The sequence below is a fragment of the Bidens hawaiensis genome, unplaced genomic scaffold (genome assembly GCF_021521415.1).
Source record: "Bidens hawaiensis isolate Kalapana, Puna unplaced genomic scaffold, B.hawaiensis_p1.1 tig00006359_1, whole genome shotgun sequence".
In the NCBI taxonomy this organism is placed as follows: domain Eukaryota; kingdom Viridiplantae; phylum Streptophyta; class Magnoliopsida; order Asterales; family Asteraceae; genus Bidens; species Bidens hawaiensis.
The window spans coordinates 1,261,806-1,333,894 of NW_027491424.1; the positions used below are offsets into that span (position 1 = coordinate 1,261,806).

General features: G+C 35.1%; 6 protein-coding genes, 1 long non-coding RNA gene and 1 pseudogene across 8 annotated transcripts; 4 read left to right on the top strand and 4 right to left on the bottom strand.

The window, feature by feature from the left end:
• The first annotated feature begins 23,151 nt into the window (after window positions 1–23,151).
• On the top strand, window positions 23,152–24,294 carry LOC143632023 (uncharacterized). Its single transcript, XM_077100619.1, has 3 exons — window positions 23,152–23,340; window positions 23,377–23,982; window positions 24,077–24,294. The coding sequence occupies exons 2-3, from the start codon at window positions 23,676–23,678 to the stop codon at window positions 24,100–24,102; spliced, it is 333 nt and encodes a 110-aa protein (XP_076956734.1). The 5' UTR covers window positions 23,152–23,340; window positions 23,377–23,675; the 3' UTR covers window positions 24,103–24,294.
• Window positions 24,295–24,567: 273 nt separating this feature from the next.
• On the bottom strand, window positions 24,568–27,479 carry LOC143632024 (transcription factor bHLH130-like). The gene is made up of 6 exons (XM_077100620.1): window positions 26,900–27,479; window positions 26,361–26,554; window positions 26,088–26,264; window positions 25,927–25,992; window positions 25,407–25,475; window positions 24,568–24,894 (listed from the first exon to the last, which is right to left on the bottom strand). Exons 1-6 carry the CDS (start codon window positions 27,405–27,407, stop codon window positions 24,859–24,861), a joined length of 1,050 nt encoding a protein of 349 aa, XP_076956735.1. The 5' UTR covers window positions 27,408–27,479; the 3' UTR covers window positions 24,568–24,858.
• A 17,868-nt stretch (window positions 27,480–45,347) lies between these two features.
• Window positions 45,348–46,941, top strand: LOC143632053 (FACT complex subunit SSRP1-like). Its single transcript, XM_077100646.1, has 3 exons — window positions 45,348–45,454; window positions 45,582–45,767; window positions 46,817–46,941. The coding sequence occupies exons 1-3, from the start codon at window positions 45,401–45,403 to the stop codon at window positions 46,925–46,927; spliced, it is 351 nt and encodes a 116-aa protein (XP_076956761.1). The 5' UTR covers window positions 45,348–45,400; the 3' UTR covers window positions 46,928–46,941.
• On the top strand, window positions 46,820–51,749 carry LOC143632052 (FACT complex subunit SSRP1-like; annotated as a pseudogene). The gene is made up of 14 exons (XR_013153477.1): window positions 46,820–46,922; window positions 47,059–47,195; window positions 47,292–47,375; window positions 47,442–47,536; window positions 48,316–48,424; window positions 48,506–48,592; window positions 48,675–48,767; window positions 49,702–49,899; window positions 49,977–50,122; window positions 50,205–50,352; window positions 50,854–50,952; window positions 51,042–51,224; window positions 51,329–51,407; window positions 51,519–51,749. The product of XR_013153477.1 is annotated as an FACT complex subunit SSRP1-like (transcript).
• Window positions 51,750–51,809: 60 nt separating this feature from the next.
• LOC143632074 (S-protein homolog 29-like) lies at window positions 51,810–52,214 on the bottom strand. The gene has a single exon (XM_077100663.1). It carries the CDS (start codon window positions 52,212–52,214, stop codon window positions 51,810–51,812), a length of 405 nt encoding a protein of 134 aa, XP_076956778.1.
• Window positions 52,215–53,953: 1,739 nt separating this feature from the next.
• LOC143632025 (protein gamma response 1-like) lies at window positions 53,954–56,780 on the bottom strand. The gene is made up of 2 exons (XM_077100621.1): window positions 55,601–56,780; window positions 53,954–54,737 (listed from the first exon to the last, which is right to left on the bottom strand). Exons 1-2 carry the CDS (start codon window positions 56,778–56,780, stop codon window positions 54,064–54,066), a joined length of 1,854 nt encoding a protein of 617 aa, XP_076956736.1. The 3' UTR covers window positions 53,954–54,063.
• Window positions 56,781–60,809: 4,029 nt separating this feature from the next.
• Window positions 60,810–63,100, top strand: LOC143632026 (sm-like protein LSM7). Its single transcript, XM_077100622.1, has 6 exons — window positions 60,810–60,878; window positions 61,474–61,525; window positions 62,391–62,472; window positions 62,608–62,679; window positions 62,789–62,841; window positions 62,940–63,100. Exons 2-6 carry the CDS (start codon window positions 61,523–61,525, stop codon window positions 63,027–63,029), a joined length of 300 nt encoding a protein of 99 aa, XP_076956737.1. The 5' UTR covers window positions 60,810–60,878; window positions 61,474–61,522; the 3' UTR covers window positions 63,030–63,100.
• Window positions 63,101–64,652: 1,552 nt separating this feature from the next.
• LOC143632027 (uncharacterized) lies at window positions 64,653–65,411 on the bottom strand. Its single transcript, XR_013153474.1, has 3 exons — window positions 65,344–65,411; window positions 65,131–65,263; window positions 64,653–65,047 (listed from the first exon to the last, which is right to left on the bottom strand). It is a non-coding gene; the product is annotated as an uncharacterized LOC143632027 (long non-coding RNA).
• Between the last annotated feature and the right edge of the window lie 6,678 nt (window positions 65,412–72,089).

The window sequence follows — 72,089 nt, forward strand, 5'->3', positions numbered from 1 at the left end:
ATGGGGTTCACCAGCGATTGGCAACACCATATCACCCTCAAACTAGTGGGCAAGTAGAGGTCTCAAATCGAGGAATTAAAAGGATTCTAGAAAGAACTGTAGGAATGAATCGCAAGAATTGGGCAGAAAAATTAGATGACGCTTTGTGGGCCCTCGGGACGGCATACAAAACTCCCATTATAAAAACACCCTTCAAACTCGTTTATGGGAAAGCATGTCATCTCCCAGTAGAATTAAAACACAAAGCCTACTGGGCTCTCAGAGTAGTAAACTTTGATCTAACGTCCGCCGGCATAAACCGGGAAGAACAAATTCGTGAGCTCGAGGAACTGAGGACATTGGCCTATGAAAATTCCTGGTCGTACAAGGAAAAGACTATACGCCTGCACGACGCCCATTTAAAAGGAAAAAAAGAAATTCCAAGCTGGCACCCATGTACTGTTATACAATGCTCGTTTACGTCTTTTCCCAGGAAAATTGAAATCTCGATGGACAGGTCCATACACAGTTGAATCAGTTTTTGACTATGGGACAGTTGAGATCTCAAATTCAAATAGCCAAAAGTTCAAAGTAAATGGACATCGATTAAAACCATATATCAATGGACCATTTAAGGAAGTTCTGGAGGTATTAACCCTCCAACTCCCTGAATAGGAAATCAAGAAAACAAGGTCTGGCCAAGACCTTCATAAAACTAGGACTTGTAAATAATTATACAAAAAAAAAACTAAAAAGCTAAAACAACGGGGGTGTGCTTCCAAAAGCACGACCCCGTGCCAAAAATCGCGGACCGGAATCTTCGCTGCAAAAATCTCAGTCAGACTGGTTTGTAACAGAATTGTCAGAACAAAGACATGGGTCGTGCTTCTAAAAGCATGGGACCGTGCTTAGGACACTAGTTGGCTATTAAAGGCACCTTGTGTCATTAAATTCCTTGCACCAACCAAAACCAAACCAATAGTCTCTGAAAATTCAACATGCCGACTGAAAAAAGTGAAGCAATCCTCGTTTCTCGACACCCGAGAAACGATGCATGTCATGTTTCCAAAACCGAGCTTCTCTTGAAACTTCAAGAACTCGTCAAAGAGCTCACCGAAATGAATCTCCTTGCCGAGATGCGCCTCGTTCAACTCACCGAATCAGTAGAAAATATGAAAATAGAACTCCGAGACATCAACGAACAACTCCAGTTCCAAGTTCTCGGTTTCACGTACTTTCCAACACCAGGACCATTCGGAGGAGGAGAACCTTTCGGCAACATATAGGAAACTTAACTTTCTACTTTTATGTTTAAACAAGTGCATTACGTACAATGTGTTAGTATTTCGGGCTTAACCCAAATATTTTCTTATTTCTAGGAAAACCGGGCTTATCCCGTATTTGTTCTAGGACCTTTTTATTTTTAGGATGACTAAACTTCTAAATTATCATACTAAACATCATTCTATGAATTCCAACCCTCGCGTTTTGCTGAAAATTACAAGAAAATCATCTGTTACAAAAAGCGCGGGCCGTGCTTCCCAAAGCACGAGGCCGTGGTCACCCTAGAATCTTCAGCATGATACGCGCTGACTCCGTACAATTCTTTGGCCTCCAAGCTCAACTGTCTCAACCGAGAAATCGTTAAGCTCGACAAAAAGCTCTCCGAGCTCTTGGAAGCCAAACGAGCACCTCCCCACATCCAAGACTTGTTCGGGAATGGTGGTCGTTGAAATTCCGACTTTGTTTCACGTTGAAGTTGCTCCCGCTAGTGTTATGTGTTAGGATCAAGGATTGTTGTTGTACTTTTCATTTCCACTAGGTTTAATTATGTTTTTATGTTTGATGTTTTAATGAAATTTAGGACTTTTAATTACTATCTTAAATTAACCAGCAAGGAAAATCAGTTAAAAAACGAACCAACTCGAAAAATAAACAAAAATCAAAAGAAATACTGTCTGCATAATGCAGCACGGTACCGTGCTTGTAAAAGCAAGGCGCTGTGCTTTTGACTCCAATACAATTACGAGTTTTTAAATTAATAAAATAACTTTCCAGACTAGTAACCCTAACACCCACTTCGTTTCTAGACGATAAACCGCCGACCATTCCATATTACACTAATTTCTTCATCGAATCCTCAAAAAGGTATGCTAATCTAACAATTATATTGTTCAAGTTCATCATTTTAGGTTTAGTTTAACCCTAAAATCTCTCGAATTGACCAAATCGGGTCTAAATCTGAAAATAATATGGGTTATTCTATTAGTATAGGATGGATGGATTGTTGAAAGTTTAAGTGTTAATGTTTATTGAGAGGAAAAAATCGGGTTTTGGATCTTGAGATGAATATCCAACAAACTAATAAACCCAATTGTTATAAACGGTTAGAAACGAGGGTTCGAATCTGAATAGGGTAGAAATTAGTATTAAAAACACGAGCCGTGCCTGAAACAACACGAATCGTGGTCAACCATTAGTCAACCAAAAGTCAAAATCAACAGGAAATGAATAGCAGCAACAGCACGGTACCGTGCCTCTAAAAGCACGCCGCCGTGCTTTGCTCTCTATTCCAGCAAATTAAATTTTTTTCCAAAATTTTGACTAATTTGGGTATGATTTGCAGATGGCCGAATACGAAGACGATGTTCATGCATTCTTAGTCTTTACTGGACGAAGGACAAGGGACAGACAGGCTAATGCAAGACTAACCTACCTAAACAGACGATTCCCAGAACCAAATTTCTACGCTTGCCAAGACATATGGCGACAAGTTAACCAATGGGACTGATACAACACATTTGTGAAAGGGTTGTGGAAAAGGGTCTTTGAACTAACGGGAGAGGCAGTGACAGAACTGACAAAGGAGTTTTTGGCCACTTTCAACATTTAGAAGAAGAAATTTGACATGTGGGATGAAGATGCAATCGAGTTTAGATGTGGGGGTGAATGGCATACAACTTCTGTTACCCAACTGGGAATTGATCTGGGAATCTACACGACCGAGGAAACCGACTCAGACATTTGGTTTACTGCTAAAACAAACTTTGCAGACGAAGATGCTGATGATGAAGCTGAAGCAAGAAACACGAGATTAGAGGCTTGGGAACAACTAAGTTATGGTACTGAAGAATACAATGCAAGCGTCTCAAAGAGCACAGCACTACGTGACCTGATCATGAGATACATTCACCGTCTGCTCAGTCACACTGCCACGCCTCGAGGCCAAAGTGAGGGGGTGGTTAACCTGAGGGATCTTTGGTCACTGTACTGCATGAAGAATGACATACATTGCAACATCACTGTTAGTGCACAGAAATTTGCCACTGTGGATACGTTATCCTGACATATGTCTGGATCAGTTATCCTTAGCATGTATTCCAGATCGTATCAGGATCAAGGATCCTCAGTACTTATTACTAATTAATGGTTGTTCTCATATGTAGTCTTATATTTAGCAGGTATAACGGTTAGAAGACTCAGTTTATCCACTAACTTGCAATCAAGAAGATATTAACGTGTCTGTTTCAATTATCCTTCTGAAGAGTTCCAGATCTATGTCAGGATCATGGATCCTCGGTATTTGGTGCTATTAACGGTTGTTCCTATATGAAGGTTGATATTCATCAAGTGCAACGGCTCCAAGACTTATTCCACCGGATATCTCGCTATTGGACTTGTCAAACACGTGGTCAAAGTGACTGTTACGTTTATATTGAAGGCAATGGTAGATTTTTAGGGATTATTAGTTAATTGTATTTATTATTAAAAAATCCATTGAGTTATGATCAGTTAAGGCACACACACTATATATAACACACCAACTACATTCGTAGAGGAGGACAGCAATACACACACACACTTAGAATTATTGTAAACACTGATCATAATCTCCAAACCTTGTATCCTCATTTTTCATATTAATAAAGTGGTGATAGACGATTTGTCATCACCCGGGGTTTTTGTGCCGGCGATCCGAACCAGATCAAGGGCTTTTCCCCGTGACAAATCTTTGTGTTTGTGTTTGCAATCGATACATACTTGTTTTCATCATCATAGCACTAATCCTCACTAAAGGAATTTGGATACATTATCCTTAGCAGATTTTTATCCAAAACAATCACGATGTTATTCTGCAAACTTTTCATGACAAATGCAGCTGCCAAGGGAAATACCCCCATTTTTGGTGGCCCGTGGATCTATAACCTTTATAGGGCTTAAAATGCAGACACAGAAGGAACCCGAAGCCCAGATCCGATAGCCCTCAGCCTTGTCTATTGTTAAAGCATGCAGATGATTCAGCAAATTGGGCAGAACCAGATGTGTGGAGATTTTGTGACAGATATAACTAGGTTTGGGACCCCGAAGACCCTGCAGAAATGATGCTTCAGGATGTGCAAGAGAGGAGAGGATCACTGCCCAGACAGTACCGCCGCCACACCTACCGTCAGCGAGGAGGCCCATCTTCATCAGGGGCGGGCCCCAGCTCGTTACACGACAGCCTATTCTCTTTCGAGGATATATATGGACTCGTTGATCAATTCTAAACTAACACTACCGCCTCATTTAACAGGATTACATAGCAGATGGCTGCCTCATATGCACAGCGAGCAGCCGAATATGCAGAGACGAGGCGAGAGATTGATCGTTTGGGCTATCGCATGGACAGACAGTGGGGAACATTTGACCCGGACACGGGTAACTGGTGACTGGCAGCACTGGTAGGTCGGGCATGGGCATGGGCATGGTTCGGTAGTACTTTATGATATTATTATGTGTGATTTTTAAACAATTTACTTTCTATCGTACTTGTTGTTTGGTTATTTGTTGGTTTGAATACTTTTATGGCCATAGGTGCCAAGACATTATGGTAAGTACTAATTTAGCCCGATAGGGCAAGGGATGGATGATTCTATTCCCAATTCTCAGCAGTTTATGCTTGTCTGTTTGTGGTTGTTTGTAGTTTTATATTATACAGGTACAAAAACAGGAAAACGGACGATATACAAGGGACGCTCTGTCGAAAATTAGTTAACCCGTAGGGAAGTAACTCTCCATTTTAACCCACTATACTCAATCAGAATTTTTATCTTTTTCATGAATCTTTCCACATTGAGGATAATATGAGATTCAAGTGTGGGGAGGGAAATTACTTGACCAATTGTTTGTTCAAATAATTATAAAAATTCACTAATCAACAAATATTTTTGCAGCAAACAAAGATTATTTTTAGAAAACCAGAAGAGAAATCCAAGAAATTTTATTTTCAAATAACCAATTACTAAAGGGAAGTGAAAAAAGTAAAAAGAAATTCTGTAATATTGAGAATAAATTTATGCAAAATATGGCATTAATACCCAATTCCTCTGTTACTGTGAGATAAACCTCATGCCATATAAATATTTTTCGGAAGCTTTGAGTGAGTCATATGTTGCGTGTGATTTAGAACTTGTTGCAATTATTCATTTCAAGACCGCACGAAGCGTTGTATAAGGAAGAATGTAATGTTGTCACAACTCCATCAAACCATTCGCCAAATTACAAAACCCAAAAACCTTAACCTAAACCATACCACTTCATCCATCTCACCGGTAAAATACAACACTGGTCTTTTACCGGCAGACCCTAAAGAACTGAAAATGCATTCTTTCGATTTCAATTTCCTTTGCTGCTTACATTTCAAAAAACCTAGGTTGCCTCCAGAACTTAGGGAGAGAATCTTTCTCCTTAGCAATGAGGTGAGGAAAAAGTGGCGCCAAGAGGAGCAAAGGCCACCATTTTGTGGAATTTCCAAAAACGCAATGAAGAGAAGAGCAAAAAGATACGAACGATGCTTAGGTTGCGGAAACTGGTCCCATGAAGGAAGATGTAGAAGGAGTCAAACTCAGTCTCAGCATGAATATACCTAACTAATCAGGGTGGGAGTTATTAGGTTCAAAGCCGAACGGTCCACTAGAGTTGGAAGTTATGTTCAGAACAGGATTGAGGAAAACTGATCCACATCCTCGACAAAACTGGTCTTGACGATCTGACCTTAAAAGAGTCACTAGGTCTCTAAAAAAAATTATCATTGGGATGAAAAGCTAACTATCGAAGACATCGTAGAATCCCCGATTACCAGAAAAGTTGTATTTACCATCCCCCACCAAGATCCCTTATCCACCACAAAATACCAAAATTCCAACTCACACAAAACCAACCCAGGTTACCTTCTGATTTATGCAACCCTTCACAAAGGAGGAGGTTTGAACTTGTTACAAGCTTATTTATCACAGGTTGCATTCTAACTAATAGTGTTCACATACATACATCGCAGGTATGATCAGATATAAAACCGAGTGTGAGTGAACATTGTGAGAACGTGACGTTTTGCATAAACGGAAACTCATAAAAACAAAATTTTCTTTTTATTTATCACTAATTAAGATTGGTTATTTTGTTTTCATTTTATCGGAGCTCACTTAAGGGATGGCTATAATCCAAGTTTGCTGTTTTTAGAGAATATTTATATAAAGATTGCTTGAGGACAAGCAATGTTCAAGTGTGGGGATGTTTGATGTACATAAAATTATACATCTTTTCGGCATCAAATAATCTCTAAAAACTGTAATTTCTATCAAATAACATAGCATAAAAGGCTACTTATCATAATAAAATGTAATTTCAGGTGAAACCAAGCCCCAAACGAAGAAACAAGCGAAAATACGAAGAAAAACAGAAGAAAACACAAGAGAAACAAAGAAACACGCCCTCATGCCTCAAGAAACACGCCCCCATGCTTCTGAACACCAGAAAAGACAAAAATCTACAACAAAAGACAAAAAACTGGGAACAAAAGCAGGGGACCGTGCCTCTCAACCACGGGGTCGTGGTCACCTTTTAGAAACGACAAAATAAAATTAGCACATATCATAAAAATGCACGGGGCCGTGCCTCAGGAAGCACGGGGTTATGGTGAGTCATCATGTACGAATGGACAACATGCAACTGGGACACGTAGACACGAGGTCGTGCTTGATAAAGCACGGGGCCGTGCTTCTATCTCCAGACAGCCTATAAATAGAGGCTCTTGTGTCATTTGAGAAGTGTGCCTTGAAAAGAATTCTATCCGGTTTTCTCTTATAAAAACACACACTAACACTCACATAGAAGATTTAGTGAAGAGTTTGAAGGCTTGGAGGTCATCACCATCAACAATCATCATCATCCATCATCATCATCATTAAGAAGAAAGATACATCTACATTTGGTTAGATTGTTCCAAGTTTAATCATGTATTTGTTATCATCATTCATCTTAATGTTTATCATCATGCTCATTATGAACTAAACTCCTTTTACCATCTAAAATCTATGAAGAAGCTTTGTTTTACTTGATGATTATTTAAAACATGTGGTGTAGTCTAGTAAAGTACATGGTTATCTTACAATTATCTTTTGATGAGAAATGTTTCACCATCTTAAATCACTAATTCAAAGTTGGTGGTTGTCAATTCTATTGGCAATCGTTCATGATCGATTCATGTTCTTGAAAGATAGAAATACTTTGATACATTATCGAAACATGGATCCTTATATTGTACTTAGAAATGATGAGATATAAGTTATGATGTATTTCTCTAAGTCTTGGTAATCCGAAAATGGCTTTGCTTAGGATATCATGCTAGTTATAAAAATCATATGTTAATGGAATGTGTAAGTATAACCTACTTAAATCAACCAAGGGGAGGTTGTGTGACTAAACTACAACCACCCGAAGTTTTTAGAATTGGTATTTGAGAAATCGAAGTCAATCCTAATCTTTCTACTTTACGAAACTACTTGCCAACTTAAATTGACATTTTGGAGGTGGCATGACATTAGGAAAGGGTCGACTTTAAAATGCGGATGTTACCTCCCTAGTGCCAAAGATGCTCACTTAAGGCTTAAGGAGCTATCTATCATATATTGCTACGGCAAGTTTATCACATGTTTGAATATTAATTATCAATGCTAAAATGGAGTGGATTCTTGATCTTAGATGGTAACCTTCACGTAATTGAAATACTCGTTTAGCTCTTGTCTTGGTCACCTATATTATATATATATATATATATATATATATATATATATATATATATAAGTATTTATATTTTATAAATAGTTCAAAAATTAACCCCAAAATGATTAAAACCTCCGATTAAAGGAAAATAACGAATTATCATTAGAAACATTTGTGTCCACGGATCGATACTTGGTTCTTACCAATACTATTCTACATATATGATAGGTACACTTGCATATTTTGTGTGTGTCTAGTCTTTATAGAAATCACTTTTATAAATTTAAAACACGATCTTGTTGTCACACCCCAACTTAGGGCCTAGGCGTGTGACCACAAGTTGGTACCTGTTTTGTAAATATATCAGAGTTGCGGGTTTTATTTCAGCGGAAGTCTTTAATAAAATATTATTACTTTGAAAACTTATTAAAAAGTCGGGTTTAAATACCCGTCCATCATTTACAATACATTTATTTAGAAAACATAACTCTTTGTAATATTTTGAAATAAAATATCTGAGCCATCAGATAGCATCTAATGACTATAACTTCAATCTTCTATTCCTTCTTGCTTGTATGTTCTAACATTTCTTGTTTCCCTGTAACATGGGTGGGAAAATACGTCAGCACAAAGCTGGTGAATAACGCTGACTCTAAAATCTCTTTTCAATACCTTTGTGAAATCAATAATAATACCTTTGTAACTACTCATTAGGCACCCAACTACATTGGGATCAAATTACCCTAAGTACCATGTACAATTAATTATATACACAATATCATTTCTCTGAACAGTCCCGTAGACCTTCAGAGGCATGTTGATGATATGCATGACCTCGGGGAAATACCGAGTCACCATGTATGTTTGGATCCAGACACATGTATACTCTTAATCAGAGTGTCTGTTTCTTATTATTGTACACAAAGTTTTAAGGATTCGTAAATCCCATGCAAACATTCTGACTCAATATAAAAGGATTGGGGCGTATTCACCTTTTCAGTTTATAATCAGTTTCTGATACTGATTCCTGTTTTCTAGTTCTCTTCTTCTTGTTTTGTTACCTCGGACCTATAGTACGAGAATAACATTTGTATAAATAACTAAATCATCGATCTAGCTTTAGACCTTTAGTCTATTTTGGCATAACTTCAACCTTGATAAAATCATTTGCTTATGTAAAACATTTGAACCTTTAGTCCTCTTCTTTATTTTACCAATTATATTCTACGTTTCTTCTTCAGGAAGAAACGTCTATACTGAGTTTCATCTTCAAGAAGAAACATTAATTTTCATAACTATAATCTCTTGTATTATATTTCTTAGTCATAAAGAAATACTATTTTGACTATAACCTTTGATTAAGAAAGATTATATTATACTTATTCGTAATCAAGGTTCAGCTATAACTTCGACTATGGTCTAAGCCATTTATAATAATAAAATAATAACTTAGGTAGAACCCCTTACCTCGCACGGGTATTCGGAGTTATATATTCCTAAGTTTATACAGGCAGCACTTCTACTCTATATGCACGTATATCGAGGCATTCTTGAACAACCTTCATTGGCACGCAAATCGAGGCGATGTTCACGTGTCGCCGGGTCGTGCACGTACTTCGAGACATGATGTCGGGTTACTTCTTAGGTGGCCCGCACTTCGAGGAATACACAGGGTATTTGGCACGAATTATAAGGTGATATTTGTCGGATCGGTGGTACGCAAAACGATGCTCGTCACGTAAAACGAGGTAGAGAGAGAGTGGAAATGTGTGTGTGAGAAATGCCGTGAGCCTCCCTATTTATAGCCAAATTTGGATCCTATCGCGGTACGCTATGGGCTCCTTTTATGTCTTCGTCGCGTATCGCGACCGCCACATTTCTTAGGTCTCTCCACGTGGCCTGACACGTCTGCCACGTGTCCTGTCATGCTGCCACGTGTCACTCGGACGTGACACGTGTCCGTGAGTCATCACGGGTCATCGCGGTACGTGATGCTCGTCTTCTTGGACACATCACGTAGCGCGATGGGTCCCTGGATATTATTTTTCAGTTTTAGTCCCTCATCTTTTATGTGCACCATCAAAGCGCCACATTGCGCCCAACGCCCTGGCCGTCGCCGTCTGTCGCCATCGTCGTCGCCTGTGCGCGTGTGCGTTGGGTGCTATGCACCCTCCGCTAGGACTACTTGGTGCATGGTATTCATAAAAGAATATAACTATGGAAATTCTCTTCCTTATAAAGAGCTTCCATTTCTTTACCACTTTCCACTTTCCATGTGGGATAGATTTCATCTTCCTTATTTATTATTTTCCTTCATATAAGAATACTTAACTTAGGAAATATTTTTATTTCCTTATTTTTCTTATAATTCCTTATTTAATATTTTCTCATGACTTGTTTATATATTATTTTTGATCCTTTAACTTTCCTAAGTTGTCAAATTTGAATCGAAATTTTGGGAATGTTACACTTATGCAAAAGCAAATCATTCCATCTATTAATATTTAACTGCACGCACGCACGCACGCACATCAAAAGATCTGAAGTATAACATGATATTGATACATTTTAAATTAAGTAAAAAATTCATGTTTAAAATCAAAATAAAATGGGATAAAGAAATAATAATGTTACACGCCTTTTCTTAAATCTTAAATAACAAAATAATTTAAATAACAAATGGATAAATATGATTAATCTTGTTTTAAAGATTTCGGATGCATGATCAAATAATGTTATGTTAACGGTTTCTTAATTTTGTTGTCATGAATAAAATATTTGTTTAAATATATTAAAATGTCCAAAAATAACATTAATAATTTCCCTATAAACCATTTAGGAAGTTTTACCAATCTACCCCTATATTTAATTAAAAGAGAAAAACAAAAGAAAAAAATCTGATTGGCTGCATTGATTTCTCGCACTTCTCGCAATAACTTGACTTCTCTCTCTCTCTATATATATACATATATATATTGAGACCTTAACTAAGTGTGAGGCTAAAGTCTTCGCTTGGTTTCGCTGGTCTACGTGCTGACCCTGCTTATACTTTATACATAATACTTGAGTAATAAAGGGCGGAACCAAATGTTGGGTACCACGGATAAGAGAGTTTAGGAACTTTTTAGTGTTATCTAATCAGGGCCGGCTCTTGAGGCGTGCGAGCCGCACTCTCGGCCAAGGCATTTTTTTTGGGTCAAAAACTTTTTATATATTTGTTTTATATATATATTTAAAAAATAAACCTTATATAGTATAATTAGAATTTGATAATCTTTAAATTATCAGGCCCAAAAACTTTTCTTATTCATAATCCATTTCGTAAAGTTTTAAGTTATTGGATCAAACCGAAATCCATCTGGTAAAGAATGCTATTAAATTTTCACGAACCATCAGTTAGTCATTAGCTATTAATATATTTGATTTTATTACTATAATTTTGGTATATTAATTTTTATAACGTTAATGTCCTTTAAAATAATTAGCTTATATATTTCGTAACTCATAAGGTTCTAATGGCATCTTTATTTCAGCTCGACCGAGGTATATACATTCTTGAAGTCTGTCCTATATCTAATATTCGATACCTGTTTTGAGTGTTTCCTATTGTAATATACAAATTGATTTGATTTGCTACACGAATTCAAAAGTGACACCGAACAAAATTATGGATTGGCCATTGACTGAGATGTATAAGATGATTATATGATGACACACCAACTTTTTCTCTCTTATACCATATCTCATCAGCCACCGTGTATTTCCTTTTCATAGGTTCTCAAAGAATGAGTTGATATTTGGGGAAAATCAATTTTTTTTTATGAATTTATATGGGTTACCGTAAGTTAGACAACATGCCAATTTGGGTATACTCAAATTAGACAAATTGATTAGCGTCACCGGTAACCATTGTTTGTCTCCACCACTACTGTTTACTAGTTCTCATAAGCTCACCATCCATGTTGCCTCCATTCACCACCATCGGCACTCCACCACCACCGATGTTGACACGCGCCACCGACACCTTCGTCTTAGTACCATTGATGCCACCACTAACGCGCCTGTCAAGATCATACAGTTGTCACCACCACTAACAACCTCCATCAATGTCACCCCCGACTCCACATTCACCAATGGGTGAGCCTATTTTGGTCCCCATTTTTTCTATTTATAAAATGACGCATGACAATCCATTTTTTTCTCATTTTTAACTTGTTTTATCTCGAACCAAATTGATACTTTTTAAAATGACTTTGCATTGACCGGACTCATTTTGCTTGGAACGCGTATTTACCCAAATATGAACTTGTTAAAGTTTTGTATATTATAGAAAGAGATATTTTTTTATTATTATCGTTTCCTTTTATCGTTTTGTATTTATACCCTTTGGGTATTTTTCTTTGGTGTGAGATTAAGAAATAAACCTACCAATTTCTTTATGACATCAGAGCGGGTATCCCACCGCTCAAACCAACCCAAACCCTAAACAGCCGCAGTCGCCGGCAAATTCAACTAGAAATTTGCGTTGCATAAAAGTTCCGATTGTGATTCATAGCTGTATTTCTGATAGCGTTGAAAAGAAGAATAACGAAAGAAAGAAAGAAACCTCTCACGTTGTGGGTCCGTCGAAGTGGCAGCATAACAAATTGTTTGTGTAATTAAATCAACCGTCAAATTCTACTACATATTGATCCAATCTTCATTGTTGAATAATAATATAATAAAATAGACTTTGTGGATTGTGACAGAAAGAATATTCAAAGGTTGTGAATTGGAACACCATTTGTAGGTTCAAGGTTCGGCCGTCTGTAACCACAATCCGAACAACGGGCAGCATGTGTCAGAACGAAGCCGAGGAGAACCCTATTCCCGGTTTAAACAGCCGGCAATATCAGCAGTTTCTTGGAATATTTTTTGCTAAAGGAGCTTCGGTTGAAGACAAGATCCCACCAATCGCTAACATGGAAGGGACGTTCGACACTAGTAGCAAGTGGGTTGTGGACTCGGGTGCTACCGATCATATAACTCATAGCTCGATTGGTTTAATAATGATTTGAAAAGCACATGTGAGTTGCCCGATACTATACCCAACGGTACATCTATTCCGGTAGAAGGAAGAGGATCAAGCATTCTACCCAACGGAATACGAATTGAGAATGCATTACATGTCCCAACGTTTACTAGTAATCTTCTATCTGTTAGTCGTTTAGCGAATGATCTTCAGTGTGCTGTAACGTTTTTCCTTGAATTTTCTGTTATGCATTCTTTGTACTCGAAGAGATTGATTGGGGTGAGTAAATGCAAGCGAGGACTCTATCAAATTAGCACGGTTGGCAACACGAGAAAAGCAATGGCCACCGGTAGTGATTTATGGCATAAGCGTCTTGGACATGCTTCGCATGGAAAACTTTGTCTTTTGGATTTTGTTAAGAATGACTCTTTTGGAACAAACGGTACGTTTTGTGATTCTTGCACTAGGGCTAAGTTTACCAGATTTCCTTTTCCAATAAGTTCAAGAAAAACCCAAAGTTGTTTTGAGCTTTTACATTGTGATACTTGGGGAAGGTATAGGACTTCTTCACTTACAGGTGCCAACTATTTTTTAACCATAGTTGATGATTTTAGCCGATCTGTGTGGGTGTTTCTTTTAAAACACAAGTCAGAGGGGGTGATTGTTTAATTGGTTTCCACAAGATGATTAATACACAATTTAATAAAATTGTCAAGAGAGTTAGAAGTGACAATTGAGGTGAATTTACCTCAATCAGAATGCTCAAGTTTTACACCGAGCATGGTATTCTTCTTGAGACCACTTGCCCACATACACCGCAACAAAACGGAGTGGTGGAACGAAAACACCGTCATATCCTCGAAACGGCAAGGGCTTTGAAATTTGAAACTAAGTTGCCTACACATTTTTGGGGAGAATGCATCATGACGGCAGCCTACATTATAAACCGGCTTCCTTCATAAGTCATTGAAAACAAGACCCCTTATGAGATCATTTATGGACAAAAACCTGATTATGAAAGTTTAAAGGTTTTTGGTTGTCTGGTGTATCATCGTAGCACTGAAAACATGGGTGACAAGTTTGAGGAACGGGGTAGACCGGGATAATTTTTGGGTTATCCACAGGGTACCAAGGGTTATAAGATCTATGATGTAAAGAATGGCAATATGATAGTATCTAGAGATGTGAGGTTTGTTGAGAACACATTTCCTCATGACTCGCACATTAACTAAGAGAAAGATGAAGAACCGGAAATTTTTGAGTTTCCGATGATCAAAATCCATACGAAAACACGAACAATATATATGAAAAGAATGGGTCAGGACCCGATAGCCCAAACAATGAAGTGGATAAGAATATGCATGTTGGTGATGTTGTCACAAATGATACAACCAGTGGCAATTTGCCACAAAACGAGGGGTCAGCCCAAGTGGCAGAACCCACGGCCCAAACTGAAAGCATTGGGCAAGCTAATGTGACCGAACCCATAACTCAAACAGAAACAGAGCATGAAGAGGCCGCCAGGGAAAAACGTACTAGAACTCGTCCTTCTCGTTTCAATGATTATGTTGTGAATCTCCCATCGTCCGTTGATTAAGTTTCGCCCGAGTCCAGTCAACAATCCTTTACAGTATATCCTATTTCCAATTTTATTTCTTATGATAAATTCTCTAATTCACATCAAGCCTTTTTCACGGCCATCAATGTAAATGATGAGCCAAAGACTTTTAAGAAAGTTGTTCATAATGAAAATTGGAGAGAGACAATGAAAAAAGAAATAAAGGCACCTGAGACTAATGTGACATGGATCCAGATCTACCGGAGGGGAAACGGGCCATAGATTCAAAGTGGGTATACAATTTAAAATACTAGCCAAATTGGGAGATAGAAAGATACAAAGCAAGGTTGGTGGCAAAGGTTTTACTCAAATGGAAGGAATTGACTTCCATGACACCTTTGCCCCGGTGGCGAAACTTGTCATCGTTCGTACACTCTTAGCAGTTTCCGTAAAGAAGAATTGAATAATTCATCAGTTGGATGTGTATAATGCATTTTTGCATGGTGACTTGGATGAAGAAATTTACATGAAAATCCCACAAGGCTTTGAAAAAGGTAAGGAATCAAAGGTTTGCAAGCTAAAGAAATCCCTTTATGGGTTGAAACAAGCATCCAGGAATTGGTATCAAAAGTTTACATCTGCTCTGCACGAGTTTGGTTTTGAACAGTCAAAGCCTGATCACTCACTTTTTATATTTAAGACAACAAGTACCTTCGTAGCGGCTCTTATTTATGTTGATGATGTTATCATAGTGGGTAACAACTCAAAGAAAAATGAAGAAACAAAGATTTTCCTTGATAGAAAATTCGGCATCAAAGCCCTAGGTGTTCTGAAATATTTTCTGGGAATCGAAGTAGCACGGACAAAAGATGGTCTTGTTCTCAGTCAAAGAAAGTATGTTATGGACATTTTAGAAGATAGTGGTATGCTAGGTTGTAAACCATGTGCGTTTCCTATGGAACAAAACAATAAACTTGGTAAAGATAATGAAGAGGTGCGTGTTGATGCTAGAAAGTATAGACGATTAGTGGGTCGGCTTCTATTTACAAGCCACTAGACCTAACATTACTTATTCTGTAAACATTCTCAGTCAGTTCGTTGCTGATCCTCAACATAATCATATGGAAGCAGCTATAAGAGTTCTCAGATACTTGAAGTCCACTCCTGGTCAAGGTATTTTACTTTCAAATAGTGGTGGGGTGAATCTCATTGGATATACCGATTCGGATTGGCTTGGGTGTCAAGATACAAGACGATCACGAACCGGTTATGTTTTACTTCTAGGAGGGGCTCCCATTTCTTGGAAATCAAAAAGACAATCTGTTGTATCCAGGTCTTCCTCTGAGGCTCGGGCCATGGCATCGACAGTTAGTGAAGTTTTATGGGTTCGATGTCTCTTGAAACATCTGGATGTCTCCCAAACCGGTCCGACACAATTATTTTGTGATAATCTAGCGGTCAAACATATAGCAAATAATCCAGTTTTTCATGAATGCACTAAGCATGTTGAAATGGATTGCTACTTCGTTAGAGAATGTGTGAAGTCGAAGGATATTGAGCCATTACACATTGATACTAAGGAACACATTGCTGACTTGTTCACAAAAGCTCTTGGTGCTAGGTCGTTGCGGTTTCTACTCGAAAAGTTGGGCATTTGTGACATTCATGCTCCAACTTGCGGAGAAGTATAGAAAGAGATATTTTTTTATTATCATTTCCTTTTATCATTTTGTATTTATACCCTTTGGGTATTTTCCTTTGGTGTGAGATTAAGAAATAAACCTACCAATTTCTTTACGTTTGAAAATAATTTTGAATATCAAGCAAGAAGGTATACGACCTTATAAAATCGTTTTCATATATAAAATCCCACCAATGATCTAAACGAAAAAACTCGAAACTATTAGAACCAACCTAGGGAGTCTAAGATGCAACAACCTTTGATGAGAAGTGGTTATCCTTTGATGATGAATTCTCCACAATGATGTATCCACATTAAAGCAAGTGGCGCCGATAAAGTGCTAGCCTCTCAAGAATATCAAGATCATAGATGGAAGAACAAACTTCTTCTAATGTTAAGTATGTTGTCTATTAGTGATTTATAGTCAAGAACACCTTAGAGTGTTGCACTTGCTAGCCCAAAACTGATTCTAGCATGTGTGTATGTATGGTTACCGTTTTTGGAAGAGGATAGGATAGATGACTTCCCAACTTGGATGCCATGTCAAGAATGAAATCCTTTATTTTCTAGGATTTGAACTCAAAACCTTTGAATGTTTAAAAGACTTTGTCTCTACCACCGAGTCAGCAACCGTAGAACAAAAAGGAGCCAATTAGAAGAGAAATGTATGGGACGATTGGAGAGAAAGAGAAAGGGCATGGTACAACTGCCATAACTACTAAAAGGTAATGTTGCAAAAGTCGCTAGGCAGTCCCTAGGCGGCCGACCCCCTTGGAGGGAGTACTCGGAGCACTCGGGGAGTACTCAGAGAGTACTCGGACATGATAAATATAAAGAAAATTAGATTTTGGGTAATATATATATTTCAAATATCATAAGTTTACTAATATTTATAACAAAATAAATGAATATCAATATAAATAAGATAAATACATTTTTAAACACTAAATTATTCTAAAAAATGTTAATCGCTAATTAAAAATAATGATATTTGTTCTTTAATATTATAGAAATACAAATTATGTTGTATTTTTTAAGTCAAAATAGACCCAAGTTAACCGACTAGATGTGATTCAGGCTAATGTTGACCACCTTTGACCAAATTTTAGTAACTGGGCGGGGTTAAAGAAACTCCCCTCGGCACCATACCTTGTAGCGAGTACTCGGCCTTGTAGACCTACTTTTACAACATTGCTAAAAGGTTACAATCTTGTACATCATGCTTTGCAATGTGTATATTGTTGTATCTTAAGTCGTAACCAAATTAGTTCAACATCAACTAGATTCTGAATATCTAGTGCAGTCTTGGTTATAAACTAACAATAATATGATTAGTTAGCAGTTGCTACTTAGATTAATGTATATTTGATTAACCCTTAGGACATCATATATTATGGCTATAATGATATTTGTTGAGTGTTGGGCGTATATATGATTTCAACATGAACCCACCGGCCCGACAATTGTCAGGCTTATTCGATCTCCTCAAATAATTTGATGTCAAATCAATGCTAATCCGATTCGTGTTTAGTTATGTTATGAATGTTCGGGTTTTTACTTCATTTATTTACAATGTCGTAGGCCCGTAAATGACTTTTACATAACATCTTGATACGTAAAAACTTATGTCTAGAACAACTAAATTGAAAATTTCATACAACAAAGTATGAAGTTTCTTAATTACTTACGTAGTTCCATTTATATCGAATATACAATAGTTAGGTATAATATATATACATTGAATCTCCACACATAAGACTAAAATATCATAGAATTCAAAGTAACAAAGATTGTGGATCTTGTCAAGTTAATCTAAGGAAAGAGTCATTAAACTTGCTTTTTTACCCAGTAGGCATATGGCCACCCGATGGAATTGGTTCATCTCGATAAAAGTTAACATATTGAGTTGGCGGATATCTTCTCATTCTCATTGGCTTCATACTCGCCTTTATCTGGTGGATTAGGAATTTATATGCCGTCGGATTTCTGTAAAGTTGAGGAGTCTATGGATAATTTATTTTGTTCTTGTGAGATTGCTTCGAGTGTATGGATCGCTATTACCAAATGGATTGATTTACTACCGATTCAAACATTCTTGATCTCGGGGATATTGAATTGGCTTGATTCGGCACCTGTATCAGGTAAGAAAAGAAAGCGGATTCTTGGTATTAGTATTAGAGCTTGGTGGATGATCTGGAGGTCCCGAAATAATGTTTTCATGCGAGACAAAGAGAAAATACCCTTTTGATAATGTTAGAATTTAGAAATTACTCGTCTCGGCGGTTTAATAGTAGAGATGCTATATTTGCGATTAGTTTGTCTGAGTAGATTAAAAGGCCTCTTTTTTATGTAATTAATTCTTGTCTTTCCTTCTAGCTTTTTGCTAGTTTTTATTTAATGTGATTGTTTGGAAAAAAAAAAACAAGTGACTAAGTGAGTCTTTGGTTATGATTACGGATTCCTCAAGTTTTCTACAGTAAAATTAATGAAAACTAAACTGAATATAAAACGATCACAACCGAATCGAAAAACAAATTTTAGTTCATTTTGATATTTTTTTTAATTTAGTCGATTTGTAACAAAATGTTGAACACTCCAAATCAAAGTAGCTGAGAACATCTCTAATTGGACAAGCCGATGTTTAAAAACTTGACTGCCAGTTTGAATCATAAAGCCAACCAGGTTCAATGAACCAACAAAATTGTTTTACTGTCTCACGTATATAAGTAACCAGTTAATCGAACACATTACACACATATCTCGTTTGGTAATCGTCGTAGCGCACAAGTTTGGACACTAAAAAGTAATTTAAAAAACAACAAAAAGAACACATTTTCATATCCTTTAGGTTATATTATGAATATTTGTTTTCCTGATAATATAAATGGTGCTTCCCCTTGCAGAGTGCATGGTACTGTTAGGGGTGTTCAAAGTCGGATATTTGAACATTTAGGATAGTGGATTCACTATCCGAATCCGTATCCGAAATTTCTGATATCCGGAGTTCGTATATCTGAAATTTCGGATAGTGAATCAGATATTCAAAGATCTGGAAGAAAAAAAAACCTTGCTTTAAAAAATATTAATTATACAAAAAATTTTGAAGAATTATTATTAAAAATATTTTGATATCCGAAGAATTAATCAAATTACCCGAAATATCCAAAAAATTAACCAAAGTACCCGAAATATCCGAAAAGTTAACCAAACTACCTGAAATAGCCGAAAATTCAACCGAACTACCCGAAAACTATTCGAAAAATATCCGAAAGATCCTAAAAGTATCCAGAATTTATAAGTAATATTTATTTTATTAATAACTAAAAAGTTAATTCAGATATCCGAAATATCCGAAAATTTTCAAAATCACTACCCGAAGCCGAATCTGAAATTCAGACATCCAAAACTTAAGTGATCTAACTGAGACAAACTTTTTGTTTATTGACCTAATTTAGACAAAACAAAATATGAGTGACTTAATCGAAACAAACTTAAAACTTAGTTACTGTTTTATAGTGTTTTCCTAGTTTGAAACTATAAATACTTTATGAGCATTTTCTAGTTGTTTTAAGGTTCTTTTTTCTTTCTTTCTTTGTTTTTTTTTTTCTTTTCTGTTCTTTTCTATTTTTAGTTTAAACTATTTTGTAACCACTCAATTGTGTATCCAATTTGAACCAAAAAAAAACATAACATATATGAAATAACAAAACTTTCTGTCAACGTTGACCGTTTATCTTTTACAAAAGAGAACAAAATGGCAACTAATTATATTCATGTATCTGGAAAAGTTAAAAATTATATTTGTTGTCTCAACCTTTTAATAGATCTATCTATTCTAATAAAAGTCTACCACTTTTACCACTTGTCAATATCATAGTTTTCTTCACCTTTTTTCAACCAATTTTCATATATGATCCTTATCTTTTAAGTTATTTCAATATATGACATTAAAATTATAGGTTTATTCCAACTAAATCTATTACTACATATAATAAATATTCTCCATATGGATTGACAAGAGATGATTAGTGAATTTTGAAGTGTTAATTAAAGTGTTTATTATGATTTATATTCAAAATAATAAACAATAAACATTCGATTCATAATATGTGGAATGAGAACAATCGACTTGGACTAAATTCTGATAACGTTAGCGGCTAAGGCTTAGCCTTAATACCTAAAAATACATATGGTTTTAAAACTAAAAGTTTTCGGGTTGACCCGAAACCTAGAATTCGGACCCAAGAACCAACCCGAATTACTTCGGTTCAGGTTTGTATTAGTATTTTCTTGGGTTCTAGTTTCTCGGGTCAGGTTAGTTTGGGTTCAGGTACGGGTTTTCTTGGGTTGGGTTTCATGTTACGGGTATAAGTGGCAGCTAAATATAAATAAAAATCACTACATTCATTTTATGCAACTTTAAATCTTCTAATATTCTTTTAACTCAGAATAATCACTATTATTTGAACATGGTTTTAATGTTAGTTTGTATTTTTCATTTTCCTGGCAATTACAATCATTGAAATAAAAAAAATCATTTTGTTATATTTAAATTTTAGGTTTTTATGTTGCTTGATTATACAATTTTTAATTGTAAAATATAAAGTTAATTAAAAACTTGTCATACACATAATATTAATAACAACAAATTTATCATGATAAATCAATTTAAAATTGTAAATATTCTAAGGATAATTATATCATCAAAGTTCATGTATATGGTTTTTGGGATACTCATGTTTTTTTATAAACATGAGAAGATGTTCTCAAATGACATCATATTAATTGATTAAAAGCTATGATATTTTATGTGTATGAATATATTTTTTTATTAGTATCATGGATATATATTATCATTTATCTAGAGTTGGTATGTACTTGGAGAACCTTTTTTGTCACACGCACAACTATATATAGCTATATTAAGAGTTATAAGCAGGCCTATATGTTACTTTATTAAGAGTTCAAGCAGACATGAACTAAAAATTTTGATTTTTGATAAACAATGTATACATGCTAATACAATCACAAATGTAGTGTAATTTTAATTTAATTGTATTAACAATATATGATCAATTTGTTGACTGTATTACATTTAATAGTCAAAGTTTAAAATTTTCAACAATTACCCGTGTAATACACGGGCCTCAAACTAGTTTAGCTTATGAAACTAGATATATGAAATTGGATGGCTGTTACAGGAGTTGTTACAGGGTTGAGTTATAATAAGAAGATTAGTTTTCCTAAAAATAATAAGAAATAATCTTGTTTATTTATTTTAAAATTGAATGGTTGAGATTAGATTAGAGATATCATAAAATGTAAAAGGTAAGGGCATAATAGGGATAACACATTTGTTGACTTTCTCTCTCCACATGCAAGACACATATCAAATACCCCCATCAATTTAAAACACTCATAACTTTTTTATACGACATTTTTTTTTCAAAACAATTTCACCATAATAACGAGTGTTTTTTTATCTTTTATATGAGTACCATATTGCTATATAAAAATAAAAAAAAATTCGTGGGTTTTTTACAACGTGTGTTTTATCAAAATTGTATTTTACAAAATTGTGTTATACAAGTGTGTTTTATTTTTTTCATGGTGTTTTTTGCATTGTGTTTTTTACATTATGTAATTTAATTGTGTTTTTCATTGTGTTTTTGTCATTGTGTTTTTATTTTCATAATGTTTATTCCATTGTGGTTTTTACATTGTGTCTTTTTCATTGTGTTCTTCATAGTGTTTTATTTTCCGGCGAAATTTCCGAAGACTTTTCCGACAAGGTGGTGGCGGTGGGCGGTGGTGGTTGTAGGAGATAAATGAAAATTTAAGTGGGTTTTAATTAAGTGGTTTTTGAAATTAAATTAAGTGGGTTTTTAATATTAAGGTATTAGACAAAAATACCCTCCTTCCTAGCCTTCTTAGGATAATCAAACTTTTTATTTGATCTTTTCTCTTATTATATATATTAAAAAGCAGATTCTTTACTTACAAATCTACTATTCCATTTGCTGTTGCTATGTTTATTATTTTTTTTAAGTATACATGTGCTTTAAGTTCACCATTCAATTCCACCACCTTTAGTTCCCAACTTTACTAATTTCTTCTTCCTTCATTTTAATTTTTGTTGGAGCACAGAAATCATCATCTTCATAGAAGTTTTTTAATTCAACCTGATAAGTGGGTTACTTGGTTCATGTTTTATCACAACTAGGTAGAATTAAAACTAAAACATAAACCAAGTAACCCACTTACCAAGTAGAATTAAAAGACAACTTCTATGAAGATGATTTCTGGTGCTCCAACAAAAGTTAAAATGAAGGAAGAAGAAATTAGTAAAGCTAGGAGCTAAAGGCGGTGGAATTGAGTGATGAACATAAAGCACACGTATACTTAAAGAAAATAATAAACTAAGCAACAGTAAATGGAATAGTAAATTTGTGAGTAGAGAAAGATCTGCTTTTAAATATATATATATATATATATATATATATATATATATATATATAGTTGTGATGTTAATCCTCTACGATCTATGTGCTTAATCAGACCTAATTTCGGTCGGGTATCTTTGGTCGTGTAGCTTAGTTTGCTATTTTTTGGTTTATTAACAATGTTTAATTGATGCTCATCTTAGTCATCATCACCATCAAATGATGTTGATATATTATGAAAATACATTTTTATAGCTTAATTTCAAGAATACCCAATGTGTTAATCAGACCCAACAATTTATGATTGATAATACTTGACATCTTAGGCCTTCCAAAGGTTTCTTGCTTAGAGTTTATTACTCATAAGAACTAATTAGAGTAGACTAAAGTTGGACATATATATATATATATTAAAATGAAACCTTACACCACTCCACCTCAGTCATTAACAATTGAACCATAAATAGGATAACCTATTTGATATTTTGTCCGGTTTTAAAATCATTAATTTCCAGGGATGGGCAAGTGTGGGTTCACCCACAAAAATAAAAACATATATAATTGGTTTATCAAATCATATGAACACATGTAAGGAAAAATGCTCAGTAAAAAAATTTGTTCAAGGAAAGTAGAAAGTGGTTAATAAAAACTTGTTCATAGAAAGTAGAAGTAAAAAATTTCAACGCTTTTGTCATAATGTGTAACTAAACCAGTGGGAAACTAATTAGTCATGGACTCATGGCATATGAATTCAAAAACTGTTGCCTTAAACATGCCAATGGTGCTGAGTTGAAGGCTTCAATGGCATGAACCAACTGTAATTCATCTACACAATGGCTTGCATCACTACCTACACTGATCTATAGCTATATATACCCAACAAAATACCATCAGCTAGTTACTTTCAACACAACATACATCAATTATAATATATTACAAGTGTTGATAAATCTCTTTATAGCAATGGAAAATAAACCAAAGACAACGGCGCAAATTGTGGTGGCGGCAGTGGTGATGGGACTATTGGTTCAAGTAACCGTGGCACACCCATGTGGTAGCACGTTTTTCTCGGCCTTGGTGCAACTGATACCTTGTCGTGCATCAGTTGCACCATTTAGCCCCATTCCACCTAATGAATCTTGTTGTAATGCGATCAAGGTTCTTGGTCAACCTTGTTTGTGTGTTCTGGTCAACGGTCCTCCAATCTCTGGTGTCGATCGTAGTATGGCTATGCAACTTCCTGAGAAATGCAGTGTCAATTTTGAACCATGTACCAAATCTATACATGCATACACACACTTATATATGTATTTGTAACTGTATCACTTTCAAAATCTTGTTTGATGCTGTGTATGTGGTTGCAGGTGAACTTGTGAAGAAGAAAGAGTGAGGGCCAAGTGAGCTCTGGTCGAAAATCCAAGAGAATAAACAAGTGTATCTATCGCGTGTTGAAATTTAAGGCGTTTAGTATTACATAGATCCTAGGTTTTCATGTTTTGTCATTTGATATTAGTTATATCTTTAATGTTCTTGCAATAGAACATTTCAAGGGTTAAATGTTATATCATCATAGAATCTAACGAAGCTTTCAAGTCTCTCGTGTTACAAACCGCCATTCTTCATCTCGTCTCGTTCACAGAATGGAAGAGATAAATGAAAATGACATGTTGACATAGCTCCAAATTGGGCTCACGTGTAGTCCTGGGCCCATTGGGCCCAGTCCAATTTGAGTCCTATGCTAATATACTTTTAAGCAGCTCATTCTTACATACATATATTTCTTACGTACATATATTTACGTAAGGCATAGCGTTACTGACTCAACCATCAGAGCGTGTGTGATTCTGGGGGCCAGCCTCAGATCACCTTCTAATGGGTTCTCTGCATATTACGGGCCCGACAACCAAGCAAGAACCCACTTGAAAATATATCACAAAAACTTCCTTACAAAGTTCTTGATCCACATTGGGTCAAGCAAACATTGGATATAATCCTTAAATTCAAAGGACAAAGTCTTATCTAATAAACATAAACTAAATAATTTACATTTTACAATAACATAACTGGCATACAACAATCAATTACTTGACGGTTTTCTATTGGTACCTGTCGATCATATGGTGGGGCCTGATTGTAATTGTTTGATTTAACACTTGCACCTTGCTCGTGCTTCGTTCAATTCCTAAAGTCCAAAAACAGGAAAATTCATAAGGTAAAAAACACAAAAAATAAATATAAAAACTATTGTAGGGGTATGGTACTAAACCCGGCTTACGACCTTAATTTATTATGTCCGGCTTATTTTATTATATGGACTAATACAATATTATTGGGCTGAGGGGGTTTTGTGGAGGTAACCCTAACTGGGCTAGGCCCATTAGGGTACCATGATGGTGGCCATGAGGCTCCCTATATAAGGAGGTCTCCACCTCCTTATTAAGGGTTGTTGTTGCTCTCAATAAGAGCCACTACCATAACCATTTTTGTGTCTGTAAACAAGAGATCCTCGAGATTTCTTAGCAGTCACCTCCACACCCCCAAAAACCATTGCAGATCTTAAACTACCGGAGAAGAAGATCGAGTCGTGGTTCGTTTTCTTCTCGAACACCGAGGAACATCGTCTTGGATCAGGTCAGATTCATTTCATGCTTTTACAACTATGTTAAAGATTCATGTGATTTTAGATTTATATACCTGCAGTTCCTTTTGAAGGTTTTTGATGTACTCAACTGCCATATCTAACATATCTGCTGTATTCGTTTGCTGCAAATTTTGTTATACAAAATTGTCAGTTTCACTTCTCGGCTGATGATAATCCAAATTTCTCTCTTTCAAAATTAATTTATGGTAATAGTTACAAATTGAGTATTAATGAATATGGTTGGAGGTGGTAAAGTATGAAGTTTAACATGGATCAAACAAACTCCAAACTCGGGTCGGTTTATCAACAATAACTAAGTCAACTCATTTTACGCAACCAGGTTAAATATCTCCTCACAAATCAAGAGACAATGAATGTCATTTGTTTCATTTTAATTATAAAATTTAGTATGTCAGCTAAAATGGATTGTTTAATTATCTATAAAAAATCCAAGTAAAACAACCTTTTACAAATATAGAAACAAATTTAACAAAATCGATTGTTTGATTATCTTGCTTTTAGTAATTCAAAACAAGAATTATATTACTAAATTTGAGGGCTGGGAAATGTTACCTTGTCAATATCAGGGAAAAGCTCTTGCAGCCTTTTGATTCTTTCACTGATTCGGGTTCTTCTTTCCTAAAATTAATGCCCAAATGATAACAAATTAGTGTCAAATTTAACTGAAACCGAACATATAATTATACGAAGATTAAATTTTAAGATATCCATACCCTCTCTGCAATGCTTCGTGGGTGTGTGGCGAATCCTCTTTTTGCACGCGTTTTCCACGGAACTGTGGATTCTTGTTGAAAATGCAAATAATTATCAACATTAGCCATCTCGGAAGACGTTTTTGGCAAGCTCATATGATGAACCAAAGTAGGAGTATTGGTTCCAGTCTCTCCACTCTACAAACAGGTTCACATGAATCAAAAAAACAATATAATAACATAATAGAAACGTAATGCGGGTTACAAAGAAGCATTATTGAATCAAGATTGTACCTGAGACATCTTTAAAACACCATCCCTGCTTCTTTTCATGCTACTGAAAGTAGATTCTTGCAATTCGTTATCGTTTTCAGCTATTTGCGGCAAGAACCTTGACGAAGAAGATGACGGCCCTAATGAGAAGCTGATATGGTTATTCGATGTCCCTAATGTACTCGATGAACTGCCTGTTTTGATGCTGGTAAAACCTGTGTTTCAAGAACAAAATCAAAACAAATGAATCAAATCATAATTTTGTTGGATGCTAAACTTTCTACAAGTGTCTAGTACTGCTTGACTTATAATGTCTAGTTCTTATTGACTTTTAGTAAGTAACCACTTGATACTGAAAAGAATTGCCATTTGCTGTTAAATTAAGATCAGTGAAGGTTACTTCTGGTATCCAAAAGGCAATAAAGCATAAAGTCAACTGCTAATAGTACATGTCAGTTGATAATATCATAATACTGTTAATAACTTTGAACATAATAATAATAAATCAAAGCACAAGTTGAATTAAATTAAAGTCAAAAAAACTACTCCGTATTATTCACCATTTTCAACGGTCAACGCCGATAGAAATCCAGCTGGAGTACTATTCTGCCTACCGAGATTCGAAACCCTAGCTCCAAACGACGACGTACCGTCCAGATTACTGTGATTCGTATAACCGTAACCACCTGTATCGTTTAACGGCGGCAAATTCGGCACTCGCCGTCCACCGCCCATCGGCGGCGGCGCTAGATCCTTCCGTTCCTGCAGAAACTCTCGCACATCAGATTCGGACGACGGCGTAAACTCATCGGCGCCGCCGTTGTCGGTGAGTAGATTGGAGAAGAAGGAGCTAGGAGTTGACCGGTAGCGTAACAACGAGCTACGATTATTATTATTATTATTATCATCAGTAACATCATCATCTGGTTGAGTCTGATACGGATCTAATGAAATCAGCTGTTTGATCTTGGCAAACTCTCCGTCAGACGGATGCTTGAACGTGGATGAATAGAGTAGCGAGTTCATATCTCGAGAAATCGCATCGGATGAGCCGTTAACGCCATACATACTATTGTATTGAAGCTTGTGATGGTAGATGATGATAATAATATGTGAGAGTGAGATGGATATTATTATTATTATTATTATTATTATTATGTTTGAAGGAGGAATCAGCGAAGGGATGAGGGAATCAAATGAGATGATGAATCTTAAAGTCTAAACGGTGGAAGACGTAAATAGAAAGTTGCGGCCTTATTGGCGGTATAACGTAAATAGTAGAAGGAAAGCTTGAATGTTCAAAAAAAGAAAGTTGCGGCCTTTGCTTTATTTAGTGAAACAATTGGCTGGTTTTCTTGTAAAATATATTTACGTTCATGCCTCTTTTAGAAACCTACTGTTTTCTAGGGGTAAAGCAAATGCTATTTGGAGACATACTGTGTGATAATAAAGTCGTTACTTTTTCTCACTTCTATTCGTACAAATCTATATTGGGTTTTTAATTTTAAAAATATATATAACTAGCTTTTAAACCCGTATATTACACGAGATTTGTCAAATAATAAAAATAAAATGATCCATTATCTAAAAGAAATGAACGGAATTATAGGTAAAAAAAAGATAAAATATGTAGCATAAACAATAAGAAGTCTAAAATCTCAAATTTACAAATTTGATTTTTATATATACAACATTTGTAAAAATTGTTTTGACCAATTACCCGTGGATAACTATGATAAATAAGATGATAGATTTAAGAATTAAAAGATAAATTATAACCAATTTCTCAAAACTGTTTTATCCCATGACCCATGGATATGTAGGATAAATAAGATAAAAAATTAGAGAATTGGAAATGAAATTATAACCCATTTGCCAAAATTATTTTGGCCCATGACCAGTGGATAGTTAAGATGAATGAGACATAAAGTAGAGAATTTATAACGCATTTCTCAATATGGTTTTGCTCCATAACCCACGGATATGTAGGATGAATAAGAAGAGAGATTAGGCCTAGAATAAATGTGGGATTGCCACATCATCCTCATTATTTTCTTTTATTAGTATAGTTAGATTATTGTAGGTATGATGAGCTCAGTGCTGAATCGGTATTGAAAGTTTCGGTACCGAAATTCTGAAAATCTAGTTATTGGTACCGAAAATGTTTGGTTCAATACCGGTACGTAAAGACAAAATTTGGGAAATATCGATAGTGAATCGTACCATGGGGCGGACGTAGTTCATTGCTAGGGTTAGTCATCGCTACCTCTCAAATTTTCGTCGGTAGTGCAAAAAAATATGATTCTTTTCGTTTTTCGGATGTAGCTACCCATGAGAAAATATAACGTTATCCGTAGTTGTTTATAACTCAACCATTATAAAAGTTCAACCCAATTAAAGCTCAACCAACGTTTAAAGCCCAAAACAATTAAAATTCATTAACCCTTTTTCCAAAGTCAACTCATTGTTTGGAAATAAGAAACCAGCCGGACATCAAACAACGTTGCACCAAAGACCACCACTCGACATCATTTTGAGGTTAAAGTTTTTTATACGGTTTTGTATATCCATATTCAAGAACATGGAAATAGATTCATTTAGATCTCAACTAGTTTGTTAGAAAATATGTCTAGTTTAAATCCTTGCTATTCGTTTTCTAAGTTTGACATATCTAAGATAGTGGTATCTTATGAGATGTATTTGGATGATTTTAATAATGAAGAAAGATAGTGTATTTCGGATCTTACGACCTTTTATCACATTTTAAAGGAATATGATAACTTTTCAAAATTGGGTGGAATGTGCGCCCCTTGCTCGTGTAATGGTGGAAACCAAAAAGCACACCATTTTTCCTATGGTTTATCAAGTATTGAAGCTAGCGTTGGTCTTACCGGTTGCAACCATGTTTTTTTTTCTAAAATGAAGCTCATCGACGGATTTTTTTCAATCAAATGGGTGATGAGTATTTGAACAATGTTTTATTTGATCGGTCAAAAGATAAACACTTGATAAAGCAAAAGAAAATGATGTAACTACTCGATTTCAAGCTTTCAAAAACTGAATTGAAGAAATCTGCATCACATGTATTTAAATTTATTTATTATCGTGTTTCTATGTTTGTTCCGTTTACATTGTATTAAAACGGTAAAAATATGTTTTTTTAAACGTTACCTCTGATATTGATGCCTAGATCCGCCACTGACTATACCGGTACCGAAACTCAAAAGATTAGTAGACTTTGGTACCATTACTTGTTTGCTCATCCCTAGTTGTATGCATCTAGCTAGTTACTCTCTTGTAGTGGACATAAATCCAATTACTTAAAAAACTTGTTGTATGTGAATCATTATTTGCATGTGTTTTTCGCTTGCGTTATGCAAGTGAGTGTATGTTCAACGATAAAGTTCAAGTGTGCGCGAGTTTGGACATGCACGGTGCACGTGTACCTTTTTCTTTGTGTAAAGTTTACATTTAAGGTATGAAGTTTAAACAAAAGATATTACTGATTTATGAGCTATTTTAAGCATATAGAGATAGAACAAATTTGTATCTTTTGTTGTTTATGGATGATGTTGACCCAAACATATAGAGCCGTTGATTGAGTGTTAAAATATGCTCAACTTAGAAAAAAGGTAAGAGCATAATAGTGAAACACTAGAAAAAAGGGTTTGGTATAGGGCCAACAATCATCATATTGATCGTTGGTCGAACATTGTCCGTGTGTACCACGCATTGTTAGCATGGAGACAACGCACCATGTCACACCCCGACTAGGTAGTTGCGGAAGCATAAAACGGGAATGTAACAGATCATACTGGTATCAACAACATTGTTTATAAAGAAATTCACAAACTAATTTACATCATATTACATGAGTTGGTACTATGTTTACAAACTAGATGAGAATCACATAACCGGTTTACGAGCTTTTTATTTAATATTATATATCTGCGTTTATTCACAGCTACTCAACTCTCCTTCTAACACCAAGCACATAAGCAAATCATTCCACTTTCGCTTTACCTGAAAAGCATGTTAAAACGGATCAACTTCGTCTAGTTGGTGAGTTTCAAGTTTCACGAGTATCAACGAAATCAGTATACGAGTTCGTAAAGTTTACAGTGTGTATGTATATATGTATGTGTATGATGTATTATACTAAGCCACAATTGAAACCGAAACGAGCTAAAACACATGGCCACCCCTGCCCATGCACTCCCGTTGGCATTTAACAGCCACTTTGCCCCAAGTATGTACTATGTCTAACACCACATAGCAGTATGTAATAAGTTTAAATGACAATGTGCAACTGGGTTAACATGTTCTGGCATACCCCACCGGCTCTGTCAGTTGGGTTTGTCAAACCGATAGTACTATCTACACGTCACCGGCACGAAGTTAATCACTTGTGTTTGTGGAGACTTGTCAAGTGTTAGTACTTAGATAATCCACATCATCACACGTTTTCAAGTATATAAGTATATGTAAACATGCTTTTCACCCCCAAAAGTTCGTAAAACAGTTTAGAAAGTGGGGGTCGTGAAACTCACCTTAATGTTGTTCGAGCTGGTGGTACGTATCGGTAACTAGAATGTCTCGATTATAGCTTGAATCCTATAACCGGTATCGTACTGTTAATACTAGTACAGTGTTTAAACCAAATCGGGCTGTATAGATAATCTGGGTATAGCTGTTAGGCCCAGAACATGACCATAGTCTTAGATTGTGACGTTGTATACTATGAAATGTTTAAAACTGGATTTGGCTTAGTTTTACCGTTTCCCGAGCCTAGCCAAGTTGATCGTTTATGCGTTTCGGGATTAGGTAAGATCACATAAACTTAAGTAAATATATTGATTGATAAAATGATTTGATTTATGAAAGAATTTTAAGGTTTCGGTATCTGGTTTGATCGCAGGGTTCGTTTCCGTTTTCACACGGGTTTGATTATACAAAACGCGAACAATCCACCCGAATTGTCCGGAATTCTCGTAAAAAGTTCGTTTTTATCAATTTCATTCAAAAATATGATATTTGACCACTTTTGACATTTTGACATACCAGTCAGTCCGTTAAACACAAAACTGCCGGTTTCGTTAAAACAATTATAATTTAAATCTTTGATTAATCATAACTAAATATGTACTTATATATAAATTATGTAAATTTTTTTAAAAATACATTAAAATATGGAGAATTTTATAAAAATATTTTCAGAAATTTTATGATTAATTACTTATTTATAAAAATTCATTTAGTAGGTTATAATCGTGTAATAAATCGTCTGTTTATATCAAACGACCTCCAAAAAATCCGATAATTTTACAAATGGCCTCAATGTTATTACATAGCCCCTGCAAAATCTCCAGAACCTAACTCTTTTGACAAAATGTCTTTTTGTGCATTTTTCGGCTGTTAAGATTCGGTTAAATCATAATTGCACAAACCATACTTAGGCATTTTCAATGATCCCCAAACTTTACCAGTGATCTTACCATCGCATATTAATCTCCAAAACCAAATTTCAGAATATTTCAATATGTTTAGTTATTTTTCCCAAATAAACGCTCATAAACGGAAATAAATTCACCAAATATTCTCCGTTTATCTACAAATTACCAAATTTGAACGGGGACTCATTTATATGATCCCTAATATTCCTGCAAATTTTCACAAGCTAACAACAAGAACGTCACAACCTAATACTAAACAGCCCCTAAACAAGTGTTACGGGTTTATCTTGTCGGTTTTCGATGAGTTTTGCTAGCTTAAACGACTCTCCGGGTCTCGGGTTGCAAACTCAGTGTATCTACATATCATATAACATCAAACCAAGCATAAATCATCCATGTGACAGCCTTGATAATTAGGGTTTCGGTTTTGGGTTCAACCGAACTTTCAAACCGTAAAAACGTTGTATTCATGTTCTAATCCGCGTTTTTGACCAAAAAAGTATATGTTCCTGGTTTGTAAACATGTTTAACATCAAAACATGATTTTACTTGATTTTTATGATTTTTGGATGGTTAAACATGTTTAAAACTAATCAAGGATTAATTTTTCATGGTTAATCTATGTTAATCATGGTTAAAAATCAAGGAAAATCACTATTTACCTTAGGGTTTTGATGAAGCTTGATGAAGAAGAACAGCAAAGGTGTATTCTCTGGAAAGTTTGGTACAAAATATCTCCAAATATATTTTTTATATAAAAGATACTAGAATGGGGTGGGCTGTCCCCTTTTGCGGCCGCAAGGATATAAGGGCCCATTGGGCCTCTTTTTGGCCCAATGGTGCCTCGGTTTTCGTGCCACGCGTAAAATTCGGTTCAAAATTTAGTTCGGGTTCGGTTTTTCGCAAGAAAACTAGTGCGAAAACCAGCGCGAAAACGAGTGTTTTTCAGCCTAGTTTTGTAAAATAAGAAAAACGTACTGACTCATTGTAAAATTCCAAAATATTTTCACGGATTGCTTAGAACATGTCATATAAGTGTTTTATAGATCTTTTTCGGCTTAACGGGTGCTACAATGCTCGTTTTGATATTAACGATTGCGTTTAAGCTTATAGCGTATCGATAAAAGAAACCTTTTTCGTTTAAAGAGTTTTAAACGTACTGGGCCTAAATATCAATATGTTAGCCTCTATAACATATATATAACTCGTATATGACCCCTCAGTATGTATACGGGTCATAATTAGTATCGGTCGGTTACTCGTTTAAGCACCACGAATTAACCGATTTATCGTTTACTTGTTACGTAATGAATATAGTATACCTCGTTTTGTCACGAATGTCACACACCAGTCCAGTGTTATCAACAAGCCAGAGCATGACTATTGTTGCGATGTAGCTATAGATTGCTATAATACATGGCAGCAGGGCCGGCCTAAAGGCATGGTGGGGTAGTCGACGGCACCCGACACCCCGCTAGGCCCGGAAAAAAAAGTTATATGTATTTTTACCACAAAAAAATATGTATAATTAATGTTTCAACACAATTACATAATCACTAGTTTGGTCTAGTAGTAAAAGGGTATGACATTTAACCAAAAGGTTGTAGGCTCTAGTCTTATTTGAGACAATTTTAAGTTTATTTTTATATAAAAGTTTTTTACACAACTCAAATCATAATCAAATAAGCCTATTTAAAATTAAATTGTTTAAACCCAACAAAATGTTTCTTTTACTTAAGACCCAAAATTTTTTTTACCTTTGACCAAAAAAAAATTTCGTCTTTTCAAAGCCGGTCGTGCGTGATAGATAAAAGGTAGGGTCAAATCTTGTTTGGGCCCCTTATTTTAATGAACTTAAATTAGGGCAATTTCGTATTGCACTTTCTACAAACAGGTGAACTTTTTTCTTTTTAGTATCTACTTAGAAGGGTGGTTTAACATTACAAAAGGTAGTTTATGGAAATAAAAAGATGTTGCATAACATGATTCTTGTATAATCTATCTATGTATTATAGTATAATATAAAGTTAACTAAAATATATGAAGAATCATTAAAAATCCTTGTAATAACCCAAAAGTGAAATGAAAATATATTTTTTAATTGTTTTAAACGCCAAATTTCTTTTACTCCATGTCGTTAACATTTTTCTAATGTGGTGAATTGGTGATTAGTAAGTTATGTAATGATTTATTGTTAATTTAAATATATAAATAAAAATAATGGAATATATGTTGTATGCACTTTTCGGTTTTGAACCCTAACTTGATCAAAACTAAAGTTTCAATTATGAGATTTTAGGTAGGCAACCAGTTTACTTTCGATTATTTCAGTTCTGGTTAATTAGTCATAGACATTGATCTTGTCGCTTAAGATTTCATAAAAAATTATACATATACGACGCTATCATAATGTTTGTTAGACAAATTAATCTACCGATCAAATCTCATTATCTAGAAATGAAGCCCATATACATGTGTCTATAAATTTTACAAATACATATCAACTTTTAAAGATGTCTTTTATAAATTTTTATTATTTAATAAAAACATGATCTTAAAATGGTTTCGTTTTGTAAAACTAAATAATCTTTATGAAACAATACAAATCCACTAATCATACATTCATACTCATTTCAAACTTCATGAATATCATTACAAAAGCCATCACATAAATATTGATTTGTTACCAAACATGATGTCACCTATGTATACTTTACCTAACAATCATGTCATCATTTTTTCTTAAAAAATAATATATTATCATCCATTCCTTATTAAGAAATCATGAGCAAAGATATTATAGATTTTTGGTCAAATCAATTCACCTAATTCCCTCCTATATATAGAATAAAATCAATATTTTAAAAATTGTAACCATTGCTATAAGCAAATAAGCAATTTATTAATTTGACCGGAGTCAACAAAAGTCTTTTGAGTTTGAACAACAACAATAACAACAGATCTTTCAAAAACAAACAAACTCATGCATCATAAATCTAATAATATGCATAGCAAATGCTACCATTAACAAGAAGATGTTCATGGGTCAACTGCTGTAGGTTTGAAGTCAACGACCAGAACTTTATCCAGATGACCCAGAAAAAGAGTGGCAAACTCAACATGGACCGGATGAGATACATATGTTGCAATGCCTTCAACAGTTTCAAAGGTTGACTCAAACACATGAGTGAATCCTTCATTCATATTCTCAACGCTCACATCTTTTCCCCTGTCACCAAAATTTTCATAACTAGACGGCTGGTTATCGGACCAGAAACTACCTACACAACCGCCTGGTTGAGTACTCTTGAACCACCTTCATTCAGGCCAACTACTTATAGCACCAACTGGTACCGGGTTTTCAAAACCTTTTTTTTTCTAATCTATTCATTTACTATATAAGTTTCATATTTTGTTAGGGGGTGTTTGGGTCAGTTTCTAAAACTTGCTTATTTGCTTGTTGAAAAGCAAAATGTGTTTGGCAAAGCTCCTCCAAAAGCTTCAAATTGGAGCTTTTCAAAAGTTGCTTTTGCTTTTCAAAAAGCAAATAAGCATTTTTAAAAGCTCCCCCAAACACCCCTTAATACGGTAAAATCACACCAACAGATAAAATAGTTTTATAGTTTAAATTTTAAATTATCTAAGACGGCATCCAGTTTTTGTCTAACCAGTTGATGGATAAGGTGAATCATAAGGGTGTCAACGAGCTGAGCTAAGATGGTCTAAGCTCGAGCTAGAGCTTGACTTGTGAGTATTTTTTTGCAGCTCGCGCTCGACTCGCTTATTATTTATTTATCAATTTATTTACAAGAATAATTTTTAATATAAAGATATACATTGTTTAGTTATTTTTATCGTAAATTTATATATATGATCGGTTCGCAAGCCTACTCAAGTTCTATAAGTGAAGCTTGGGCTCGGACTGATTTAGTAAATGAGCTTACTTTTAGGCTTGAGTTTAGACTCGTTTAAGCTTGGCTAGAATCAAGCTTTTAGCGAGCTGATCTCGAGTAGCTCATGAGAAGCTTGACTCGGTTGGTTGTGTGATATAAAAACATTGGTATCAGAAATCTTTAAAACAGTAAACTCTAATTCCTACTATTATTTGTGTTCTTTTAGAAAAAAGTAAGGAATATGCCTCTTCTTGAAACTATAAACAAGCATAATTTTAACTGCGAATAGTATAAATGATACTAGCATGAAAACATGTTATGTGATCATTAAAAATGTATATAAATTCTTGTTCTATTGTCAATTTCAAACATACTGATTTGAGCTAGGGGTGGCAACCTTGACCCAAACTATTTCAAATGGGTCAATTTGGGTTGTTTTAAAATTTATATGGATTGGTTTGGGTCGTATGTTTTAATTAAATAGGTCAAAATGGGTCACTTGAAATTTCACATTCTTATTTTCGGGTCAAAATGGGTCGACAAATTTGAATATATGGGTCGATGCGGGTTACCGTCTTAAGGAAAAGTAGCATGTTCGGGTTGAAACGGGTTTTGGATTGGTACGAGATCGGTTTAGGTTTTGGCTCGGATCAGGTTTCGTGCCGACACGAGTTTTAGCACTGGATGGGTTGGGTTTCGGTTTCTTTCGAGTTTTCGCACTAAACGGGTCGATTTCGGTTTTTTTCTTCATTTTCTTCTACTTTTCAATTTCGGTTAATTTGTTGGGTTTTTTTTTTTTTGATGAAAGAGGAAAACGGCGAAAACATTTAGTTTTTTTACTTTTTTATTTATATTTTGAGTTATAATTTTTCTATTATTATTTTTTTTTTGAATTTTTTTAGGGGTTTTTAATCTTAAAAAAAACCCTTAAAAAATTCAAAAAAAATCATAACTCAAAATATAAAACAAAAACTAAAAAACTAAAACATTTCGTCCGTTGTCCTCGTTTAAAAAAAAAAACGATCCAAAACCCGTTTTGACTAGTTCCGACCTGGACCCGTTATGGCCCGAACCTGTTGACCCTAACCCATTCCGACCCGAACCAAAACAACCCATTTTTTAGTTGACCCATTCCGACCCATGACCGGTTTCGACCCAACCCAACCCATTTGCCACCCCTAGAATATCAAATTTTGATGTTAAGAGTCAAAGTGGAGATGTGATATACAGCAAACAAAACCTAAAACCCTATGATGATATTCTAGTACCAAATTTAAAGTCAAGTCGATTTAAGGATCAAGACAATGAACATATATATAACCGGAAAACAATTCATACGAAAGTGCTGAAAATATTAGATCTTTTAAATTGATATATAGCTAGGTTGATTTGATTTATGTAAAACAATTTATACCATTTGAGAGACTTCATAGGTTCAATCTGATGGACGACATCCTTAAATTTCGCTAGAAGTATGTGCTTCACCTCTCCCATGATTCTTCTTCTTTATGACTGACTAGCGACAAATGAACGAGATATTCTATCTTATATATATAGATAGATAGATGATGTACACGTGTTGGGAATTGGAAACCCTTCACCAGTTCAACACTTTCAACCTACCCTCTTTTCTCTTTAAAAAACCTTAAACTATTATTTAAGTAGCCTTATTTGATTAAAAAAAATTTTCTAACATCTTATATCAGATTTTAAATAAACCTATAAAAATCTTATTTTTTAATCAAGTGGCTATTACTCGTCCTTGTTTTAAATCGCTAACTTATCACATATTTTTCCCTTTTATTCAATTAATGCTGATTTGAATATGTGTGTTATGAAATAAGACAAATGCAAGTTGGAATTAGATAGCCAACTCTCAATGGTTCTTCCAAGTGTTTCCCACAAAGTCACAAACTATTATTGTCAAGCACTACCGCTCTAGTAAAGTCAAGAGTAGTATCAACAAAGAATCATTGGAGATGATGCTCACTACAAAGAACTCCCAATGATCCCTACCCATGCTAAACAACAAATTACAATCATAAACAATCTTAAGGACACCCTCAGGATCGAACGAGAGATTACAAATATCATGATCTTCCTTCATTGAACCACCCGTGCTTTCTGATATGTGTTTAAAGGATGTTTCTTTCTACGTAACTCACAACTAAGCTTTAAATTTATAAAACAGATTTTCTTAATAAAAATACACACAACCGGCAAGTGTACCGATCGTAAGCACTATAGAACTAAGGAAGTCCGAGCATCGAACACGAGGATACGTGAAAACGTCTATGATCACTAACCCTAGAAAAGACCTTCCTAAGAATAATATTTTTTAAATTGATTTTTAATTATTAAACTACTTAACCTAACTTACTTTAACCAAATTAAAAGACTAAACTTAAAAAGACTTAGCGAAACTTTGAGACTTAACTGCAATTGGAGAAAACGTCTACCTAGGTAAAAATCCTATTGAAGGTCTAATAAGTTAATGGAATGAATAATCTCACGACACCGGTATCTAAGGATGACACAACTAAGGTTCGTTCAAGAAAGCTAGATCACCTCTCGGTCTCACTAACAAACCCTAACTTACACTTAGTTGATTTTACGAACAAACCGGGAAACGATGTAAGGCCCCGTTACCGGTAGCCCTACTTTCGTGTTGGATTTACTCATAAACGCAGTTCTAATATCAGAGTTAATTAAAACATTCGCGGAATATAAAAACTTTCATAAAACATTTCATAACAAAACACATCTTGTCTTAAAACAACATCTTGTCTTTCAAAATAAACAAAACGTTAAACTTAAACGTCTTGAGTCTTCCGATGCCAGCCTCTTATTCAGTGCCACGTGTCTCCTCAAGCGAGCTGCCTCATCCTACTCACATGCGTGCATACTAAAAGTCAGCTACGCTGAGTGAGTTCTAGTTAATCATACATTATACAATACACACAAACTTATATTCTTTCATTCATACTTTCATACTTTCTTTTGTATTAACTTGCTTTCATATCTTACGTTATAAAGAGCATTACGCCCTACATTCCTCGAGTATTATTAGGGCTCGGTACCCTCCTTCCTCGAGTATTATTAGGGCTCGGTACCCTCCTTCCTCGAGTATTATTAGGGCTCGGTACCCTCTTTCCTCGAGTATTATTAGGGTTCGGTTCCCTAGTTCTCGAATATTAGTAGGGTTCGATTCCCTCCTCGTTACCATACAACCATACATCATACCTCGAGTATTATTAGGGCCCGGTACCCTCTTCGTAACCATACAACCATCATTTCCTTCTTTTATTAACTTTATCACATTCATACACATAAGCATACATATCATACTTACCTTATACATAGCGTTACAACCTGACAGTACGTGCAATATCCGAAGATCGTTCACGTACCATCAAGCAATCATTCATACATTTCACATTATTCACATAAGGCATACACTTATCTCTTAGGATAAGCGTATTAACAAACATATTGAGTATGCACACAGCCCCGAAAACATAACACATAAATGGGGCTAGAAACTCACATGAATCCTGTTACGCTCTCCGTTAATCGTTATTCCCTTCTTGAGCTGTGCACGGCTAACTGTATAATATTTACATGTATCAATTAACTACTACTACTCGTATAGTATTTCTATCTTTATATAACCCACAACGAACGGGGGTCCGGGGGCAGCGCCCCTGGCAGCGGGGTCTAGGGGCGGCAGCCCCTAGCAGGGTCCAAGGGGCAGAGCCCTTGACTGGGATTGAGCTGCCAGGTCAGCTTGGAAAAATTTTATTTCCATTAACTGTCTTAACACATTTTTCATTAGGTTTTTAATTTATTTTCTCATTTGCTAACTCCAACGAACTTATCATTAAGCGAACTTAACAATAAGCGAACTTAAGCATAGGCGAAGTTAGTGATCGGCGAAGTTAACCCTAGGCGAACATATGCCAGGCGAACTTATCATGGGCGAACTTATCACCATGCGAAGTTATCAGTTAGGCGAACTTGGCCTTAGGAGAAGTTATCAGTTAGGCGAACTTGGCCTTAGGCGAAGTTATCAGCTAGGCGAACTTGCTTGCAAGCGAACTTGCTTGCAGGCGAAGTTCGCTTGTAGGCGAAGTTGTCAGCAGCCGCCGCTGTTCACTTTAATCCCCAAAATCCTTATCGTTTTACCGAGAAATCCATGGGTATGGTATTTGACTAACCCGCGATCATTCCTATGGTCGTTTTTGGATAAGGTTTGACCCGAAAACACGTAAAGTTTGGACCTTTAGGCTTAAAACGTTCAATAAGGTTTTCTTTAACGGGCCGCTCATAATCGCAGATTCGTTAGGTTCATTTTAACATCAAGTTTGCCACTTTAATACTAGTTTAGGCCCGATCTATTATGGGTTTAAGTCTCAAGACTAACCATTCATGAAAACGTAAACTTTAACATGGAGAACATACCTTTAACGCGTTTGAAGGTTACGGTATAGCTTGGTTACGAAAGTTAGGCCTCGAATCTATCTTGTATCACGAGAATATATCCAGAATCGATGCTTGTGTGGCTCGGATCTCACCTTCACTCTCGGCCGAAGGTTTATGGTGTAGGGGTGTGTGTGTGTTTTTGAATGTGTAGGGATTTGGATGGAAGAATGAAGATTTAGGGTTTAAGGGTGGTTTAAGGGAGTATTTATACTCCTTAAAGCCCATGGACCTAAGGCCCATTACCCTTAATCTATCTCAATTAAATCCAAGGCCATGATCATTTCTTGTTTAATATTAGCTAATATTATTAAATGCCCGACCATTCAACGAAATCTTTCTTTATTTAATATTATAAAATTTAAGATGTTACAAACAAATTGCTAAAGTGTTCTAATGTCGAATCACCTATCGGTCTCATCGACACACGACCCTAATGGAAACGAATACTACGCAACTAAGGATAGAGGAACAATTTGGTTTAACTTAAACTAGATCAACTAATCGCTCACAAACCCAAACCCGACAAGAACCGAACCCGCTCTCGCGCGATCCTAATCCTAACAAGTAAAAGCTATGAGACGAGTTTACTTCCTATCACCTCTCGGTCTCTAAGAAGGTGCCTACCCGCTGAATTTAACTAATTAACATACCCAACTAAACCCTACGGTTGATCATACCGCAAACAATCTCTAGACACAAAGTAAAGAGTCAAACAAGCAACAATCAATCAAAACTAATTCAATCAATCAAAGCAAGGGGTTTATGAGTATAATTAAATAAATCACAGCCAATAAACACAACCTAATTCAATATTAAACCAAACTTTCATTAACAAATCAACTCATGATGATCAACAATCCATAAAACTCACTAAAACCTAACAATATTCATTTAGCCTAGGTAGAACTAAAAAGTTTAGCCTAACATGATTTTTGGACAACAACAAATACTTATTATAAACACCATATTAATCATCGTAAACATCATATTAATCATTCAACAATCTATCAAGATCAATAACAACTCAATCTTCAATTCAATTGCAAAAGAAATCAAGTTTAAATATCAATTCAACAAGTTATGTATCTTTAACAAGAACACAAAGTTTATAAGAGTTATACTTAAGATTATGGCTGAAATAAACGATGAAGATAGATGCTAGCTGCTGTCCACAACTTCCCTTGATGTTATCCTTCTTCTCCTAGCCGCCACAAACCTCCCACAACACTTTTTTCTTTCTTCCTTGGCTGCAACAGTTCCGATCGGCACTTCTAGGGCTGGTTAGGGTTTTATTTTTTTTAATTAACTTAATATATTATGCATGAAAGGCTTGGATCTTGTGGGTTTGGGTCGGGCCTTAAGTTGTAGTCTTCAAAATTGATCAAAAAGGCCTCCATAGTCTTCAAACTTGAAGTTTTTCTCCTTAAACTCATAACCTACAATCAATTATCAATCTTTGTAAGATCATGCAAAAACAAGCCATAACTTTTATTTATTATACTATTAAGCACTTAAAACATGGTAAAAAGGTACGGAAAGTAAGTGTGTTTTACAACACATCACTTTTTCCAAAATATTGTAAATGAGAATCGAACTTGGATCTCCATTGAATTTCCTATTAGTTGGCTCAAATTTAATATTGTTTATTAGTTTCATGAATATTAGTGTTTTAAATTTAATGACGTGGGTAGAATATTTATGAAACTAGTTTATAACTTAGTGTTCTTATATCAATGATATTTAGCTTGATAGTAATTTAATGTGTTAAGTGATACTCTTTTATAGATGTCGAAGGTTTAAATCTCGTTGTGAATTGTGAAGTAAAATTAAGAGTTAATTAAATGGGTGTTTCAGTTATTGTTATATAAAGAAACCTTAGTGGTTATGTTTTTTAAGTTTAACAACACACACAAAAAATGTATTTTTATTTCTGCTTTTTAGTTAGTATATTGGGATACTTATTAGTAGGGTCAAGTTAATCTACAAAGGGGAGACAAAAAAAAGAATGATGAAAATGATTTATAGCAAAAAAAACCTCTCAAAAAAGTAATGAATAATTAATAAAAAAAAAATCATAACTCAAAATTTAATAAAAAAAAATGTAAAAACGCAAGAATGTTTCCACCGTCTTTCTCGTTCTAAAAAAAACTCAAAAAAGACACAATTTTGAGGAAAAAACATCATTGTGTCTTTTTTATTTATTATTGTGTTTTATGTTTTTTTTCGACATTGATTGTGTCTTTTTTTCTTGATATTGTATTATATTACTAAACATTTTGTTATATTTTGTTCGGCAATGTATTAAATTTTACGACATATTGTGTCTTTTTTGATTTATCATTTTGTTGTTTGTTCATTTTCGACATTGTGTCTTTTCGTCGGTGTTTTTTTGGAACGGGAATGACGGAGAAAACATTTTGGTTTTAAAATTTTTTCGTTTTTTATTTATGTTTGAGTTATGATTTTTTATTTTTATTTTTTTAATTTTTTGTTAAGAGGTTTTTTTTCTAACCACAAATCATTCTCTCACTTTTCCTTTTTGTCAGAGTTATAGTTTTTTACAAAAATATGGTGTAGTCATAACTCTCCACCCCCAGACGTTACGCGTCACGTGACGCCCAATCAATATTAACTTTTTTTGTTTTTTTTTAAATAATAGTTCATTATATAATTAAATATAAAATTAAAAAAACTACATTAAAATTAAAAAAATACATTAAACTCACAAATAAAAAACTAAATTAAAATAAAAATACACTAAATTAAAAAAATACAACAATAAATAATAATAAGACTACATGTATTTTTCAAAAATTTTCGCTTGTCGAATTGCTTTTAGAGATTGGACTCTCGGGTCGTCTTCGACTAACTCCTTTATTAAAACCTCAATATCGTGGTCCAATTTATTCCTTTTGAGTACTTCGATGACGTCCAAATTTACTTGAAGACATTGAGCTCAAAGTTCTTGTATACCTTTGAGTCGAATGTTCATCTTTGAAATAACTTTTCATTTCGGCATTCTAACCCACCCTTTTCCCCTTTCCCTTGCTTCTTCTACCCCCGGTCGAGGGATCTCGGTAACATCCGCATAGGGATTCCCGACTTCATTATCGCTTAAGTTGAAGTTTCGAGCGTCGGAACGGAGCGTTTCTGAATCAACAGAAGACGATATTTTAGATCCTTTTTTTAAGCTTACCACTTTCGGTGTTGGCCTCCAAAACTGGGGCCCATCTAGGGTGAAACCTCAGCTGTTCTTTCCAAATGCCAAAGTAATTGAAGATCTCCGAGGTCTTATGTTGATACTCTTTCAACGCCCTTTCCATGATTTCCGCGTTAGAGACACCGCTACTCCATGTTCGAGTCATCCGAGAGTGAACCGCATGGTAAGCCGTGCATTTGGTGTTTATATCGTTCCATTTCGACAGTAAGAAATCTTTTCTCGACACGAGTCCCCGTCAAGTTCCTGGAACAACTCTTAAATTTTGTTCCAAAATATGTCCGATGCTTGAAAGTTCGCTAAAAAAAATAAAAACATTACAAGTTCAATGTTTGTTTTTAAGAAATTTTAAAAATATATATATTTTTTAAAAACTTACTGCACTCGAGATCTTCCAATATCATGCACCAAGCACAAGCACATAGTTCACACTCGTCGATAGTCCACGGTATAGTGTGCTTTTTAGCCCGAGGTTCGCCGACGAGTTTCTTTACGTGTTTTCTCGGACGTCCACGTTGGCTCGAACCGCCGCGAGTCTCCGGGACGGGTTGTGGCTCCGGGTTGATTTGTGTCTCTGGCACCCTCTCGTCGTCGGGTTGGGAACCCGAACCGGCCATCATGTTTGTGGGTGGGTTTTGGAAACCGGACACCGTATTTGGGATAGAGGCTCCGGAACTTAGATATTGCATGTACGCAACCATTTGCGCTTCGAATGAATACGCGGTTTGAGGGACGAGGACTGTTGGCATCGGGACGGTAGATGGGTTCGGTTGTGGATTATTCGGGTCGGGATTGTTTGCGTTGCCTTGTCGGGCATATTGACAGAAACCGAGAACATTTTGGTTGTTAAACGGAAACATTTTGGTGGTAGAATTGTGTAAAAAATATGTGATAGAAGAGTAGTAGAATTGTGTAAAAAAAATTAAGGTTTGAGTTTGTTTTCATAGTATATTCGTGTTAATATTTAAAAAAGATTTTTTTTAATTCCAACGAATATATTTTTTGTAAATGGTACCAATACCACGTTATCCTTAAAACACTACAAAAAAAAAGCCAAAACACCCGACCGAAACGCCGACTATGCTGGACGAATCTATTTTTTTATATTATTATTATTATTTATATAATCAATATTACGTAATAAGTATAACTGTATAAGTAACAAAATTTAACTTTATGCATATGAGTTTTAAGGTGTAAATGAGTCGATTCAAGTCGAGTCCGAGCTTTACTAGGCTTGAGCTCGGGTTGTTTTGACTTATGATAGCTTGAGCTCCACTAGACTTTTCGATCTCAAACAGCTCGTAAATGAATCAGATCGTTTATATTAAGTGAATATTTATTTTAATCTGTAACCTAACAAATTGAGGTCGTAACTCGTAATGTGATCCCCGCCTCCCACCTTACGCTCACAAAAAATCAAATCAAACCGGATCATTCATATTCATTTAGCATGCTCATTTCAATCAGTTAGCAGTTAATCAAGTGATCCAAATCTCAGTAAGTAACGTATTCTCAATCCAAATCCGTTAGTCAACTCAATTATCACTTTCCTTCATTAATTCAATCACTATCCGTTGTTCACTCAACAAAATATCCTGTTTCATAGTTTGATCTATCATAGGGATTAGATTCGATCAAATTGATTTAATATCTCGTAATCTGTTCGTTTTATTTCAATCGGATGATTGCTTAATGCGTAGATGATGTTATTAGCTTGCATTACATTTGTTAATGTTATGTTTTCGTTTACTGATCGTTTTTGTTTTCGGTTTGAATCGAATCGCGACTGTTAGGTTTTGAATTTGAACGTAATTAGCATTAATTGATTGATTTAGTGGTTAATTGTAAGTATGCATTCATATCACTTGAAGCAGTAATTAATGATGAATTAGAATTTAAATACTAGTGTTTATATAGCATCTATATTCTATATCACTTGAGGCAGTAAATCAGTAATTAAATTGTTATGTAATTTGCAGGTGTGACGGTTGTTTTGTAGCTTGGATTTAAACGATGGCGGACGGTCACTCGTTTAATAATATATCTGTTGGAGGTCGTGGCGGTACCGTAAGTTTTTGCATCGTTTAAAGTTACTAATAATTCATGTTATTTTTAAAGGATTTCAGATTCAATTTAATGTTATATATATATTGAAGTGAAATATGTTTCTTTTTGATGCTTTTGTGTAATGTAGAATCCAGGTCAGCTTAAAGTGCATTCGGGCGGTGTGTTGTGGAAGAAACAAGGTGGCGGTAAGGCTGTGGAAGTGGATAAATCTGATATTTTGGGACTTACATGGATGAAAGTTCCTAGAACGAATCAGCTTGCTGTCAGAACCAAGGATGGGCTTAAGTACAAGTTCACTGGCTTTCGTGATCAGGTAGCTTGTAATGGTTGGTTATGTCTCTATTTTAATTGTATACGATACGTTGGTTGCTATTTATATTGTTTATCCATTGCGAAAGTTGATGTTTATGGCCATGAGAGATGACGTGAAACAAAACAATAGCAGTTTGCGAGTTTGGATCAATATGAGAGCACCGGATAAAAGTAGAAAACAAAATAGGCTTCAACTTTGGTATTTATTGATTAATGTGTAATTTAATGCATGAATGATAGAGCAACATCTCTCTCTTACTGGCTTGGTTTTAGAATCACATACGTATCTAAGCAGTTAATGCGGAAAAATATCGGTTATCGGTCGAGGACCAATATTCGAGATATCGGTTATCAAGGTGGGATATCGGTAATTTTAATATCATGCAGAATTTATATATATAGCAGTTTAACACTAACAATTCATTATACTCTCCTACTATTAACAAATTATCCTTTTTGCAACTTGCAAAACACTAACAATTGTAGCAAGTAGGAATTGATTAAGACTCAAAACACTAGCATTAAACACTAAAAGTTGAAAAGTAAGACTTAAAACACTGATATCGGTCAATATCACCGATGCTATCGGTACCGATATTCTGACCGATATTTCACATGAAGGCCGATAACCGATATCCCACCGATATTGACTGCATAGATGCATATACGTATAGAAACATATCTTAACTCCATGTTAGAAGTTTTTGATTGTCGACATACAACAGAGTAGTTCGTGTTAAACCTATCAAAACTTTTACATGCATTAGCATTTTACAATGGAACTTGGTAATATAAATATAATTTGTTTCATTTTTTTTTGAGTTTGTCATGAGTGTGGGATTTCTGTTAATCACGAACTTTATAATTTAAATCTCTATACTTACTTATGATTCAGCTGTTTATAACCAAATATGAACTTGACCTTTTATGAAAGAGGTACATCAATACATGTTTATCTAAAATATTTGGAAAATATTTTTGTGATTTGTTTGCTTTTAGATCACTTATATTTATTACACTTGTTAATTAAGATCATTAACTTTACTGCAGGATGTCATTAGCCTGACCAACTTTTTCCAGAACACTTGTGGGTTAACAACAGAAGAAAAACAACTTTCTGTTAGTGGGAAAAACTGGGGAGAAGTTGATTTAAATGGTTGATCCCCGTAACCTGCTTGTTTTCTGTTAGCTACTTACCTTAAAACTCCAAAAAAATGCCTTTTAATAGTAATAATTTATAACATAAACGTTTTATCTAAAAGTTGAGTATTTTACTTTCTGGAAAATTTCAGGCAATATGCTGTTGTTTAATGTTGGTCAGAAACAAGCATTTGAAGTCTCCTTAGCTGATGTGTCCCAGACACAGCTTCAAGGAAAGACTGATGTCATACTGGAATTCCATGTGGATGACACAACCGGTGCAAACGAGGTTGTTATATGTTAATTAATGCTATTCCAGATCATTCATGTCACATAGAAGTCTATTTTGATTTTAGTATTTTTTTATTTTGATAATTTAATGCAGAAAGATTCATTGATGGAGATAAGTTTCCACATACCCACCAACAACACACAGTTTGTTGGTGATGAAAACCGTCCACCTGCACAGGTTAGATTGTTTAGATTTAGTAGTCATTGGTTTGTTCGACAGGTGGCACCTCATACTTGTTTTTAGGTATTTCGTGAGAAAATAATGTCAATGGCGGATGTCGGTGCTGGCGGTGAGGAGGCGGTTGTCACGTTTGAGGGCATTGCTATTCTCACTCCAAGGTGGGTTATTTGCATGACTGTTATTATTAGAGTAACGAGCTAAAATGTATATTGTATACAGGTTAGGTTAAAACGTTTTTTTGGTTCAAATCATGTGCATCTACATGAACAACCAGTTGGAGTTTCCCTGTGTGAATCGTAATGTGATGGGAATTTTGTGCATGTATAACTACAATCTGACCTGTTAAAGCATGTGCGAAAGTCATTTACAATACCGAAAAATAACTTTATTTGAATACAATTCCGTTTTCAATATAACTTATATCGAAATGTTGAGAAAAAAAAATTAAACATAGCTATGTATTTAGAATTTTTAAAAAAATTAATATAGAAAAAGTTTAATAAAAGAAAACAAAGTTCAATGATGAATTTAATGTTATTAAAAAAATTAAATGGGTTAAAAATGTATATTTCTCATAGTATAAGGGGTGAAATTGAAACTAAAAATACGGTGGCAAACTGTGATTGGCCAAGTTACTAGTCATGGTTTGTAAATTGTTATATATATAATTAGTGTCAAATACGAATACAAAAATTAATTTTGTTTCGTTAATAGTCTAAATATTCAAATAATTACATTGGGAGGCTTTAAACATTGAAGCAAACTTTGGGCAGCTTGTGACCCGTTCAACCCGTTTCCTGTTACAGTGTTTTTTGTTTTGATCCGTTTGACCCAACCGAGCATTTAAAAGTAAATTGATCGAATTTATCTCTTCTAAATGTTGTAATTTTCTGGTGCTTTAAAAATTGAAATTTATGTAACACCTTATTTATTCCAGGGGTCGTTACAATGTTGAACTTCATCTATCCTTTTTGAGGCTGCAAGGACAAGCAAACGACTTCAAAATTCAGTTCAGCAGTGTAGTTCGTGTGTTTGTACTACCTAAGGTTTGTATTTTGCTCTCTTTTGTTTATAACAGATAAATGTTTTTGAGTGTTCTAGTTCATATTTTATGTGATGTAATGCAGTCAAATCAACCACACACGTTTGTTGTTGTTACACTCGATCCACCTATCCGTAAAGGTCAAACTATGTATCCACATATAGTGTTGCAGGTATGTTGCTAATTGCTTCTCATTATTAATTAGTTATATTGTGAACAAATTGTGTTTATTATGTGTTTTTTGCGTGTCATAGTTTGAAACGGATTATGTGGTTGAAAGCACCTTGACAATGAATGAAGATCTATTTGCTACCAAATACAAGGACAAGTTGGAACCAACTTATAAGGTACTTTTCATTTAAATAAGTCATGTATTTATTTGCTGTGATTAAAATTAGAAGTGTCAGCCCATTTACTTGTAAACTGGTCGATTTGGGATATGTTTTATTACTAGCGGGTCAAAAGAAAAATGGATTCAAGTTGCTTAATTAAAGAATGGCTCAAATGTGTAATAAGTAGACCTGTAAACGAACTGAAAGAACGTGAACAGTTAAACGGATGGGGTTCTCTTGTTTGTGTTTGTTCGTTAAGAAAATGAACGTGTTCATGTTCGTTCGTCAATAGTATAATTTATAAATGAACGGTTCACGAACAAATATAACTGAACGTAGATGAATGAATATAAACAAACATAACTGAGTAAACGCCAGTTAAAAGTAAACATGATTATCAATCCGTTGGGCCTAGAAAGTTAAAATACTAGACTAAATTGTCATGGGTGATATTTAATTTAATAAAACTAGACTAAATTATAATAAGCCTAACAATTTAAATGAATACATAAATGAACAACTTAAACATATATGAACGTTCATGAATATATATGAACAAACAAGACTTGTATTGTGTTTGTTCATTGTTAAATAAATGAACATAAACGAACTTTCAACTGAACGCTTAACTGAATGTTTGGTTCGTTTACAGGCGTAGTCAAAAGAATTGAAACTCATTCGCAGTGTATAAAAATCTTCTAAAGTTAAGGCCTTTTTATAATCATGTTTTAGCACATTACTTATAAAACTGAAACGATGAATACCGTTATATTTACATGCTGGTCCAGACTGACCCGTCTCAACCAACGATTCAAACCTGCTTTGACTTTACAAAACTTCTTTTGACTTTTTACCAAACTCGTTTGTCTCTCTGATCGTGCCACCTTATACGAGCTTTTACACCATCTTTTGTTTACTCTTAGATGCTTTTAACATTTTAAATTAACAGGGACTGATTCATGAAGTGTTCACAATGGTATTGAGAGGCTTATCTGGCACAAAACTCACAATACCCGGAAAGTTCCGTAGTTGTCAGGACGGTTATGCTGTAAAATCATCCTTAAAAGCCGAAGACGGTGTTCTTTATCCACTTGAAAAGAGCTTTTTCTTTTTACCAAAACCACCTACTCTTATTCTGTATGATGAGGTATTAATTTTCAGTTTCTTTATAGTGAAATGATTCATAAGTTGTACCAAGTTGACTTATGTTGACTTTTAATTCAGATTGATTATGTGGAATTTGAAAGACACGCTGCGGGAGGATCAAACATGCATTACTTTGATCTTCTAATCAGACTGAAGACCGAACAAGAACATTTGTTCCGGAACATTCAGAGAAATGAATATCATAATCTATTTGAGTTTGTCAAGTCAGTATAATATAATATTTGCTTGTTTTGAAAGTGAAGATTTGAAAAAACTGTCACTGAGTTTGTGATTTTAATGATGCAGTTCAAAGGGTCTTAAAATTATGAACCTCGGTGGTGCTAAAACGAATGATGGTGTTGCAGCTGTGCTACAAGATGAAGAAGATGATAATGTTGACCCACATCTTTAGCGAATAAAGAATGAAGCTGGTGGTGATGATAGTGACGAAGAGGTTAAATTATTAATCTTAATTTTTTCGCCTGTTTTTCATTATTATTGAGGTGGTAAGATGGAAGCTAAATCACTTTGGTCCAAAATAATTTAACAAATAGGGGTATTTAGGTCATCTCATGAAAACTAACAGAGTTAGTGTTAGGGACGAAAAGTGTTAAAAAAATGAAACCATAGCGACTCGAAGGGCTTAAGGTTTCAGTTTGGACCAAACTAGTTAAAGTGGTCAAAAGACAAGGACCAAAACGAGGCTTAAACTCTATTTTTTTAAACACTAATGTTTAATTTATGATTCAAAAACAGTATCATTATAATAGGTATCAAAATCTTTGAAGAAAGACGATTTGAGAGATTGTATGCATTCAGCTTGTTTGATCAACTATTGTTTTAGCTAAAAGAAGTTTATTTGACCCGTTTGAGACGAACAAGACCATTCCATTTACAAGCAAATGGGTAAAGCTGGCCATTTTTATATTCTCTTAAACTTGTATAAAACATGTAGGATGAGGATTTTGTCGCTGACAAGGATGATGGAGGGTCACCAACTGATGATTCAGGGGGAGATGATTCTGATGGTAGTTTGAGCGAAGGCGACAAGGAGGTAAGTAGACGGGTTTTGTCTTCACTTCATATTACTACTACTATTATTATTGTTATTATTATTTAAAATTTTAATGTTTTATATTTTAGAAACCTGTGAAGAAGGAACCAAAGAAAGAACCTAGTACTTCTAAGGCTGTTTCAAGTAAAAAGAGAGCCAAAAGCGGTGATAATGAGGCATCAAAGAAGAGAAAGCCCAAGAAGAAAAAGGACCCGAATGCACCTAAGAGAGCTATGAGTGGTTTTATGTTCTTCTCACAGCTTGAAAGAGAGGTTGGTATTATTTATATATGTATATGCATACATATGCGTGTGTGTGCGTGCGCGTGTGTATATACATGTATCATGAATCTCACTTATTATGTGTTCATCTTCAGAATGTGAAGAAGGATAACCCTGGTATTGCATTTCAAGAAATCGGGAGGGTTCTCGGTGAACGATGGAACAAGTTAACAGGTTTTGTAACTCTTCACACTTAATTTTTAAACATCAATTATTTATCAGAAAATAGGAAATGAATGTGACAAAAAATTTTAAAACTTTAACATGTTATGTTATGTTTTGTAGCTGAAGAGAAAGAACCATATGAAGCCAGGGCTCAAGCCGACAAGAAGCGTTATCAAAATGAAATTAGCAGCTACAAACCAAAACCCGCAAATTCAGGCAACGCATCCGACTCTCCCTAAACTCATAACCGTTTCTTAAACTGTTTCAGTTTCGGTTTTTCCCAGTTTTGTAATAATAACATCTTATTTAAAGAAAACCACAACCAAATAGTCAAAAATTCAACAATTCAATTATGAGTTGACTCGTGAGTCTAAAATCATGCAACTGTTAAAACTAGCAAACCAAAATATATTAAGAGTACCATGAAAACCGAAAATCCCACGAGTCATTTTTCGAGTCATACGTGTAGACACCATCAATAGTAAACAGCCACTGACAATCTGAGCCACAACCATAATGATCTTTCATGTACTCGTACGCATTAAAATCAATTTTCAGCATCGCATCAGCACACCACTTCGCATTACAATAAAACAAAGTTGTTTTTGCAAAGTTTGGCTTGAACTTCCACTCCATCGATTGACCGTAAGATAAAACGTGTTGCCCCAAATTGTCGTCTGACGATCGACAAGTAATATTCATATCGTCATTGTATCCGATCAAGTTGGTGATTTGTACTCTAATTTTGCCGTGTGCTACATGAACTAATGTGGTGATCAGGAGTAGTTGTAGCGTCCTTGTCATTGCTATTGCCATTGAATCAGTTATGTTGTCTGCCTTACTGTGGTTTAACATGGATGATCTATTGATCTATAGAAATATATGTTATCATGTCCCTATTAATGGTAATTTAATAAATGTTCTCGTTATTATTTTTCTATTAATTTCTACCATTATTGGTTTTAATGTCTGCCTAAAGGGAATTTGGATAGTCCATAAGTATTTAATCGTTAGTCCTTATGCAAAAAGAAAAGGTCTTTAATCTTTAGTAATGGTTTATCATGCATTCGTTACTCACGGTAAAACCATGTCGCTTTTGAGATCGGTCCAAAAGGATATAAACTATATTCCCCAAGTCAAATAAATAAAACTTTAAACACTATTCAAAAGTAAAAAATTTGGTAATCCGAGTCAGACTCGTACTAGTCGAATTTTTTGGTTGTAATTTTTCATTTTATTTCATGTGTTTTGAGTGCTTATTATGACCTTTTTAAGTTATGTTAACATTGCTTGTTAATGAGGTTAGAGAAATAAAATGTGTCTTGAGTCATGTCAACATAATAAGATTTAATTAAATCTTTTTAATTGATGAGTGAAAACTTAAGCAAAATTAATCAGTCTAAAATTCAATATACTATTATCACATTTCAGATTCAAATCCAATATTCCAAAAACCTTCAGGACTTGATTGTATATTCGTGTTGGCATAGAAGATTTGAGAAAACAGAAAATTTGGATTTAACTTAATTTTTAATAAAATTTATACTGAATTGTAGAAAAAATCTGAGCAAAATTTTATCCTGTATAAACAACAATAATATCATCTAAGAAAATTTATAAAGTAAAAAATAGAAAATAATAATATTATGCCATTCCCACTTCGATGGTGTCAAAGATGGTTTGGGTGTAAAATAAGATGTCAATGGTTCAATCCTTATCGTGTACAACATTTAGTTGTTCAAAAATGTAAGAAAATAATAATATAAAAATATTAAGATTCTTAATCTCACTCGTCATTTACAAGGAATCCAATAATAAAATTAGTTGTGCAGAAAATAAGAAAATAATAATATTAAAATATTGAGACTCTTAATGTCACTCGGTCATTTATAAGTAATCCTCATAGTGTATAACATTTAGATGTTCAAAAAATAAGAAAATAATAATATTAAGATATTGAGATTCTTAATCTCACTTGGTCATTTATAAGTAAACTATGATTATGGCTTGTTTATTTTACACCACCAATACCCTCCATGAGGATAGAGGACCATGACCCTAAACAGTGATGCTTGAGTACTCAAACCACAACCTTGGCATGAATTTAGATAAGTACCTATAGATCCTGATCATATGCTCACGTTGGCGGTGTGTCTTTCGATAACAGTGTTGAAACTCTTTAACCTTTGAGAAGAGATTGTTTGGGTTGTTGAACAATCCTGCAGAACTCAAGCATGTCTTAACTCATTCAGCAAACAAGTCGTGTTTTGATTGACATGTTTAATGACTTCATCTGTTTACTCATTTATTACAGCCTGTCAAACTAACTTATGACTCGTTTAACATGCTTTCATCTTGAAGAGTATTTCTTCAATTCTAAGGGTGTTCATACTATAAAGCGAGTTGTACTTCTCATTGATTAATGACCGATTTCATCTTGAAGAGTATTTCTTCGATTCTAAGGGTGTTCATACTATAAAGCGAGTTGTACTTCTCATTGATTAGTGACAGATTTTTTTGGGGCTAGAAAACATAATCGAACACAGCATTCTAAGCACTATAAGCAAAATTAAAACCCAAAGCACACCATCTTTACTTTTAAAAAAAATGTTCATTATGTGTATCCAAATCAAATTTAATCAGTCTAAAATTCAATATACTATTATCACATTTCAGATTCAAACCCAATATTCCAAAAACCTTCAGGAGTTGAAGGAGGCACAAACCTGTATCGATGCCTAGAAACACCTTCATGATGTTCACACCGAAGATTCTGCTTATTATTATTGTTATCATCAGGAAGAACAGCATCATAGAACTTTTTGCACTGCTTACATTCAACTCCTTTAAGATTCGCCCTCTCAGTTTTCTTTCTAACAGGCTCAACATACTTAAAACTTTTCTTCTCAGTCCCTTGTGGGCCAGGGCCCGGGTCAGCGTTTAAGTCCTGCGTTTCATCATCAGTGGCGCTATCAATATTCATGTCTTTGGGAGCGGGGGCCGGAAGCTGATGAATAGGCTCTTCTTTTGCTCCTTTTTTCAAGTTTTCTTTGATGTTTTCCAATGGAGTATCGAGAAAATCATTATGCAGGTCAGGCCCGTTTCTGTTTTTGGCGGGCCTCGTGTCTCGCCAATGAGAAGCGGGCCGTTTTGATCCAGATAATGAGTTTGTCTTTTTGCTGCTGCTTTCGAGTTGAGCTACAATTGGTGAACTCGAGCTTGACCTGTGTATTATTTTTATTTTAGTTTCTTTTTTGTCGTTCGGGTTTTGTTGGTTTGTATTATGATTACTTGCTTCAGAAGCAAGCATTGGGCTAGTTGGAGACTTCGTGTCCATAACTGTAATGATATATGAGAAGTAGTTAGTCAACTGTAGGTGGCGATTTAAACCCGTTTACTTACAAATAGATTGATTCAGGTATTATAAAATGAATATATAAAGGAACAAACTTAAACAAATGAGCATAAATGAACAAATGAACTTAAACGAATTTAAATGAACGACCATAAGCGAGCATTCATGGACATAATGAACGAACACGACATGTGTTTGTGTTCGTTCATTTAACTAAATGAGCAAACACTTTAGTTCATTTACGTTCGTCTATTAAATAAATGAGCACAAATGAACTTCCAGCCGAACGGTAATTAAAACAAATGAAACAAACCAAAGTGTATTTTTAGTGCATAAGACCAAAAATTTTAACGAACCGTTCGCTTATTTAACAAATGAATGAATATGGTCAAAAGTTTAAGTTAATTTAGTTAAATAAACGAACATGAATACATGTCTTCTTCATTCACTTATGTTCGTCCATTTAATTTTGTTTATGTTCGTTAGTTTACGTTTGTGTAAGTTCATTCATTTGTATGTCCAATAAAACTTTTTATGCACGTTACAATTTAGTTGAGTTTTCTTAATTTTTAGGCCTAACATATTGATGTTCATGTTTACTTTTAATTGGTGTTTTCTATGTTGTGTTAGTTTATCTATGTTCATTTACGTTCATGGAGCGTTTGTTTAACTATTGACGAACGAGCGTAAACGAACAGGAACACGTTCATTTTCTTAACGAACAAATAAACCTCCTTCGTTAATTGTTCGTGTTTGATCATCTGTTACTCTGTTCAATTAAAGTTAAACGAACAAACACACATTATTAAAAAATATTAAAACCAACAGAAAGGGAAAGAAAAATTACCAGGTGAATTGAATATATTCTGATCGGAAATTAACTGGTCTTTATTAACTATTGGGCTGCTAATACTGCCATGTATCATATTCTCAGAAGTTAATCCTGCTTTTGAGCATAAATAATTGTACTGAGATTTAAGCTTTTTATAAGCATCAATAACTTCCTTTCTTTTCTGCTGTTCAATCCTTATCTCTCCATTTTTGCCCTTAATCTGTTCAAGCAGTTTCCCATGCAATTCCATACCTTCTGTTGAATCTTTACACCTTTCTTTAACTTCCATTTGAAGCTTTTCAACTTCTTCCTCCAAACCCTTTACTTGCACCTCAAGCAATCTTTTCTCCTTTTGCACCTCTTCTAATTCACACTTAACTTTCACCACTTCTGAACCGTTAGATTCATTCTGTTCGAACAACTGTTGTATCTGATCTGCTAATGCTCTGTTTTTCGTTTCACAGTCATCTAGAAGCTGTTTAGTTTTCAAAACCTCAGCAGCTTGTGTTCTCATTTTTATAAGCAATGATTCTTGAAGCGCCTTTTCTTCATCGAACTTATTCTCTAAAACTAGAAGTTTTTCAGAAAGCTCGGCCAACTCATCATCTTTTTGATGGTTGAGCGCGTTCTTTGACCGTATCATTTCACGCAACTCACAGTTTGACTCTTCTTTTTCCTCAATTATCCTACACTTGCTTTCAAGATTCAGTTTTAAATCTTTATTTTCCTCTTCAAGCTCCTTCATCCTCTTTTCATTGACATTTACCACATTACCCTTCGAATCTAAAAGCTCACGTAAGCTTTTTTGTAACTCTCGTTTTTCTGCTATCTCTTTACTCTTTCTTTTCAGCTCCTCTTCAAGATCATTAGGGATTTTTTTCATGCTGTTTTCCGTTTTTAAAAACTGGTTTTCTTCAAAAAGCTTTTGTTTTTCGGATTCGAGTGTTTTTAGCTGGACCATCAGATCAGTTTCTTTCTTTTTCCATTCATCTTCTGAAGCTTTCTTTGTTTCCGAATAAATTTTTTTCAATTTTGATTGAAAATCTGGAAATAACTGTTTGCAGAAAAGATACTCTATTTGAGACACACTTTCTTTTGTTTCTTGGATTGTCGCGGCCAGTAAGGTACTAAGTCCTGAGATATACTCTGTATCAGTACCATCAATTTTGTAAGTTTGTTCTTGATCGCCTTCCATCTGTAATTTTCATAAAAAAAAAATATAAATATAATGGATAACTTTGGAAGTATTTAACGGACACATTTACTTATGAACGAGTCAGTTAAGTTCGGGTTGTGTTTTACATCAAACGGACCAAATCAGAAAGTTTAGCTAAAAGGGGACGAGTCAAAGTGGTGTAGAGTCAGCCAAAGTCTATTTTCAATACTTTCATACATCCAAAGTACAGCAACTGTGTATGTACTTGTCGACATTTCAGACGTGGTTATTCGGTTTTGGCATTCACTTTCTTACTTTCTAAAACTCCATTTCATGTATGGTTTTGAGGTAAAAGGCATATATGCTCCTTGACCTGCTAATTGATCTTTTAGCTAGATCAATAATCAATCAAAATAACCGAACAGAATGGATCCAAATTATCCAATGTGTCTTGATTAAACAGTTAATTACTCTATTGCAAACACATCCACACATATATCAAAAATACTGTAAACCCTAAGAAGCATCAGGCAATGAAGTAATTAATAAAATATAAAAGGGGATAATGATATTAAAACATTTGTGTGAAGAACAACCAGCTGTGTGCATTTGGTAGTATACTATTGGTTGGGTGTTGATTGATAGAGAGTTGGTACTTACGGTTTGATCGGCCACGGAGGAGCAGCAGAGTAAACACTATCTCCGGCAGGGTTCCGATCGGCAGCTGTGTGTGTGTGTGCGCGCGTAGCCAGGAATATTATTATTATTATTATTATTATTATTATTATTATTATGATTATAGGGGACCACAATCAATCAACAATGTTAAGGTGTGTTGGGTATGGGGGTACGCGTGGCAATCTTGACCCACACTCTTTCAAATAGGTCAATTTGAGTTGTTTTAAAAATTAAATACGCTGATTTGGGTAAAAGGTTTTAACTAAATGGGTCAATACAAGTTATTTTAAATTCCTATCATTTTATTTTTGGGTCAAAATGGGTTTACAAGTTCAAAGAATTGGGTCAATGTGGGTTAGCGTCCTAAGGAAATGTGACAGGTCTTAGATCGGAACGAGTTTTCATACAAGACAGGTTTCGAGGAGAAACGGGTTTCAAATTGGAACGTGTTCGGTTCATGTTTCAAGCCAACACGAGTTTTCACCTGTGACGGGTTGGGTTTTGGTTTCTTTTTGGTCGATTCGGGACTTGTTGTCCATTTTTTCGGTTTCGGTTCGATTCTCGGGTTTTTTTTTATGAAACGAGATCAACGTAGGAAACATTTTAGTGTTTTTACTTTTTTGTTTATGATTTATATTTTGAGTTATAATTTTTTTATTATTATTTTTGAATATTTTTAAGGGTTTTTGATCGTTATAGAAAACCCTCAAAAAAAAAATTCAAAAAAAATAATAAAAAAAATCATGACTTAAAATATAAATAAAAAACAAAAATTTAAAAAAAAAACTAAAATGTTTCCGCCATTATTCCCGTTCATAAAAAAAATATAAAAAAAACTCGAAACCTGGTTTGACCCTAACCTATTCCGACCCAAACCAAAACAACCCTTTTTTTAATTGATCCGTTCTGACCCAAACTCATTCTGACCCAAACTCGTTTTAACCCATGACTCATTTCAACCCATGACTCGTTCGACCTGACCCATCCCATTTGCCACCTCTAGTATGGGGTAATGGAATGGACGTGGTAATGGAATGGACAAAGGAATGGAATGGGTTATTACCATTTCAATGAAATGTTTGGTTATCACATGGGAATGAAATGAATCATTACTTTGTATTGTTGGTAGGTAAGAAAAAAATCAAAAAATAAAATTAAAATGGTAGTGAGTGGTGATGGTGGTGGTGGGAGCGGTGGCGGTAACGGTGGAGGTGGTGGTGGCGGTAACAGTGGAGGTGGTGGTGGGCAACGGTGATGGTAACGGTGGGCGGCGTGTGTGATGGTGGGCGATGATTGATGGATGTGGCGGGCGGTTGGAGGTGGTGGGTGGCTGGAACTAGTGGCGATGGTTTGTGGAGGTGGGTTTGTGGCGGCGGTGGACGCCGATGGTGGTGGTAGCGACAACGGTGTCGGTGGGCGGCATGTGTGATGGTGGGGCGATGGTTGATATATGCGGCAGGTGGCTGGCGGTGCTGGGTGGCTGGCACCAATGGTGATGGTTGGTGGAGGTGGGTGGTGGCGGTGGTTGGTGGTGGTGGTGGGTGTTGATGTTGGGTGGTGGTGGTGTTAGGAGGGTGGTGAAGGTGATGTAGGGTGAAGGAGGGAATGAAATCAAAAAAAAACATGGGGTATGGATGGAATGAAATTGGGGTATTTTAGAGGGAATGGAATGGACTATGTAATGGGTCATTCCATTCCTTTGGTCAACCAAACACACTATTTTCCATTCCATCATAATGGGTCATTCCATTCCGTCCTCCATTCCTACATACCAAACGCTACCTTATTAACTACGAGTTTAACCGGGGATGAGTGACCCAAGCGTGACATTGTGGTCTAAGTCCATACGAATACGGTTGGTTTTAGTTGTATAAGTTATGATGTTATGATATCGGAATTAAAAACGAAAAAAATTATATATAAAAATTGAGGTGTCTCAATGAGTAGTGTCGGTAAGGAAAATGGGTGTTAGGAAGACCCGAGTGTTTTCAATCTCGGGCATTAAGATGGTGAGATTGCAAATTCGGTCTTTTACGTCACGTTTATTACGGTACTAGAACTAAAAAGAATAATCGGCATTTAGTCGGTTTCGTTACAGTGCCGGATTAAAACAAAATGCGGTGATTCTACGCGAATTCGGTCGGTTTTTGTTACATTGTCAGAAGTACGAAAATAGCCTAAACAACGTAGACTAATATGTTGCCACAAAGTGCCCAATGGTGGCTTAGCAGCTTCATTTTGTTATGTTTGTTACGGTCCAGAATTAAAATAAAAAATATATGTCAATAACCAATATGGTGTCGCCAACTGGCCCAATCGGGACTTGGCAACACCAAACTTCTCAATTGTTAGGGGGAATGGTCACTCATATGCATTACCCATGCATCGATCAATCATGTACAGTCATCTTATTTCTGCCCATAATTACTCACAAACCACATAATAACTGGCAATACATACCCACAAGTACCATATAACTTTTTTAATTCATTTTAATTCTTCAGTGGTCAACAATGAAACAATTTTATGCGGAAAACATTTGCCATGGATTTAAGACATGCACCTTACCCACATGGGGTGGGTGGTGTTTCCATGTAGTTTGAAAGTCATACACCCTACCCATATGATGCCCCGTCCTCTACTGCAGATACTAATTAATGTCAAATTAATTACCCAAAGTTTGTACGTTGATTCAAATTTGATTAGCACATGTGCCAGAACCATGATTCTCTAGTATTAGGGTGTTTAGGTTCTGTGTTAATTATATGAGTCTAATTATAACTGAATGGTCTGTTAATCATATTCACTTAATCATAATTGTCTGTTTTGTTTGATTATGGTTAATTTCAATCAAACTTTTATTAACAATTCGGTTTTTGGTTATAGTTTTGGTTTTGCTCACCCCTCCATCTCACCATATCCTCCATTATTCACCTGATCACTCATTTCTTTATTCATTATTCTTCGTTGTTTGGTTTATTTGCTAACATATTCTTTTGACGATAAGTATTAGCAAAGATACAATACAAGAGATAAAACTCAAAACATAATAGTTTAATTGATTTAGTCTCCAATATTACATCCAACATGAATAAACACTGTGAATATATCACGCCATCACAATTAAACCACATAAGAAAACACTATATGAAAGTTAAGCATGTTGTCATTATGCTAAGCACTCATGAATCATGTATCCTCTTTTCTTTATAATAATAGATGTCATCAAAGTATCAAACCTCAAAATCGTTAAGGTTTAATTAGAAGCCAAAGAAGAAATATAAAAGGTAAAAATATACTTACTTGAGGGACTAGTTATGTAACACTGTGAGCTTATATTAATTCAATCGAACCACTCTCGCTCTTCCCACTTTTCTCTTTTATTAATAATAATAATAATAATAATAATAATAATAATAATCCGTCCGGCCGCCGGAGATCCTCTGTCTCCGATTAACCGTAAGTAGTAATATTATTTGTGCCCTAATTTAACTCTCCCTTACTTACAACTCCTGTAGCTATATATCAAACGCAAACGTTAATTACACACATGCTCATTGGCACCATACGAGCCGCACTGATTTTAGGTTTTATGTACTACACTGTATGCGTTACAATCGGTGTGTTTGAACTATAGTAATCACTGATTTTCATAATCCAGAATGAATATCAGGAGTCAATTGAAGTGAACTCTGATTTTGAATTTAGGGTTTCATGCTTTATTTAATTAGTAATTCCATATGTATAGTACCTTTGTTGCTTCTTATTTTAACATGATTTATAACATCAGAATAACCTGATGAGTAGGAATAATCATGAAATTATTATTATTGTGGACTGCTAGGGTTTCCTGTCTTTTTTGTTTTTGTTTTTTGCATAATGATGAGATATTTTTAAATTATATTGTTTGATTTATGTATATGGTGTAAAATTGTGGTGTGAATATTATAAACTGAGAAAATGTTAGATTTGTTTTGAACAAAAGAGAGTGTGATGTTCATGTTTCTTTGTGTTGATTAAAATTTTATGACTTGGGTTTTATGATGAACTTCAGATTCAGCAAGGACCAGTTCAGTTGGAATTAGTTGGTAGCAGCGTATACAATGGTAGTATTCTTCTTTAGTCTTTACTTCTGCTCATTTATGCACAAGAAATTTTTGGATGAAAGTGAAAATTTTGAAGGTTTCAAACCTTCACACCCTGATGAAACCTTTGGGATCCTCATTTTGGTCAACTAGCTAAGTAGAACATAACTTAAAACACATCATTCCCACTATATGGTCACACGCTCACACCTACGATAACATGTTTTTTAATCAAAAAGACTTAGAACTTTTAATCAACAATGAGCTTTTTTTTATTCTCCAAAAAAGCAAGATAACATCTCTTGTAGTTTTTTGTTCTTGACAACATGTTTAGGTTCTTATCCAATCGATATCAGTATATCTGTTAACTATGCGTTTAACGCCGAAAAATATCGGATATCAGGACCGATATTGAGATATCAGCTATATCGGTATTTTTAATATCATGCAGAATTTATATATATATAGCAATTTAACACTGACAATTCAGTATACTCTCCTACCGTTAACAATTTAACCTTTTGCAACTTGCAAAACACTGATAATTGTAGCAAGTAGAAACTGATTTAAGACTTAAAACACTAACATTAAACACTAAAGAATGACAATTAAGACTTAAAACACTGATATCGGGAATATCGGTGATATATTGGTCAATATCTCCGATATTATCGGTACCGATATTTCACATGGGGACTGATAACCGATATATCACCGATATTGACTGCATAGTCTGTGATCCAAGAAGAGTAAAGTTCATTTCATTAGATGAAACATCGGATAGCAGTGCTAAAAGATGTTATTAAGTCGGATAACATTGCTAAAAGATGTTCTTAATTATCTTTCATTTTTATCTTACGTGTTTTGTAATATGTATGTGTTTCAGTCAGGAAGGAAGGAAACAGTTTTGGATTTGGCCAAGTTTGTTGACAAGGGTGTCCAGGTCAAGCTCACTGGTGGAAGACAAGGTTAGCAAATACATATTCATGTTTCGCTATTATGTTACATATTACTTACAATTAAATATAACTGAAGCCGAATAAAAGTACTTGAAAATGATCGTTACTTGTTATATAACAAACTGACACTATTTTCTCACTTAGTGTCGGGGACGCTTAAGGGATACGATCAGTTGCTAAACCTTGTTTTGGATGAAGCTGAGGAGTATCTTAGAGGTAACAAATTTATGACTAATTATAACGTTATGCTGCTTCTAATTTAGGTTTTTAATAAGTATATACTGAAATTAGAAGAATGACAAGGGTTATATATGTATTGCTACAGATGTCGAAGATCCACTGAAGACCACCGATCAAACCCGTCAACTTGGTTTGATAGTATGATTTTCTATTACCTGCTACATCAATTGAAGTATAAAGTGTTGTGTGATAAAAAATGAACTAAATTTAATAGTTGTTTATATGTATATTTTCAGGTTTGCAGGGGTACTGCGGTCATGCTTGTTTCGCCCACTGATGGTACAGAGGAGATTGACAATCCGTTTGTCCAGCCAGATGGAGCTTAACCCTGTGGTTATGCCCTTAATTTCTAGCCCGTGTTAGCGAGTGAAAAACAAACCTTTGTGTTTTCTCTAGTAACAGTTATAACTTCGGTTTGAGAAGATTTAAAATTCTATGATTTCTGTTAAGCATTTGAACATTCAATCTTATCTGTATTCTGCAATTTATTTGCAAAAAAATGTCTACATAACATTTTGCGGTGTGTAACCTAAGCCCAGCTCGTTTATTATAAAAGAGCTTGAGCTTGGCTCTTTTGAGTATTCTTCACTCGAGCTTATTATAAAAGAGCTTGAGCTTGGCTCTTTTGAGTATTCTTCACTCGAGCTTGCCTGTTTATTAGTTATTAAGTATCTAGTTATATAGTTATTTTGAACATAAAGTTTTCACAAAATAATATTTTATATATTTACATATAGGTTATATTAAATAAATTTATCATAATTATATAGATAGTAGGTTTGTTTAACCTTTTGGTGAGTTAATCTGGTATGTTGAGTAGGTCTTGATTCATCAAATATCCGTGAGTCGTGTAATTTACACAAAATTTGCTTTTTAAAGGTTATAGCATGGCTTTTTTAAAGCTTTTTTAAAGGGGGTTTTTCAGGGCCGTCTTGTGGGTAAGCCAAATAAGACGAAGACTTTGGGCCTCCAGTTTTATAGGGCGTCAATCTAAAATATAGGTTTGTATTATGGGTTTTTAAAAGTCGTTTTTTTAGAATTAATAACCCTCAGTGATTAGCCACAAGTTAAGGAGGAATGTCACGTACCTATTATCATTGCATATCATCCATATTCTATAATTCATGGATACTCTCTATAGCTATACATAAAAAAAAAACCCTCAACATTTTAGTTAATTTTAGGCCTCCAAACACGTTGAGTCAGCCATGAGGTTTTTAGTTTTGGATAGTGATGCAGTCAAATCCATTATCAAATCAAAAGGTAAAAATAATTAAAATGTACGAGTTTAATTTAATTAGCTCTCAAAATGTATGAGTTTACTTTATTCGAACTAAATGGTAGCTTATTTAATTAATAAGTTTAAGAGGCTGTTTGGTTCATTCAGATCTGAATGAGTTAGATCTGAATGAGTCTTTGTCCCAGTCAGCAACAACAATGAGTCTGAATGATCAGACCTAATTTTAATCATTCAGATGTTTTTTTGTTTGTAAACAAACAGCCACTGCTGAACCATTAAGTGCTGAATGATTAAGATGTCTGAATAATTAAGAGGGTCTGAACCAGTAAGTGCTGAATGAGTAAATTGTTGTTTGTTTGAACCTCTGAATGATTGTGCAGAATTACTATTTTAACCCTTTAAACTATTTTGCGGTGAATGAAATATATATGTTTAGTCAACATATTAACTTCTAATACTTGTACTAAATGACTAAAACTTTCATTACAACCAACCAAAATATATCTTAAAACAAACTTTCATTATAACCAACCAATGTTAACTAGTTTTATATTCGTTCGATGAACAAGAACTTTAATGTTATAATGACAAAAGCCATCGCCGACACCACCACCACCGATAATCATAATAATAACAATTGTCATATATACTAGATTCCCCCCCCCCCCCAACCCGTGAGAAAAGAGAGACATAGTTATTAGTCCACTTGTTGCGGCGCATTTGTGAGACGACAAATTAAAAAATAAACTGGCCGACCTGTTACTCGACTTGTGAGGAGACATGCATTGCAAACAGGTAACGCAAAAGAACCATATTAGTTTACAAACGGATCCAATCACATATGACAATTTGAATTTGAAAGTCAAAACGATCAGTTTACAAAAGGATCCCATCACATATGACAATTTGACTTTGTAAGTCAAAAAATCAGTTTACAAAGGATCTAATTACATAAGACAATTTCGACATTGAAAGTTAAACGAACCGCTCTGATGTGAGGTTGGACACCTTAAAACGGTCAGTTTTCTTGTTCACTACATGTCTACAGTTGAGTTGAGCCCTTTGTTACAAAACCTTTAGGTTTGTGCTATTGAGTTCTAATACCTGCACAAATTAACGTTTCTATCACTTATCAGTAAACATTAATACTATTAATTTCATAAAAAAATTTCAATGGAGTATCTAACCTTATGCAAAGCTCTTGAGCGTATTTATATTCCCATTTGTTAGTCGGGTTGGCCTCGAGCGCTTTCTTAATACCAACTTCTACAAGATCCAAATCTGTCGTGTTCACGTACGCATGACCCAAAGTTCCAATACCTGTGTAATGCCAATTATCATTATACATTAATATTATTGATTTAAAAAAAATACATGTGTATGGGTCTATTCTATCTAACCTTTAGTGCAAACCTTTGTAGCCTATTGTGAAGCAACTAAAAAAAGATGCGACGGTGAAATGCATTTTACAAATTCGGTGATGATGCGCTATTTAATTTACTGATATGAGTAAAATTGGCGTTGCCATGGTGGTGGTTTCTGACGATTTAGAGGGAGGGATATAGTTACACCGAGAGTACAGTGTAATTGGATGGAGAAGAGGTGAGTTGAATGACATACAATTTTATATACAGGATGATGATGATGATGATGATGAGCCGATAATAACAGGTGTCAACAAACCAGATTAGTAATATGGGGTCAGCAAAGTACAAATTTACAGCATAATGTACAACACCTAATGCCTACTATTAGAGTACAATTCCTTATTCACAAAGTACAACAACTTATGCGACCAGGCACTTGAAATTATAAACTTATAAATATTAACAAGTATAATAGTAATTATAGTGATGAGATTAACAATAATAGAATGACTACAATTTATAGCTATAATAGTAACAAAAAATATAATGCCAATAATAAAATTAAAAAATAATTGAAAGAGATGTTTACAAATCATCAAGAAACATTGCCATTTGTTATATTATAATCACACAAATACACTTAAAAACAATATTTCATCGAATGGTTTAGCCGTTGTGCACTACCAAGTTCACAACCTTCATTAACACCCTTAACAGTGAATAGTGCCATACCAACTGGCTGAGTATGCCGTCTTTTGTTCGTGTTGTACCGTGTCATGAATCCACACTCCTAAAAACAGAATTACCATTCCAGCCACCGAATTTTGCATACCCTCCAATATGTTTCTGCAATGGTGATAATTCTAAGTGTGAACTTAGGTGCATTCAAATCATCAATGCTCATATAAGTATATATATTAAAGTCTAGCTATAAGTATTATATGCATATGAAGCATACTAATTTATGATATAAACATCATAACAAAAGTTTGTCTACTCACACATATTTTAGACACATTTTGCTCAAAGATTAAGGGTGTTCCGTACTACCGTCTATCATAAATCCCATTCACAGAATCGTCATCAAACTTCACTAGAAGAATCCTAGGACAAAACACAACTTTATAATAAAAACAAAGCATAAAAAAGATAAAGATAAAAACAAAAGAATAAAATAATGTGTTGACGTTCGGTTTTGTAATTTTAGTATTTCGTGCATTTAGGGTTCAAGCTAAGGAGTAAGTCCACATAATCGAACATATAATTTATGAAAACTAAAAGCCAAAATATTGATAAATGGCGTAGTGTATAAAAAACATTTTACCTTGCCACACCTGCAAAGTTACATTAATGAAATGAGGCTTAGGGGATGTTTGTTTACCTCTTAATGAAACCATTCAGAGGTTAATATCTGAATCGCTCAGTGGTATGCGTGTTTGGTTTGTTAAAATATGCCATCTGAATCGTTTTGTACATATCTGAACCATTCAGCCTCCAAAACTTGCTGAACCATTCAGCTATTGTATCATACACCCTCTTCACCTATCTTCCTTCCCCTTCTTCACCACCGATCCTTCATCACAACTCTTCATCTCCACAGTGCCGACCATTGTGAATCTTTCGACCTTTAAAGGTGACTATGTCTACGTTTGATAAAACTACAATATTATCAATTTCCTCCTCCATTAATGTGCGGGTTAAAAACAACAAGAACATGACATTTATTGAAACACCCCAACCCGGAGCAGGCTGACGTGTTACTATTACAGATATCATAGACCAAACAAAAACCATTTAAATGAAATGAAAAGAATCCCATGGCAACCAAAAGTGTTAAAAACACTGAAAGAAATTCTAAGTCAAATTTATTAAATGCTTAAAGAAAATTAAATCAAGTCCTTATTCTTGAGCTTCATTTTACTCTCATCACTGATCTCCCCGATTTCCCGAATTACCTGTTAGCAAATAAGACAGACACAAACAAGAAAATACGGCTGAGCCAAAAATTGCCCAGTAACGGAGAGAACAATAGTACAGGTAAAGGCATACATAAGACAAAACACATACTGAAATAAAACTGAAACTACTGCGGATATAAAACCACGTTTTAGACCGAACTATAATTAGATGCGAAACAAAATCCGATACACTATCGGGACGTAATCTGAATATACTCAATTTTAACCAAATGCGTATACACATATCAAAACGGACCAGAAATACAGCGAAACAAAATATAATTACTAAAATACACGACGATGATGTTAAAATAAATAGGTCGTGTAATACGGAAGCACCCAGAGCCTAAACAGAGGGGTACACAGCTAGCTAGTCCATGCACCAAGGAGACGGTGTGGGTGGCGTGCACACATTGTTCCATCTCAAACAGGAGTCAGGAGTCGGAGCTAAGATCGATCTATACGCCTCTAAGTGGCCAAGGTACTACATGAGTACTTTCAGAGACGCCGTGAACTTTGATTACGCACTGTCACGATAAGTGCCATGTCAGGAGTCAGGAGTCAGGAGTCGGAGCTAAGATCGATCTATACGCCTCTAAGTGGCCAAGGTACTACATGAGTACTTTCAGAGACGCCGTGAACTTTGATTACGCACTGTCACGATAAGTGCCATGTCGTTGACGCCCCAACGACAAGTCAGAAATGCTCGGGTAACAGAGTACTGAACTAAAGTCGTATAACTAAAATATATTATATAAAATAACTGAACTCAAAATATAACCGACGCGTAACGAAAATCCGTACTACAAAGTAACGGAATAGAGTCAATACTAAAAGTGAACAAAAACAGAAACCGTACTACAAAGTAACAAAATAAAATTTATACTATGAGTGACAGAAACCAGAATCCGTACCTTAGTTTAGCAAGCAAAGAAAAATGACTAAATTCGCTGTTAATGACAAAGAGCACCTACAATTTAATTACTATCAAGTCAGGTTTGCTTAGCTTAGTTGCGCTGCCCATTTTGTTGGTTGGATGATGTTCCGGCGACACAGACTTTATACTTTTAACATATATCTTTTCAAAGTTATCTACGATCCTCATAAGACTAACATGTTTTCTTAAAAACCAAATAATTAGTAATGATTATTATTATTTTGTTGAATGAAAACAATACATATCAATATGTTTGTATACAACTAGACCAGTAAGTATTGGATTATAAAAATACTATATCACTTATCTCATATAGTTGTAAAGATAGGAGAACCAATTGTATGGATATTTTTTTTATTTTATTATTTACTTTAAAGAAGCATGAGAGCCATTGCACAACAAATTTAAAACACTTATCAAACTCCTGCAACATATACATGGCCCACGTTATTAAAACATGTATATATTAAAGGAAAGCTTTTCATGTCTATAATATGTATGCAGACGAGGAACACGCGATATATTCAACTAATTTCATAAATTGTTTTTTTTTTTTTAATTCAGTCACGTAAAAACAAATAAAATAGTTGTAGCCGCCGGAACCTAACCAACAGTCGCGAAACAGATACGGTGAGCTCGAATTCGTTACCTCATAAGCCGAACAAAACCGAACGGATCTAAATCGAACACGGATGCGTGACGGTCGCTGAACAGTAACAACTAGATTGGAGGGAAGTGATGGTTGGCGGTGGTGTCGCCGGCTGCCAAAGTGTAGCACCAGCGGAGTCGTTCACGCGGAGGTGTGAGAGCAGATGTGATGTGAGAGTAGTTGATAGAATGGTACGATGGAGTTTGCTAACAATATATAACGGAGGTTGTTGGTAACGAGGCTTCGGAGATCACCCGAATTATCTGGCCGTTCGTTTGAATTTGAAAACAAGGTTTTCTAGAAGATGATAAAACATGTGCTCAAAATTGAGTTTGAACTCATCAGGTTTCAACTTTTAAATTATTATCATTATTATTATTATTATTATTATTATTATCTTATATATTATACATATATATATATTTATTCATTTGTTATCTAATACAAAAGTTTGGGTTATTATAATTATACTCCCCTAAAAAAAATTTCGTCCTCGAAATTGTAAGACGGTGACACACACTTTCGGATATCACAGAAACGAAACAAACTTAAACTTTCATAAATTCAGACATGACAATTGCAAAGTCTTGGAAACAAATATTAGGACATATAAAACATAATTCATATGAAATCAAAACCATCCAAACTGAAATCACCAAGTGCTAAAACGGAAATAAATACGGATATTGGGAACGAATTGTATCCTCCATTTCCCATGTAGCTTCTCGTTCAGAATGGTTCTTCCAAAGAATCTTAACGAACGGAATAGTTTTCTTGCGCATAATGCGTTCTTGACGATCAAGAATAGCTTCCGGTTCTTCTTCAATAGATAAATCCTCGCGAATCTGATGAAGCGGATAGGTAACAACATGTAACGGGTGATAATTATACCCCCTAAGAAGAGATACGTGAAAGACCCTATGCACATGAGATAACTGAGGTGGTAAAGCCAAACGATAAGAGACTTCGCCAACTCTTTCAAGAATTTCAAACGGTCCGATGAATCTTGGGCTAAGTTTTCCCTTGATTCCAAAACGTTGAACACCTCTACAAGGTGAAACTCGCAAGAATACCCGATCACCGACATTAAATTCCAAAGCTCGACGATGTCGGTCTGCATAGCTCTTCTGTCGACTCTGAGCCTCTTTTAGCTTCTCACGAGCAATGGTAACTTTCTCATTTGTAATCTGTACCAACTCGGGCCCTTCAATAATTTTCTCACCAACCTCATCCCAACAATTAGGGGCTCTACACTTACGACCATATAAAAGCTCGAATGGCGCCATACCGATGCTAGCTTGCCAACTATTATTGTAGGCAAACTCAACCAGACTTAAATACTCGTCCCAGTTTCCACTCCACTCTAAAGCACATGCTCGAAGCATATCTTCGAGTGTTTGAATGGTACGTTCTGACTGACCGTCAGTCTGAGGATGAAACGCGGTACTGAATCTCAATCTAGTACCCCATGCGGCCTGCAACCCTTTCCAAAAACGCGAAGTGAAACGTGGGTCTCGATCACAAACAATAGAGACGGGGGTGCCATGGAGTCTCACAATCTCTCGAGTAAAAATATCGGACAACTTACTGACTGAGAATCCTTTTTGAATCGGAAGAAAGTGAGCCGATTTTGACAAACGATCGACTACAACCCAAATAGCATCATTTCTTTTGAACGTTTTAGGTAGTCCGGTAATAAAATCCATTGAGATATCATCCCACTTCCATACCGGAATGTCAAGTGTCTGAAGTAAACCCCCAGCTCTTTGATGCTCAGTTTTAACTTGCTGACAAGTAAGGCATCTGCTGACATAACTGGCCACGTCCTCTTTCATACCGCTCCACCAAAAATGTTGACGAAGATCCCGATACATCTTTGTGGATCCGGGGTGGATTGAGAACGGTGAACTGTGAGCCTCGGCTAACAACGACTCCCGTAGGGTGGAATCGCTAGGAACACATAACCGTTTCCCACACCAAACTACGCCATGTTCGTCTTCTCTGAATTCTGACTGTTTACCAACCTCCAAATTCTGTATAATTGCCCAAATTTCTCCGTCTTCATATTGCGCACTCTTGATTCGAGAAATTAGATCAGGCTCAATCTGAAATCTGGCTAGATATCCATTGGTATCACCAAAATGGAGACCAATACCCAATCTATCCAGATCATTGAGGATATGAGGTTGCAGCTGAAAAGAATTTATCGTTCCGGAACTCTTCCGACTAAGAGCATCGGCTACAACGTTTGCCTTCCCCGGATGATACTGTATGATAGCGTCGTAATCTTTTAGAAGTTCTAACCAACGTCTCTGTCTCATGTTCAGTTCCTTCTGAGTGAAGATATATTTCAAGCTCTTATGATCAGTGAAAATATCGCAAGTCTCTCCATAAAGATAATGGCGCCAGATTTTCAACGCGAAAATAACTGCAGCGAGTTCGAGGTCATGCGTCGGATAGTTAACCTCGTAAGGTTTCAACTGTCGTGAGGCGTATGCAATGACTTTACCATGCTGCATTAAAACGCAGCCGAGACCTTTCTTAGAAGCATCACTATAAATTTGGTATCCACCCGTGCCTGAAGGAAGTGTAAGAATCGGATTAGAAACCAATCGCTTCTTTAGTTCTTCAAAACTTTTCTCTCGATCATCATTCCAGGAGAACTTAACCCCTTTCCTTAACAGTTGCGTGAGGGGTAGGGCGATGGCGGAAAAACCTTCAACAAATCGGCGATAATAACCGGCAAGGCCGAGAAAACTACGGACTTCTGAGACTGAGGTAGGTCTAGGCCAATTAGTGACTGCCTCGATTTTAGCCGGGTCCATTGAAATGCCTTCGGCCGACACAATGTGACCCAAAAACGCTACTTTTCTTAGCCAGAACTCGCATTTTGAGAATTTTGCATAAAGCTTATTTTTACGTAAAATCTCGAGTACGATACGAAGATGATCCTCATGTTCTGCTTTACTTTTAGAATAAATTAGAATATCGTCGATGAAGACTATCACGAACTTATCAAGAAATTCTCGAAAAACTCGGTTCATCAAGTCCATGAAAACGGCGGGGGCATTGGTTAACTCAAACGGCATCACCAAGAATTCATAATGGCCATAACGAGTACGAAAAGCTGACTTAGAAACATCTGAATCTTTGATCTTAAGCTGATGGTAACCAGATCTCAAATCAATCTTAGAAAAACATTTGGCGCCTTGAAGCTGGTCGAATAGATCATCGA

Excerpts from the sequence above, each read along its gene's own strand:
- LOC143632023 (XM_077100619.1), top strand. The coding sequence starts at position 23,676 with ATGGAAAATAAACCAAAGACAACGGCGCAAATTGTGGTGGCGGCAGTG. Across the intron at positions 23,983-24,076 it reads CAGTGTCAATTTTGAACCAT|GTGAACTTGTGAAGAAGAAA; the intron begins GTACCAAATCTA and ends ATGTGGTTGCAG.
- LOC143632024 (XM_077100620.1), bottom strand. The coding sequence starts at position 27,407 with ATGTATGGCGTTAACGGCTCATCCGATGCGATTTCTCGAGATATGAAC. Across the intron at positions 26,265-26,360 it reads GTGTTTTAAAGATGTCTCAG|AGTGGAGAGACTGGAACCAA; the intron begins GTACAATCTTGA and ends ACCTGTTTGTAG. Across the intron at positions 25,476-25,926 it reads TTTTCCCTGATATTGACAAG|CAAACGAATACAGCAGATAT; the intron begins GTAACATTTCCC and ends CAAAATTTGCAG.
- LOC143632053 (XM_077100646.1), top strand. The coding sequence starts at position 45,401 with ATGGCGGACGGTCACTCGTTTAATAATATATCTGTTGGAGGTCGTGGC. Across the intron at positions 45,455-45,581 it reads TTGGAGGTCGTGGCGGTACC|AATCCAGGTCAGCTTAAAGT; the intron begins GTAAGTTTTTGC and ends TGTGTAATGTAG. Across the intron at positions 45,768-46,816 it reads TCACTGGCTTTCGTGATCAG|GATGTCATTAGCCTGACCAA; the intron begins GTAGCTTGTAAT and ends ACTTTACTGCAG.
- LOC143632074 (XM_077100663.1), bottom strand. The coding sequence starts at position 52,214 with ATGGCAATAGCAATGACAAGGACGCTACAACTACTCCTGATCACCACA.
- LOC143632025 (XM_077100621.1), bottom strand. The coding sequence starts at position 56,780 with ATGGAAGGCGATCAAGAACAAACTTACAAAATTGATGGTACTGATACA. Across the intron at positions 54,738-55,600 it reads GAATATATTCAATTCACCTG|TTATGGACACGAAGTCTCCA; the intron begins GTAATTTTTCTT and ends ATATCATTACAG.
- LOC143632026 (XM_077100622.1), top strand. Across the intron at positions 62,473-62,607 it reads GCTCACTGGTGGAAGACAAG|TGTCGGGGACGCTTAAGGGA; the intron begins GTTAGCAAATAC and ends TTTCTCACTTAG. Across the intron at positions 62,842-62,939 it reads CCCGTCAACTTGGTTTGATA|GTTTGCAGGGGTACTGCGGT; the intron begins GTATGATTTTCT and ends GTATATTTTCAG.